The 72089-nt window shown below is 40.0% G+C and overlaps 1 protein-coding gene, 1 long non-coding RNA gene and 1 other non-coding gene across 4 annotated transcripts; all 3 read right to left on the reverse strand.

Annotated features, from left to right (window-relative positions):
* Positions 1 to 14560: 14560 nt before the first annotated feature.
* Sp3 (Sp3 transcription factor) lies at positions 14561 to 55011 on the reverse strand. Of its 2 annotated transcripts, XM_040745585.1 has the most exons (7): positions 54872 to 55006; positions 54138 to 54283; positions 53541 to 53675; positions 44354 to 45713; positions 23078 to 23270; positions 17754 to 17950; positions 14561 to 16306 (listed from the first exon to the last, which is right to left on the reverse strand). In XM_040745585.1, the coding sequence occupies exons 1-7, from the start codon at positions 54876 to 54878 to the stop codon at positions 15990 to 15992; spliced, it is 2355 nt and encodes a 784-aa protein (XP_040601519.1). In that variant the 5' UTR covers positions 54879 to 55006; the 3' UTR covers positions 14561 to 15989. The 2 variants fall into 2 exon arrangements, with proteins under 2 accessions (XP_040601519.1, XP_040601521.1); XM_040745587.1 differs by lacking the exon at positions 53541 to 53675 and having other exon boundaries at positions 54872 to 55011.
* Positions 55012 to 60849: 5838 nt separating this feature from the next.
* On the reverse strand, positions 60850 to 60956 carry LOC121140632. The gene has a single exon (XR_005877550.1). It is a non-coding gene; the product is annotated as a U6 spliceosomal RNA (small nuclear RNA).
* A 2780-nt stretch (positions 60957 to 63736) lies between these two features.
* LOC121140387 lies at positions 63737 to 69536 on the reverse strand. Its single transcript, XR_005877197.1, has 3 exons — positions 69093 to 69536; positions 66670 to 66862; positions 63737 to 64307 (listed from the first exon to the last, which is right to left on the reverse strand). It is a non-coding gene; the product is annotated as an uncharacterized LOC121140387 (long non-coding RNA).
* Positions 69537 to 72089: the final 2553 nt, after the last annotated feature.

Below are 72089 nucleotides of genomic sequence, written 5' to 3' on the forward strand. Positions count from 1 at the left end.
AAATAAACACTGGGTTATAATCCATAGAAAAAAACACACATCTATCTGTGACAATGTCATTAAATCATTTTGTTCTGTAAGTAATGAATGAAGCACTCAATGGGCAGACCGACTCCTCTAGGAATTCCCTCCCCTGAGTTAGTGGGTAAGACTGCTCCTTCCTACCCCATAGGACTCCCCAGCTTCTCTGGGGCCTCCCACCCCCACCCATCAGGTAGGCTCTGTTCTTTCCCACCCTGTGAGCAGTCCATATCTTCTGGGATCTTACTTCTCCAAGCTAGGGCTCAGGGCTCTTCCAGGATCTTATCTCTAGGTGCTGCCAGACTTCCCGGCTCCTGCAGCATCCTCCATCCCCATGCCTCAAACGAGGCCCACGCCTTTCCAGCCCATAAGTCACCCGCCCCTCTAGGATCCTAGATACGCATAGCCCTCTCTGTTCCATAGGCCTCCTGAGGACACACCCAGCCTCCCAATCACCAAGGTTTAGGAGCTTACTCATGGCAGAGCAGACAGACATGAAGAACCGCATCAGAAGACAGCAGACAAGGAACAACAAGGGGTGTTCGACATTTGATGTCTGTAACCCTTTAGCCTTAAACTAGTGAGAGAGCCTGCAGCCTTCAAACCTGTCTTTCCACAAAAGAAAAGGTCTTGAGTCTCTGACAACTTAATCTCTTGAATGCTGTACATACCTGTACTCAAACAAGAAAGACACAACCAACAAACTACTTCAGATGAAGCCAGGTGTGGTGGTCCTTACCGATTAACACAGCACTCAGGAGGCAGAGGCAGGTAGATCTCTGTGATTCTCAGGCTGGTCAAAGTGATGTGGCAAGATCCTGTCTCCGAGAAATAAAAAATCAAAACAAAAATGTAGAGTGTTGTCTTCCGGCCAGCCTGGTTCCAGAGCTGCATCAGTCCCAAATGAACACACAGGAGGCTATGTTAATTATTAAGCTGCTGGCCGTTTGCTTGGTTTCTTACTGGCTATCTCTGACTTAAGTATTTAACCCATAATTTCTCCTACCAGAGAAAGGGTCCAGACCTCTTACTCCTCTGGCGGTTACATGGTGTCTCTCTCTGCCTCTCTTTCCCAGAGTTCTCCTTGACTCCTAGTCCCACCTATCTTGCTTCCCTATTGGCCAACAGTGCTTTATTCAAACCAATCAGACAACCCTACTTGTATCACACAACTCCCAGCACAAAAACAAAATTAACACAGGAAAATCAAGCTTCTCCCTCAAAACAAAAACAAAACAATAAATCACACAATGACAAACATACACAATAGCCTCAAAATTTTATAAATAAAATATCTTGGAATAAATCTGTGTTAGTAGTATAAAGAAACAGAACTGATAGGATGAATATACATATTCAAAAGGGATTTACTAGATGGACTTACAGGATGCGGTCCTGCTAATCCAACAGTGGCTACCTCACACTGGAGAGGCCAAGCATCCAGTAATTCAAACCAGGTTGGCTGTCTCAGCAATGCCAATCTGACAAGGTAGGCCTAGAGACCTCCCTGAGAGCTTCTGGTCTTAAGCTGACATGGGAATTCTGAAGAATACTGGTGAAGGAATGCCACTGCAACAGGATAGACTGAGGGTAAGCAACTGAAAAATGAGACCCCATGAAACGGAAAAGCTTCTGATCAGCAAATGACCCCGTCAATCCAAGTGAAGAGGCAGCCTACAGAAGGGGCAGAAATGTTTTCCAGCTATACACAAGCAAAGGGCTAGTGTCCAGAATACATAAAGAACCCAAAAAAAACCATAGACACAAAGAAAACAAACAACCCAACTTAAAAAAAAAATGGGGCATGTAACTAAACAGAATTCTCAAAAAGAAACAATACAAATAGGTAAATATTTCTTTTAGTTTCCAACATCTTTAGCCACTAGGGAAATGCAAATTAAAACTACTTTTGAGAGTTCATTTTACCCTGTTAGAACAGCTAATACAAAAAAAAAAATCCAAATCAAAAAAAAAAAAAAAAAAAACCAGCAAATGTTGGGAAGGGGGTTACATTATTGGTGGAAGTGAAAACAACTATAGAAATCAGTGTAGAGGTTCCTCAAAAAGCTAAAAATAGATACACCATATGACACAGCTATACCACTCCTTAGCATATTCCTAAAGGACTCTATCTCTTACTGCAGGAATATTTGCTCATCTATGTTCATTGCTGCTCTATTTATAATACCCAGGACATGGAAACAACCTAGATGTCTACCACTGGATGAATGGGTAATGAAAATATGGTACATATGCATAACAGAATATTATTAATGTTAAGAAAAAATACTAAATTTTCAAAGAACTGGATGGGGCTGGCAACAGGCCTTCTGAGTGAGATAACCCAGACACAGGAAATACAAACATCTCACGTTTCCTCTCATGCATGGGTGCCATCTTTAAGTCTTTAGATATGGGTGCTTAAATTTAAGTATTCACCCATGTCAGTAAACTAGTAAGGGGCAGGACTTCAAGAGAAGTGGGATATAATGTGGGTAGTAAGAAGGAGGAAAGATAAATAATAAAACAAGAAGGATTAAATGGAGTGTGGGGGGCAGGAGGGCAGACTAGAGGTGGATGTATGTGGAGAGATAACTAACACTAAAAAAAAAAAAAAACTCTGAAAATGTCGTTTATAACGAGACCACTGTAGAAGCTACATAAAACACATGCATACACATATATACAAGGAGTTTAAACGGAGTTGCCCTACAACAAGGGTCCAATGCCTTGACCAGATACTACAGGCTACCAAATAAAATTCTCAGTGCCAAATGTTTGCTGCCTCTTCCAGTTGTTAGTCAGTGGGTTCCATTAGGCTCCCTTCCCTCCAAAATCACAGGTTATAGAGTATTGCTTTTGATGGCAAAACCGCATTGCTGAAGGCATCCCATATTTGGATCTGGGGACATGGAGAAACAAGCTTGTAGAGAAGGGAAAGCTTCATCCCTTCTAGCCACCTGGCCTAGAGCCTGCAGGTCCTGTGTGTGCTACCAGGAGACAAAAGCAATCAACAATGTTGCCCAGCAACTGAACGTACAGACACAATGATGGCTGGGCTGGCAAGGCGGGCTGATACAATAATGGCACTCCTGTTGTAAGAGTAACCAACTGCTCTCTAATTGAAGTGAGGCCTGCTCCAAAAAGCAAAGCACATGCCTGGGTTTGTTAACTGGGAAAAAAAAACTGTGGCTGGCTAGGTCATAGGCCCTGCGGAGACCCTAATAATTTCATTCTGTTAAATTGACACAGTAAATGTTTACTTCTTTTTTTTTTTTTTTTTTTTTTTGGTTTTACGAGACAGGGTTTCTCTGTTTTGGAGGCTGTCAGTCTAGCCTGGCCTCGAACTCACAGAGATCCGCCTGCCTCTGCCTCCCGAGTGCTGGGATTAAAGGTGTGCGCCACCACCGCCCGGCAAATGTTTACTTTTTGTAGCCATCAAAGAAACTTCTTTTTGCAGTAAGTGGTGATTAATACTGTGATACACAACTGGTCAGCATGCAGACAATAAGAGACTGTGCAGTGCTCCTCTAAACAAAACATCTGTATCACACTCCCTCCTCACAGCTCGAGTCATCCATCATAGGAGAGAGGGGCAGAGCTTGTAAAAGCCAGAGTGAGTGGATGCCTCCAGTGAAATCGTCGCTGAACACGGCAAGGCCATTGCACACACAACCTCATAGCAGCTGTGGCTACATGTGCAAGACCTTTGCAAGATCAAGCCAAACAAAATTCCAGCTTGGGTGGGAGAGGGTCCCATGAAGTTCCACCTCTAGCTGAGGCACTATTTATGGACAACTAATAGCTATTGGGAAAGGGAGAGGCATTTTTCTTTGAGAGTGTGACTCACTCTCGATAAAAAAAAATCAACCTCCTTCTTTGTGTGTGTGTGTGTTTTAAAAAGTTCAAGGTCATTCTCAACTACATAGCAAGTTGAGATCCATCCTGGGATACTTGAGATCCTGTCTCAAAAAAACATTTTGCCTCCATGGCATTCCTGCACTGGAATAATTTTCAATCCCTTTTCACCACAGATGAACAAGAACCGATTGATGTTTACTAGTTACATAATCCCCTTCCATTTGAAGAAATGCGACAAGAGACCTCATTGCCTCCACTTCAAACTATGTTATACAGACTACCATTACCCTCCTAACACTTGGAGGTGGCAAAGCAACATGGGCTTTCCTCAGTGACAGAGACTCTACAGACTGATATATCATATGGGGGTGGTTAAAACGAAGGGGTAACAGAGGAAGGAATCCTCAGAGAATCCTATTCACTGAAAACACCCAAAAGTCACCCCTATCTCCTCCCTTTCCTGCCAAGTGATCACTGCAAAAAAACAAAAACAAAAACAAAAACAAAAAAAACCTGATTAAAGTCAAAACTGGGCGAATCACTGTGACCTCTCAGAACTTTGTCTCCACTGCTTTGAGGACATTACCAATTTGCAGGGCCACTTCGAACATCTTGACCAAGAAACAGGGGTAAATTAGTACACTTTCTTCAGAGCAGTGCAGACACATCCACGCCTCCCATTAGCTCATTGAGAAAAGCTTACCAACCCCCAGAAACTCTGTCTCCTGATGAAGGCAAGCGAGGCACATTTTAGCTTTGTCTTGGCTGCAGCTTACTTTTGAGCTCAGAATGTGATCTGAGGCTCACTTTGGGCCAGTGCTCACCAGCAGCCCTCAGGATGGCTGCTGCCTCCACAGAGCATCACACATTCTGTGAGACAGCCCAAAGCCATGCAAAACGAGAGCTTGGACTAGAGGAAACACTTCCCACGTTGCAGCTTTTCTTCCTAAGTTCCTATGCAGTGGCAGGGGCTGAAGGTAGACGGAGTTTTCATTTCAAGTCTCCCAAAATGTCTGCATTAGGTTAGCCCCCAAATGGCCCAGCGCTAACATGCTTCCTTGGAAGGACAACCCATTAGTAACCTGTCTTAGTCAGTGTTCTGTTCCTATGAAGATATCCCATGACCAAGGCAACTCTCATAAAGAAAATATTTAATTGGGAGCTTGCTTACAATTTCAGAGGGTTAGCAGACAGGCATGGCATTGGAGCAACAGTTCAGAACTTTATATCCTGATCCAAAGGCAAAAAAGCAGAGAAAGACACTGGGCCTGACAGGGCTTTTGAAACCTCAAAGACCACCCTCAGTGACACACCTCCTCCAACAAGGCCACGCCTCCTATTCCTTCTAATCCTTCTCAAACAGTTCCACTCCATGGTGACTAAACATTTAAATATACTAGTCTATGAGGGCCATTCCCATCCAAACCACCATACAGCTCTTTCATCAATCATGCAACATGTTTTTATTGACAGTTTTTTTTTTTTAATCAAAACAGGTTGAGGAAACAGAGCTAAGCAAAATAGAGACGCAAACTTTCCTGACTGAATTGGTATTACCTCTACCCAAAAAACTTTTTTTCCTGACAGGGTCCCTTTAATATCCAAGGATGGCCTTGAACTCTGTGATGCCATGTTGGCCTTGAACTTGAACTACTCTTGCCTCAGCTCCAAGAGTGGGCCACCCAGCTCTTTATCATCAGTAACTCCTGCCACTCCTCCAGGAAGCCTCCTGTGGACCCCCATCTGGTTCCAGTGGCCCCTTCCCTATCTCCTGTAACATTATGCATACCCCTAGCACTCTTCACTGAAAGGGAATTCCTCATTCCCAAGATTTCAGAGGTGCACTGTTGATTTTATGTCTCAAAATCTGTGTCATTCCCATGTCAGATGTAAAGGACTATATAAAATAATCCTCACAGCATTTTAATTCTTAAGCTCTACAGAAAGCAAGGGAAATGGGTATTCAATGGACAAAATCAGGGGTTTGGGAGAGAATGAGTCTGGTGTGATGACACACTCCTGTGATCTCAGTACTTAGGAAGGATGGAAACAGGTTGAAGCCCAGCTTGGGCTTCGTAAGGACTTACAGACCAGTTTGGGGGCTACAGAGGAAGGGGAGAGAGAGGGAAATGGAGAGAGACAGAGAAATAAAGAGAGAAAGAACACAGGAGACACTTTAAAGTACATCTCTATCACTCTTGATGGTAAATGTAGTTTGGGGCCATGAATTTGGTCTACATCCTCTGTAATCCATTAAAATACTGACAATTTGTTAATAAAACATTTCCCAGGAAACTTTCCATAAGAAGCTTTAGAAGGGAACGAGACAACAGATAATGGGGAAACCAGATTGGCTCGGCCTTAGCTTCACTATGGAGATCTCTAAGATGCTTGTCATCTCTACCAGCTCACCGGTTTAGATGATGAAAGACCCAGTCTCTCTCTGCCACCAGACCAACCAACAGCCCATGAGTTAAGATCACTGAGGGAGTAAGCCCCATGTTTAAAACTTGAAATGAAAACCAGGCCTGTAAATCATAGTGAAAGATACACAGTGAAACTAGAGGAAGAAAACCCTCACATGCCTAGCTCCTCTCAGAAATATGCAGGCTTGTGTGAAATCACAGTACTTTTTAATTCAGAGACTCTTTTCTGCACCCAGTGCCCCATAGTCCTGTCCTTGGGTTTCCCATACCCACTAGCCATCTGTGCTGTCCAGGTGTTTATTATCTTGAGTTCTTGACAAAAAGGAAACAATGTTTCCAGGGCAGTGAATCATCTGCTAAGCAGTGACCAACAACAAAGGCCATTTGCGTGTCTCCAAATAGAGCCGATTAGCACAAGATACAATAAAATTCGAGTTACTGAGTGTTGACTTTTCATAACTACCTATTCCACAAAATAATTCAAAAGTAGGTGGAGAATCACCTACTGCTGATGATCAGAAACACAAAGACCCATCACCGGGGTTGAAGTTAGAGGGCTCCAGAGAAGCCGTTTTCTCTGCTTTTCTTCCTCAATGTTCAGGGCTTACCTTGTTGATAGTATCTTTTAATGCCTGAGAACTACTTTAGTTATTTTGAAGCAGAAAAAAAGTAATCAACATGTATTTGTAACAAAAAGTGTAGACACTGATGTTGTAATTATGTCATCATAAAGAGTATTGTAAAAGACAGCTTGCCTAAAAACATGGAGGAAATAATTTGGGGAAATTGTCAGGGACAGCAATTTGGTAGTTGGAAAATAATTTAGGCAGCAAGCAATGTGGTCTGCTTACCCAAACCATAGAGAAAATGTAATTAAAAGGGGGAATGGAAACTATCTGGGCTTCACAAAGCAAAAGCGGGTAAGGACTTTTCCTGACTGTGGCCTTCTCTTGTTACAAGTATCAGCACAGAGAAGCATGGACACAGCAGCATGAAAGGAAGACAGAGATGTCCAGACTCCTGGCCACCTGGGATTCAGCCCTGAAAATGGGGCTAAGTCTAGAACAGGGCTGGTAATGTTGATACTTTTACCCCTTTGATAGAAGTTGAATTAATATGCAAGTATTGAAGGAAAGAAACGCACCATTAACATAAAGAGGCGGATTGCAGTTCAAACAAAATATGACTCTGCTATTGGAGATATGTAAGTATTATTGCTTACTGTACTCAGAATTTATTTCTTCATAAAGCTCAAATTTTACTTGAGATTTCCAGCTAACAGAAGGATATAGTTTTGGTCTTGGAAAAAAATTAAAATTAAGTGTAACTTGGCCGCATTTAGCTGACAGCATCAGCGTTATTCTCAAGACAAGTTTTTGTCATCATCCCCTCCAAGGTCAGGCTCACCAAGGGAAGGTTGTTTAGACGTGAACACATGTGAGAACCACAGGGTCCTAGCTGCCCTCATGCACGCTAAGAGCTAGAGACATGGATGACACCTCATTCAGCTGAGCAAAACCAGGCAGACACAGGCAAAAGTTCTCTGCTTTGAGCTCAGCCTGACACTTGCAATGAACTCTTGGTGCTCCCTGGGTGGGACATGCATGAACTGAGAACAGATCCACTCTCTAGTCAATCAGTAGATCTCTGCTCTGTGAGGCACAGCAGATAGTTCCAGAAGATATTTTACTGGCTGGGGCTACCTTTCTGATGGTAAAAGAAGCGGTTCAAATGCAAAGAATACAATGCAGGCATAGTAGGTGCATGGTCAAAGCTCACATCTAGGGATCCAGAAAACTGTTTTTCTCGTTCTTTCTCTTTCTTTCTTCCTTATTTATTTATTTATTTTGGTTTTTCAAGACAGAGTTTCTCTGTGTAACATTTCTGACTGTCTTGGAACTCACTCTGTAGACCAGGCTGGCCTCAAACTCATAGAGATCCACCTGCCTCTGCCTCCCAAGCATGGGTGGGTGGGGGGAGCTAGGAGAAAGAGTTGGGGAGGAGGGGAGAGGAGGACATGAGGGAAGAGGAAGGTTGAGTGAGGGGAAGGAGAGCAAGAAAAGAGATACCATAATAGAGGGAGCCATTATAGGTTTAAAGAGTATCTGGCATTAGGGAAATGTCCAGAGATCTACAAAGATGACACCAACTAACAATCTAAGCAATAGTGGAGAGGCTATGTTAAATGCGCTTCCCTGATAATGAGATTGATGACTACCTTACATGTCATCCTAGAGCCTTCATTCAGTAGCTGATGGAATCAGAAGCAGACATCCACAGCTAAACATTGAGCTGAACTCTAGAATCCAGTTATGGAGAGGGAGGAGTGATGAGCAAAGGGGTCAAGACTGGGCTGGTGAAACCCACAGAAACAGCTGACCTGAACAAGGGGGAGCTCATGGACCCCAGACTGATAGCTGGGAAACCAGCGTAGGACTGATACAGATCCCCTGAATGTGGCTGTCAGTTAGGAGGCCTGGTTAATCTATGGGGCCTCTGGTAGTAGATCAGTATTTATCCCTAAAATACAAATGGACTTTGGGAGCACATTCCACATAGAGGGATACTCTCTCAGCCTAGACACAGGTGGGGAGGGCCTACACCCTGCTCCAAATGATATGACAGACTTTGAAGATGCCCCATGGAAGGCCTCACCCTCCCTGGGGAGCAGAAAGGGGCTGGGATAGGGGATTGGTAGAGGGCAGGGGAGGAGGGGAGGGAGAGGGAACTGAGATTGACATGCAAAACAAGCTTGTTTCTAATTTAAATAAAAAAATAGAACAAAGCTAATAAGATAAGCCTATAGACCGAGCTTTTATAACTAATAAGAAATCTCTGAGTCATTATTTGGGAGCTGGCTGGCAGCCCAAAGAAAAATCCAGCTACAGGTTTCACAGAAGTTCAGAGCTTGGTGGGGTAGCACAGCTCAGAGTCAAAGCAGATTAGATTTTCCTGCCATTCCTTAACCCTGGCATCCTGACTCACGCACTAGTGCACATGTTGCTGGGAATAACTTCAATTTATATTTAGAATAAAAATGAATTATTTAATAATTCTTAATAAGCAAGAAATTAAATTCCCTTCATATATATATCACAAGCAAGGGGGGATATCCTTCTGTATACTATGAACATATGTTTCTCTTATTGGTTGATGAATCTAATGCTGATTGGCCAGTAGCCAGGCAGGAAGTGTAGGCAGGGCTACCAGACTAGGAGAATGCTGAGAAGGAAGGCAGAGAGGAGCTGCCAGAAAGAGACACCATGTAGCAGCTGAAGGAGTAACATACTGGAGCATTAGGGTAACCCACAGCCTCATGACAATACAGTTTAATAGAAATGGATTAATAATTAAGAGAGAGCTAGCTAACCATGCTGATATGGTTAACTCTTCTCTACCCTCTCAGCCTGTGCTCACCCCCACCCAAAACCTCAAGTCTAGAACACACAAAATGCCTCAGAGAACCCACCCTTTTCCTTCTATCAGAAAAGGAGGCATCCCACAGAGCCCAAGTGTCTTTAGTTTTGGTGGCGTTTATACCTACCCACCTTTCTACTTCGCATCTGCAGTATCTTGAAAGGTAGTTCCCTTTTCCTCTTTACCAGCTGATAAAAAATAGGTTTGTGCCTATGTTGCAGCTTCATAGTTTCTAGTTTCTATTTCAGGGCTGACTCACTGACTTCCAATGAAGAGTAGTTTAGATTTTGGCCAGCAACATAAACCCCATGAGCAATTTTTTGGCATTGTTTCTTCCTGAATTTGGCCTATCAAGTAACCCTCAAGTTCAACACCAGAGTGTAAACAAGGAAGGCCCAGTTTTTTCTGTGTGAATGTCATAAAAGGTTTACTAGGTGTCCTCATGAACTGTGCCAAGCAGGCAGCCTCGGGGCTACACTTAGGCTGTCTCGTGCTTGGGGGTAGACATTCCAGATGCCACATCTGTGGACAATTAGCAGAGTTATGCTATAACTCTTAAAGGATTATGTTCAAGAAGAAAGGAAAACAAAAACTAGCCTCTCCTAACTTTTCTAAATAAAGCGACTGTGCTCTTATAATGAAACCCGACTGTGCTCTTATAATGAAACACGAGAAACCACACAGAATTCTGCTGAAGACAGAAAGGTAATTGTAGTCATGTCATCAGCCTCTACCCAGAATGCTTAGAAATCACGAAATGATTACCATTCTATCCCAAGTGCTGAGTATATAATAGGCTCTCAAGTGTCAGTTGAAGGAGGGATGTCATCAGCCCTACAAATTCTATGATCCTTAGGACTAAGTCAGAAAACATTTGGTCCATAATTCCCTACCTATTCACCTAAGCCAGTCCACCTATCCTAGTGTACCAGATAAGGATACACATGGAGGAACTAAGTAGATGGTATCCTAAGAATCCCTGCTATTAGTCTCTATGTTACAAGCTTACTTTTTAATGGTGGCAATCCTGTTACCCTTTCCATGGATGAAAATGTTTTAAGAAGGCAAAACATCTGTAGATTAGAATGGACTCAGGAGACAAGTGGGAAGTTGGGAAGAGAGACATACTTTTTCTTCAGCACCCATTTTTAAAGCTGCGTGCGTGCATGCGTGTGTGGTGGTTTGCCTGCATTTATGTAGGTGCACCACATGTGGCAGTACAGTGTGGTCTTAACAGGTGCTGAAATCCCTGAAACTGCAATTAGATTGTTGTGAGCAGCTATGTGGATGCCGGGAATCAAACAAGGGTCCTCTCCAAGAATAGCCAATGTTCTTAGCATCTTTCCTTTAGCACATCAAAAATAAAATTGCTACATCAAATATACAGTTAACAAAACATGTTATTTGAAAGCAGAACAACCAGCTTTAATATTTTTAAGGGCTGGAAATGTAGTTCAGTGGTAAAATACTTGTGTAGTATTCTCAAGGTTTTAAGCTTAATCATTTAAGTGCCACAAAATATGAAAATTTTGTTTTGAAGCCCTGTCTAGCCCTGACTGGCCTCCTGGGTGCTGGGATTAAAGGCATGTCACAATCAGACTGAAGTCCAGTTTTAAAAAACATACTGTGAAGAATGTCTTTAAAACTCTCATGAATGTTAAAAGAAAATTGCTTAATAGGTAGCATAATTATCACTTTAACTTTTATTATTTGCTCAGTACTCAAGGGTTTCCCCAGTATAAAAATTCTCCCATCAGCTCCTGTTAGGGTATTCTGCCCTTGTTTCCACTCTTCCCACACCCTGAAATGACCAGTCTTTTTGGCAGCTCAACTACTCAGTGAGTAGGCTGCTCTGCAGCCTAAAGCCAGCACCCTTTCTTTTCACTGTGGTGTGATGTTCACAACCGTCTGACAGCTTCTACAGAGTCTGTCTTCTTGACTGTTCTTCCAACCTCACCACTGCCTAGAATGTGCTGTTTCCCAAGGTTTAGTCCTCAGCTTAAAATTAGTGTTTGAAAGGACTTGGATGAATTCACCCTTTCTGGGGAGCAGGAATCATTTTTTCCCACAGCACTTTACAAATGCAACAAATACGTAAGTCAATGATTTTATATGCAAATATGATCAAGGTAAGAGGTCAATCTCTTTAACCTTAACAGTAAAAGTGAGCCACTAACATAAAATTCTGTGCCCAGGGTATCAACTAACTTAACTAGTTTCAGGCTGTTATACAAGACTCGCTGCTCATTCATAGCAGTAAGTTTTAAGCACGCTAGTCTATTTACACTGAAAGTATTTACCAACATCATAAAATTTTAACTGTAGTATATAGAATGTCAACTCTTAAAGCCAAAATTTCAAAATGCTAATTCAAATATTAAATACAATATAATGAAACAAAACTTAATAAATTTCAGGCAGTTCTCAGATCTAAACTACAATTAGAATCTGGAAGGAATACCTACTGATCTTATTTTTCCCACAAAATACCAATTATTATGATTTTATACTTTTGCTTTTATTTTTACTGGGTATTTTGGGGGGTGGCTTATAAAAGCATACAATCTTTCCAGGCAAATAATAAATATATATAAAATACAAGGAACAGTAGCCTATTTTTGTCTTATATAAAACCTCTACTTGTTTTTCCTGCTGAATTTTAAGTGATTATAACAAAGGTTATATAACAACCTAATGAGCTGCCAAAAAAAGGGAAAAACAAGCAAAAACAAAAAGGATGAAGCTAGTCAAATGTACTTTAAAAAACATTTTCCAGGTGACTAGATGATTCAGCAGTTAAGAGCACTGGCTGCTGCTTTTCTAGAGGACCTAGATTTGATTCCTAGCATCTATATGTTGGCCCCCAACTGTAACTCCAGTCCCAGAGGATCCAACACCCTTTTCTGGCCTCCTTGAGCACCAAGCATACATGTGATACAGACATACATGCAGACAAAACACCCATACACATAAAGCGTTAAAAAACTTTTACTCATCGGTTAAATGGTCACTACCTGAGCTTGACCCCTAGAGCCCATATAGAGATGGACAAGAAAAGAGCAGCTCATCTTCAGCTACAACTTCAAGGGCAGCCTGTGCTAAAAGAGGCTCTCAAAACATAAAAATGCTTTCTAGGATTTCCTAATTTTTCTTTTGACATATTGCATGCACACAATTGTGACAGCATGTATGTGGAAGTCAGGGGACAACTTTGTAGCAAGCACCTTTATGTACTGAGTCACTGGCCCCAAGAATTTTTTTCTATAAAATGCATCCAGATTACATAACATGTAGGGGTTTTGCTTTGGTTTTGATCTTTTAAGACAGGGTTTCTCTGTGTAGCTTTGTAGACCAGGATGGCCTCAAACTCTGAGAGATCCGCCTGCCTCTGCTACCTAGTGCTGGGATTAAAGTCCTGTGCTGCCATTGCCCAACTCTAACATGTAGTTTTAAATATATTAAAGCATTTTCACTATTTCGAAGGACAAAATTATAAGGCAACTGACTTTGCAATATGTACACCTCCTTTTCTAGCTCCATAGATGTATAATGGCTAATTACTTGCACATAAATACAATGTGCACTAACTCTAGTGAATAAAAAAAAACTGGGCAAAAATATTAAAGGGTGTACAGTGAAAAATACTCCTAACACAGATTTTATAACCACAGAACTTGGCTCAGAGCAACTTCTCAAATACTGTTTCCAAAACATCCAACATTCAAAAACAGAAATTTACAATCCTGTAAGTGTAGGACAAATATTTTCTCCTGTTAGGTAAAATACTAAAGTTCACAAACACCTTTTAAAGCCATTAATAACCTTTCTTTGGTGCATTTAATCTCTACAAAATGCTTGGGAATTCCTGGATCTAAGTGTTGGAAATTCACTGTCAATCTCCAATTACTTAAAACCATCTTGGTGCTGGGGATAATTCAATCAGCAAAGTGTTTACCATATAAGCATGAAGACTCAAGTCTGAGTCCCCAGGTATAGTGGTTCCCTACACCCGGAGGTAGAAACCCTGCCCCCTTAAGGTTAGGTGCCTGCTCAGCCTAACCTAATTGGGGAGCTATGAGGTTAACCTCCATATCCCCGCCCTCCACACATACACATCCTACCTTCTGACTCAGTAGATGTTTGGTTCAAGCAACCTCTACTGACAATATTAATAGAAAATTATTCTAAATTTTTTTTCAAATTCTGATTTTCAAAATTTCACATCCTAAATTTAAGTGTCACTTAGAAAAACTGCCCTTGATTACTGTGTGTGCCTAGAGTTGACTTACGCACTAGAAATTACAAGCAACAGTGTCAAGTTGGGCTGGGATAATGGGATGGAAACTTCACTGACACTGTACACACAAAGAAACATTCCACTGTCTCCTTCCATTCCTACCACCCTTCCTCGGCAACTGTCTGAGGTTCACACACATTCAAAACCTTTTGAATGGCTCCTGCCTGCCATGACTACCACAGCTTGTCTGTTACCATTTCCAGGAATAGTTACGTAAAATTCAGAACTCTAATAAATCAAAATACTTTGCAGTGCTTTGAAAAGGGTAATAGTTTGCAAACTGGTGTTGATAAAATTGATAGAAATCAATGTGAGCTAAGAAGGTAGGCTTTTTTCAAGTTATATTTAATAAATTCATTTTAAGTGAAAAATTAAATTGCCAGCACCTCTATACACCTCTTTTTAAGTAAATATATTTGTTTACAATCCCAGTATCTGAAATCAAGAATCTTAAAACACTAAGGAAAAAAAAAAAAAAAGGCCAGACTTTCTTATCCATACCACTGCAGTATTTTAAATCCATTGGACTACAACAAACTCAAAAGAAAAAAAAATAGTGTTTTATTAACTACCACACTGTTATAATACACTTTAAACGTACAATAAGGTAGCCTTTAAATCTGAGGTGGTCTTAAAGATAACAAATGAACAGAATCCAACTTCTTGAAATAGGTGAACTGCTGCAGTTATAGGTACATTTAGGAAAATTGTAGAGCTCTTACAAGACCAGCAATGTAATTTTATTTTGTACATTTTTAATTGAAAATATAAACAATAATTAAAAAATAAAAGAAAATACAGCATAATAAAAAACATACATTTCTCAATTAAATGTATTGGATACATATAAATTTTAAGGGAAGAAGCAAAAAAGGAAAATGGTTGTTGATATTTAAGTGCAGACTGACTATCTAGACAAAAAAATTAAAAAATATCATAAAGCCTCTAGTTTCTATGACTAATATCCATATGGTTGGAGTATCGTCACTGTGGAAGTGATTTTGTTATGTTTGCATATGTTATACTTTATTGGTAATTTACACAATGGCTTTTAAGGCCCTGGCAGACATGGTTTTTTGGAAACAAGATTGGATTTAAAAAAAAAAAGAAAAAGAAAAAAAAAATCACTGCTAAGATGCAATACACCATATTATTATTTTTTTGGTCCTCCAAACTTCAGGAAAAGGGGTAATTCACTAGAACATTTTCTTACCATCCAAATGCCTCAACCTACACATTTTTAACTTTTTAAAAACATCGGTTATATTGCCCAGCTTCATTATTGAAAGAATATTAACAAGACATTATTTTGGCAAATTAAATCTTAAACATGGCTTTTCAACAGGATTTAAAAGGTGACTATCCCTAAAGTTCCATGTTAAAATGTAGTTTTCAAAATCTTACAAGAGTAATGCTTAAAATATTGTACAGTTAACCTAATTAAAATAATTAGCTTCAAAATGACAAATTGATAAGCTAAGTAAAGCCTACACTATGTAACATTTGCTTCGAAACTTGATTTGTCAGTTATGCATAATAAAAATTCCAGTCATCAAGAAAATTACAAAAATTTATCATAACATGATTTCTTTCACCCACCAACTTTTTTTTATCTTACAATAGATAAATACCAACAGTTTCTCATTTTTACACTAAACCACACAGGATTGATGCATTTGGTTAGACTACCATTCGCATTGTTAAATTCAATTTTCTCTTTATATAACTTGGTAAAATTTCATTTCTTCTAGATTCCAAAAGTACCTACAAAACCCATGCAATTTTACCATTTTTAATATACTATGGAATATCATACAAAGTAAGGCATTTCAGTGTCATGTATAACCAAGTTACTGTCAATCCAAAAATTTTTGCACATCAATAAAAAGATATCTAAGAACTTAGGAACAATATTCTTCTCACTACTGTATAAAAATAACCACAATGAATAAGTATTTGTGTAATATTTACTCCATTGTCTCATTTCCAGAAACTGTGACAAGCTGTAAAGGTATTTCAGTGTTGGTAAGGATGTCTTGATTGCTGGTGGCAGAAGTATTGACAGTTCCTATCCCTGAAACAGACCCCTGTTGAATATTTGCAAGGATAAGCGTTGTTCCTCCTGCAGTAATCAAGGTATCATCTCTCCCAGCTTCTACAGATGCCAGCACTGTACTGCTAGAGTGAATAACTTTTTTATTCTGATGTGTTTTAATATGTTTGGCAAGGTGGTCACTTCTCATAAAACGTTTTGAACATTCTGGACAAACAAACTTCTTCTCACCTGTAAAGAAAAATTAAATTGCTTAGTTTTAAAATTTCACATTTACAGATTAATGTCAGTCTCTCCTGAAACAGAAGGGTTAGCAGAACTATACTAGTCTCATAAGCTGCCTCTCCAAGATTTCCCTTATGGAAATAATTCTACCCAAATATTTGGCATTCTTCCATTCCCCCCTCCCCAACATGGTTTTTCTGTGTAGCCCTGACTGTTCTGGAAGTCACTATGAATTTCAAGCTGGTCTTGAACTCAAGAGATCTGCCTGCCTCTGCCTCCCGAATGCTGAGATTAAAGGTGTGTCCCAAGACTGCCCAACTCGATGTCAAAGCTAAACTGTCTTACAAGTTCAAGGTCCCTCTTTAATCTATGCCCATTTGGGTGATCAAATAATCCACACATATATGATCAGATTTTTTTCCCCCTCCAGATACATTATTCTTTTTCACAACCTACTGAGGAAATTCCACTGGGGAAAAATTCTGTTGGGGGCCATTTTAGGATCTACACTCTAATTGCTCAATGATACTATTGTCTAGAACTTTCTCTCCTGAGCATATTCAACAAATTATAATAGAAGTCCTGTCACTCTGCTAAGCTCAAAGAGGTTAATCTCATCTTCTAACAAGCAAAACTAAAACAAACAGAGCTTTTAATGTGCATATACTGCCTCATATGCCAATGTCATCTTCTATGACATTCAAAGCCAAACTAAGCAGAGACAACTTATCTGCTTAACCAAATAGAAAACTACAAGTAGGTAATGTATCAGACTTCAAAATTCATATTCATTTGACCATGCTTCTTTCTAGATACTTCCTTATAGTGTCAACTTTCAATTCTTCACCATTGCACATAGAACACTTTGATCATTTAATTTTAACACAAGAAAATTACATTATACTATGTTAGACTTCAGTGTGAATCTGTCCTATACCCATCTCACAATCACCATACATTACGTAAAAAAGAATAACTGATAACGAATACCTCAATGAAATACCCTTCCCTCACCTCAGTACCCAAACAGAAAAGATGAAGTATCAGAATTTACCAGAAAAGATTTTATTATTTGCTAGTATAATGAGACAGCACTAATTTAAAACATGTGAACAGAATCAAGAGTCAATGTGTTTTAAGACATTCAAATGTCAGTGAAAGCTAACATAAAATAAAAACTATCAAGAAAACTTACACTAGCTTGTTTTTTGAACTTAAGCTGGTATTACTGAAGGTGGATTTTTGATCTAATTAATCCACTTTAAAGATCTGATCAAGGTATGCTGAAAAAATGTCTAGTATGTTTGATAGTCTACAATTCATCTTGTCTTTTAAAAGCAACTATTGAATAGGGATGCAGCTCAATGTGTTTCGAGTATACACATGTGTTCAATTCCTAACAAAGAGAGGGAGGGAGGAAGAGAGGAGGAGAAAACATAAAAATATTAGTAACCTGTATGTGTTCTTCTGTGCCTCTGTAATTCATCACTTCGTGTAAATCTTTTGCCACAGAACATCCAGTTACAAATAAAAGGGCGTTCTCCAGAATGCCAACGTAGATGCGCTCTCAAATGTGAGGTTTTCCCATAGACTTTACCACATCCTGGTATATGACAAATGTGTTGCTTCTTCTTTCCAAGATTGGTACCTCTAAAAAACACACAGAGAATAATATATATTTATATCAAAGCATTCAAAACCATTTATATCAGTTTCTTGAGTTTCAAAAAGAAGGTATTACCACCAAGAGAACGATCACAAATCAAAACCATTTAAGTCTATTTAAGTGAAAATATGTTTTAAATATACAGATTTAATGTACTAATTTCATTCAAGAATTGTTGTCTGAATATAGCTATGTTCAATAATGATATAACTAAAAGAACACTTCATACACAAAGAATACACAATAAAGCTATTAACTATCCCATCAGAATCGTTTGCAAATACTATGCACAGAATCAATTCAATTAACAATACAGGAAACTAGTTTTATTCAAAGTCATGATGTCAGATAATTTTTATAATTTATTACCCAAAGAATAATACAGAAACTCATCATAGGTACAGTTAAAAGGCAGATAGACAGCTTAGGCAGGATTTAACATGATTTAAGAACATTTAAGTACTCGAATGGTTACACCCTGCATACACTTGACTTCCGATCCATGTTTTTTAAAAAATCTAGCTAAAGCTATTTTCTTAACTCTCCTGGTATCTCACACAACAAATACAAATCAAAATCTTTACTGTTAAAACCCTCCCCCCATAAACCATGCAGACACCCAAAATTATTCATAAGAGATACAACAAAATACCATTTTCTCCACAGTGCAAAATTTTACATTGTACTTGAGTATTTGATACAAAGGACAGTTTGGGAGATGTTCTCAGATGGGTGAATGGAGGCATTTTAGTCTAAGCAAGAAGAAACCTTTTTGAATCCAGAAACAGTATTTCAATAACATTAAGCACAACAAAAACATTTCTTGAGAACAAAATAGGATTGTTACTGAATTTTTTTAAAGCATGATTTCTTGGACATAATTATCAAAACCACACTGTATAAACTTCACAATGTTTCTCTAAGATTTAAAAAAAAAAGGCACCTTAACCCCTCCCCAACTCCCCTCCTCCCTCAATCTCAATCTAAGTGTAGCCTGTAAACCTTTCACAACTACTAAATCCTCCTGTATACAATATACCTATCGTCTTTCAAATTTCCCCCACATTTATATTTTAATGTACTCACACTCAGTAGCATGTGAAATTGCCATAGGACAAACAGTGCTAAACGGTGCAGTGCTGGCTGTTAGATGCCATAGGTGTTCTGAACAGGGAGACATCAATGTGGGCTCCAGTAGTTAGAGAAGGCTTCGTGGAGGAGGTGGGTAGGATTTAGATAGAAAGGAGGGAAGGCATTCCAGGCAGAGGAATAGCATAAGTAAAGACAAGGAGGAATCATGCTGTTGTCTCAAGGGCAAGGATGTCATAATCTAACACATTCTAGTTTCTGCTCCAGTCCACCCCCAATTTCTAAGCCTCTTTAAAGAGCTGAGTTGAGAAAAACAGGTTTTTCCTGACTTATTTTCAATGCCCATGTCTTGTTTCCATTTAATTTAGCTTTTTAAAATTTGCTTTATTCTTAAATAGATCTAAGAGAAAGAACAATGTCTTTATTGGTATTAATATTGCGTTCACCATAGCAATTTCACAGGAAACCCAACTCAGTTCACTCATGACTTCATACTCCTTTGTTAAGGGTACCACTTTGGTGAACTAATGTGATTTTATAAACTCAAAAGTATAATCTGACAACCTTAGCAAAATTTTAGCCTGTGAGCACCAACAAAATACAAGACTAACAAATGAACAGTAACAAACAGGCTCTCAGAAGACTGAGAAAAATGGTAGGGAAAGACTTTTTTTTCTGTTGAATTATAAGGCAAATGAAAAGTAGTCATTAAAAATGGAATATGCATCTAGGAAAAAAATCAAGTTGCATCACCTGTATTATATTTTAAGGTAAATGCTTAGCTTGCTGATATCCAAGTTAGTGCTTAAGGAAATCTAACCCAGGGTAAGATCTAGATAGACCAGATGTATTCACGGCCTATCCTATGAAGGAAAAGACTCTTGGTGTTTCCATCTTGAATATACTAATGTCCATTATATTACCCCATGTAACTAGCAATTTTCAATTTCTGCTCATGAGTGCCTAAACTTGTACCTAATAATTCAAGGACAAGATAGCAACACAGAATAAATTCAAATTCTGGACAAGTTAAGGAAAGTTAAATAACTACAGCCTCTTTTGCTTATGGTGGCAGAAACACAAGCTGAAATGCTGACAAAACAAACTTTGTAAAATAAATGGATTGATGCTTAATTCATGCAAAACCCATGTAACAATAATGCCTTTAGATGACTTTGCATTATCATAACTATTTCTTCAACTAGTGTCTAAAGACTGGTTCTGCTATATAAAGACTGGCTAACTGTTTTAATTTTTTTTTAATTCAAGTCTATTGTTTTGTATGTGCGAATGCTTTTCTAGTATGTACGTCTGTACACTACAAGCATGGGTAAGCTGCCATATCGGTGTTGGGAACCGAACCTGGACCCTCTGGAAGAACAGCCAATGCTCTTAACTACTGAGATATCTATCACTCCAGCCCCTGAAATATTTTCTTTTATAGCTTGCTCAAAAAAAAGCAAACAAAAGTTTTCTAAAGGTAAATGAAATTAGTTTTTTAAATTGCTATCTTGCCCAGTTTATGTATTTAGAAAATGGTTAAGAAAAAAGTCAATATTCAACGCTTAAAAATAAATTAAGTTGCAGAATATTCTTAGACTTACTATTTATATTAATGCTTCTAATAATTAGCTATTTATACAAGTAAGCCTACTGCATCAAACCATGTTGAATTCTGTTCAAATCAAGTTTAATAAACTACTATTCCAAGAATCTTGATTTGTATTGCTTAGAATAAGTAAGCTACTAAAACAATTAAGTAAAAAAATTCTATGAGAAAACTACTTGCTATAATTTCTGGTACAGGTAAAACTTTTAGTATCTAAAAGACTTAACTTTATGTTTGTTAGTTGTAAGTGAATTCCTTTACTAATAAAATGCATTGTGCAGATGGACCACTGACAGTAAGAGCAATGTAGAAAGAACTGAGAAAATATACTTGTACATGTGAAAGTTCACATAAATTAACAGTTCCACAAGACAGACAATTCACAAAATGACTTTTATAAAATTAACTACTGAATATGTTCAACCTTACCAAGCAGCAAAACAAACTAAAATAAATGAACTATTTCATGCCCATCAAACTTGAAAGGGTTTTTAAAAAGAAGTAAAAAGTAAGAGTTGATCAGGACATGGGAACACAAACATCCTGAGACAGTGCTGGTGTAGGTAGAAAAGCAATACAGCTTTTTAGCAGACAATTCCATTGACCCAGCAATTCTATTTCTGTCAACAAACACTAATGAGACAATCAGACAGATGTACAAGGACGTTAAGTGTGAGGATTATGACAAATCCCAAACAAAGGAGAAAGTTAAGTTATATATCCACATACAATAATATACATCGATCAAAAGAGGACACAGTGAGAACTTGGAAATACGGTCACAAAAACTTACAAAACAAGAGACGTAAACAGCAAGAATAAGATGTTTCTACTCTAAAACATGTGGTATTGCACAAAAATATTATAGTGGTTAGATCTTGAGGTAGGATATGATTTGTGGGGCTTGTGTTGTTCTGAAATATTCTACTTCCTCTCAATTTTTGGGACATGTTTAGCAAATTAATTTAAAATGGTTTTTAACTTTCAAGAGTAAGTGAAGGCTAAGTAAGCACTGACCCCCATATAGACTTGATGAGTAACTTATCTTGAAAGTGCCTCTAAAAGAAGAGTATATTTCAGAAAAATTACTGCCTATCCAGAATTCCACATTTATTATAAATATCTAAAGGTCAGGTTCAAAAGCAGACCCATTCAGTTGGCAATACAATGAAGGGTTAGCACTCTCGAGTATATAAACTGGTTCGAAAGCCAGTTGGTACAGGCTAGTCTCAAACTCTCTCGTTGAGTGCCGGCAATTCTATCTCACTGAGTGCATGTGTGCATTTAAGCAATTCAACTATGTTTGACACGTATGTGCCACTTATAAGAACATAGTAAATTTTCGAAAGTTAGCAGCTATCAGGCCCCTCCCCCTTGTGCAGTTTTCAAGTCTCACTGAAAGACATCTCTGTCCTAGCCATTATTGTTGCAAATGAACTGATCAAAGTAGAAATCAATTTATAGGAACAACCAGAGAGCTGAAAGATAATCAAGCTTATAACCATGTGCATTTATATACACAGTTATACTCATTCAGCATATTTTGCATACTTAAAGTAATAGGAGAAAGGTATTGTAGCCTTTCACAATAATGACTGTAGATTTTTTATCATTCTGTCTTTGTTTTACATATTTCAAAGCTGGGCAAATAAGATTCTGTGACTACTGAATGTCATTATGAAATATAATCCTGCCCATCTAGTATTTTCCAACTTAATTACATCTTGCTTGATACCAACATTGTTATCCAAGTTTTCTTTTTGCTAACATTTGGTCTTCCATCCCAGTTTCAATAATACTGTACCAATCATTTGAGATGTTTCTTACAGTAACATCAGGATAGATTTTGTTGGGGCCTTTTTTTTTTTTATATAAGTCTCTCTTAATAAGTTTACTCTATCTACACTTAAAGTAATTACCAACCATTTGAATTCATTCCTATAAGATTATTTTTGTCTTAGTTTATCTTTAAAAATAAGAATAAGGTGAAATACTACCATGCTACTTTCAAAAAAATAAGCTCCCATCACTCTCATTCCTGTTGAAAATATATTTATACTTATCAACTATTCTTAACTTCTTACTTTTATGCAGCAATCTCAACTACATTTTTTTTCTCTGTATTTAGGCCAAACTTATTACTAGTTTGCAAACAGGCTAATAAACTGGGACCCATAAAATTGTATGTTATATTCTTTTGAAGACTAAGCAATTTTAGTTTAAAAGGCATTTAGATACGAAAACTTGTATATATCTTGTCTAACTTCTGCCACTCATACAGTCAGTCATACACCCAAAATGATCATGTGATGAATAATTTACCATAATAAAGTGATATGGCATGCAATGTTTTAAAAACTAGGATGATATTGGCACTCCCTAAAGCAACAACACATGGTTGATGTATGCATACCTCCCACCACCTTCTTTGCAGTTGGGACAGGTGCAAGCTACCCTCCGAAGTCTTTTTCCTTCTTGATGTTGTTGGTCCCCTTCTTCATCTACCACTTGTACTCTTAAGTGTGTTAGGTCATTGGTATTCAGTGTAGAATCACCACTGAGCTGCCACTCTTCAGGGTCAGGTTCTTCTTCCTTGATTCTAATATCTAGAGATAAAAGGGGGCAGCACACATAACATATGAGATGCAGCCTACTGATTTAAAAACAAACATTAGTTTCAAACTTTTTTAAGTTAAAGTATTAAGGGGAAAAAAATCAACTGTTTATAAAGCATATTCACTTTCCTTTGTGGCTTTTTCCCTTCAAAACAATCTACTTCATTTTTAACAGACTTAGCAAAAAGGGAATAAGGCAAGCAACAGAGCTTACTTTTTTTAAGGCTCCAATAAGAAATGTGAAACTTCAAATTTGTTGGTTAGTCAACTGAGGTACTGCAGCACCAAACCTATGGCCTCATAGCCCTCTCCCCTTTCTTCCTTATAATTTCTTTGAAATAATCATAGTTAATTTTCCCAGGTTTGTCCTGAACTTGCAACTTCCTGCCTCAGCATACAGCTAAAATTTGAGGTCTGCAACAGCAGGTCCAATCATTCAATAAATTTAATAACCAATTTAGCCTGGAACATAGGTCTTTAACATCTTACAACGTATAGCCATTTTATTTATAGGTGCCATATGAATGTAAAGAAATGTATTCACAGGGCCAGGGATATACCTCAGTCAGTATAGTGTCCTGTCTCAAGCGCATGAGAATATACCCACATAAAAATTGAGTACTACGGTACATATATGTCACAGGGGCGGGGAGTGGAACAGCATGGCACACCAGGGAGGACATACGAGTGCAAGTGGATTCCTATAGCCTACTGGCTGGCTAGCCTAGCCAAATCAGCTAGCTCCCAGTTCAGAAAGAGATCTCCAAATGTAAGGCTGACAATTGAGACATACACCCAAGGACAATTGCTGGTCTCCATCCTCCCTCCCTCCCTCCCTCCCTCCCTCCCTCCCTCTCTCTCTCTCTCTCTCTCTCTCTCTCTCTCTCTCTCTCTCTCTCTCTCTCTCACACACACACACACACACACACACGGAGTGAAAATTACATAGACAGACAGCATTACCTGCATTCATTTGTACAGTAATACGCAAAATCAAGTTTTAAAGTCCACAATTACTTAAGTACTTATAATGACTACTTTATACAAGGACGTATACAAGTATGAACCAGCTTCCAGTTTATTATAAACGAGACTGGGAAGCAAAATGAGTAAAGTGATAAAAAGTGAATACAGCATAAAGTCATGTTATTTTCTTGGCCAAGACAAAGATCTCTACATATCAATAATGCATCATTTTCTAAGTGATCCTATGGCTACTAAGGTTTTCTCAACCCAGAAAATGATGATAAAAGTATCATCTACATAGACTCCTTTATGGAAACAAAACAAACAAACAAGCAAAACCTGAATTCCTGAAAAACATATATACAAACTAAAAATCCTATTTTAAATCTTTACTAATTGTTAATTAATACTTTGGACAAAAATGATCTTGAAAATAAAGTATGTAGTTCTTGAATGCAACTTGGTGGTAGAGTACCCAAAATTTGGTCCCCAACATGAGGAAACATAAAACAAAATGTATATAATTTTACAGTAATGCAAACTTAAACACATTTTTTTAAAATCTAAGGGAAAAAGAAGAGGAGGAATTCAGGGCTGAACAGTAGAGTGGATGTAAGAATGACTGAAGAGGCTGGAGAACCAGCTCACTGGCTAATGGACTGTGGTGCTTTTCCAGAGGGACCAGGTTTGGTGCTCCCCAGCACCTACATGGTGGATTCAACTGCCAAGAATCCCAATTGCAGAGGAACTAACAACCTCTTCTGGCCTCCAAGGGTACCTGAACTCACATGCACATATTCCCACACAAATGCACACGTGATTTTTTTAAGATTTATTTTTAATTATGTAGTGCCTGTGTATGCACATGTGAATGCAGGTGTCCGTGGATGTCAAAGACACAAGAACCCTGTGGAGCTACAGGCAGCTATAAGTTACCTGACATGGGTACAGAGAATCTAACTTGGATCCTCTGCAAAAGATGGTAACCACTGGGCCAACTCCAACCACCAACACATGCACATAACTAAAAATAAAATAGTGAGCAAAAAAGCACTACTAATAACACATGTAACTGGGCACATATTGTTGTACACATATGTAGTTCAGATCTAAATCTGAAACTAACCTGGTCTACAGAACAAGACTGTTGAAACAAAACAAAGGGCTGGAGAGATGGCTCAGTGGTTGAGGACACACACAACTCTTACAGAAGACCTGGGTGCAGTTTGGGAGGAGGGGGAGGGGAGGAGAAAGGAGGGAGGGAGGGAGGGAGGGAGGGAGGGAGGGAGGGAGGGAGGGAGGGAGGGAGGGAGGGAGGGAGGGAGGGAGGCAGGCAGGCAGGCAGGCAGGCAGGCAGGCAGGCAGGCAGGCAGGCAGGCAGGCAGGCAGGCAGGCAGGCAGGCAGGCAACCAATAAGTATGGTAAAGAATGGAAAACAACCTGGCTGAGGGAATGGAGATATTATAGAACAGTGGTTCTAAACCTAATACTGTGATCCTTTAAAACTGTTCATGTTGTGGTGACTGACTCCTAACCATAAAATTACTATTATCTCACTGCTACTTCATAATTGTAAATTTGCTACTGTTATGAATCATAATTATCTAATATACAGGATATCTATCTGATATGTAACCCCTATGAAAGAGTAATTCAGCCCCCAGTTGACAACCAATTTTAGGACATTCCTACTCTCTATTGCTAATTCTCTTCCTGAACCTTCAAAATACGCTGAAAGGAATATGTCAGAAAAAAGAACTACCAATTTCGTTTTCTTACTATACAGACATACACAATGTAGTCAATTCCAAACTGAACATATCTTGGTCCATCAAAAACAAACCTTCTCCTTATATCCCCTGGCATTAATAACCTAATTACTCAAACTATCAACTTCAGCAAAGTCTTGCCAGCATATACTATGCTCTCTCTCTCATCTTTCTCCAAATCAGATTATACTTAACCTGCCAACATCTTGTTTCCCTAATAGAAATATAATTACATCTCTTTACTGAGTCAATGTAATACACTAATTTTCTATTTTCTCCTGGATTACTTTCCAAAAATCAGGATAGAATTTTCAGAATAAAAATACTCTATCTATTAAAGGCAGTGGTGGTGCACACCATTAATCCCAGCACTCGGGAGGCAGAGGCAGGCGGATCTCTGTGAGTTTGAGGCCGGGCTGGTCCGACAGCCTCCAAAACAATACAGAGAAACCCTGTCTCGTAAAACCAAACAAAAAACAAAAAACTCTATCATTATAAAGGGCTAATATGATTATGTATTAATCTAAAATCTCAGAATGTACATCACCAAAAAGGAAACCTTATGCAAGATGTGTGCACTGTTATAATGATTTCTCAGTGTGGAGTCACCAAACATAAAAGTGCCACTAAAATGGGACACTTCTGATGTGGATAATAACTAGATATAGAAAATTTCTGTGTTACTGAAGAGTCAATGTCTTGATCTGTGTTTCATGTGTTTATCTTCTAAAATATATAAAATTAATGCATATGATTTATATATTCCCCAAAAAATATACTTCAATTTCGCTTATTATGGTTGCATCTTCAGTTTCCAGTTCTTTCCCCCACTTAAAACAAGTTGAAACTCCAGAAACTTAGGTATCTTCTAAAAATTAAATTCAGAATTTAAAGTTTGGAATATAATTTTATTTGTGCAACAAATACATAAACACCTGCAATGTGCTGAGTTACTCTTCTAGGTTCTAAGGAGAAAATTGTTACCAAGAGTTAAATGAATGTCTTTATCAGATTTACCTTTTAATTAGGAGAGGATAAGTAAGCAAGCAGGCAGCAATTAACTATATGGAAGAAGAAACAGGCTAAGGAGAAATAGGAAGTGAAGAGAAGGGAATAATTACTTTTTTTTCTAACATAGTGGACAGAGACAGTTTCTGCCAATGTTGTGACATCTGACCTGGAGGAGGTTAAGTAATATAACAGGTGTGATCAAAGCAGAAAGAAAAACAAGCTGGAGTTATGTCTGATGCGTTCAAAGAAAAGGCAGCCTGTATGGCAAGAGTATAATAATCAATGTGGAGAAGAATGTGGGATCAAAAAGGTAAAAATTGAGATAGGCAAGGAAAGAGAACTATATATGATGACATAACATTACTACACAGGCTATTAGAACAACTTTACGTTATTTTGAGGGAAGTACTGAAAGGAGTAGTAGTATCTGAATTGGATTTTATTAAAATAAACCCAGGATTACCCTGGATGCTGTATAATGTCCTCTAGAAGACAGGGGTAAACATAGGGACACTAACTATATTAGGAAACTATTATAAATTACTACAGCCAATTATCAAATGTGGTGACACAGACCTTTAATTCCAGCACTATGAAGCAAAAACAGTCAGATCTCTGTGAGTTCAAGACCAGCCTGGCCTACAGAGTGAGTTCTTGAGCAGACAGAACTATACAGTGAGTCTTTAAAAAGTGCACACCTGTAATTCTAGCACTAAGGAGGCTGTTGCAGAATGATCCAAGATCAAAGCTTGCCTGGGCGATATAGTGAGTTTCAAGCCAATCTGATCACCACAATGAGAGGACAGTGGTGGTTTGCCTAGGATAGTCAAGGCTCTGGGCTCAATGTCCACCACTGCCAAACAAGCAAAGCAAGTGAAGGAAGACACAAGTCAAAAGAAGTAAGATATTTCAGAAATATAATCAACCATGCAGAATATTTAATAAGTAAGTGGGGTGGTGGTGGCACACACTTTTAATCCCAGCACTTGGGAGGCAGAGGCAGGCAGATTTCTGTGAGTTGGAGGCCAGCCTGGTCTACAAAGAGAGCTCCAGACCAGTCAGGACTGTTACACAGAGGAAGGGGGAGTGAGGGGATAGGAAAGGGGAGAGTGAGAGGGAGAGAAGGCATCTGAAATTGGTGTTGATTAGGAGTTGATAAGGAGGTTACAGAATGACTCAGTCAACAAGTATTTTGAATACGAAGCCAAAGATAGCTGGGAATAGGTTTGACAACAGGCTAATAGGTCTGAGAACAGAAACAGGTTAATAATCCTGAAGGTTGCCCTTAGTAACTAGATTGCCATTAATTATAGGTATCAAGTTATAAGACAGGGGTGAAAACAGTTTTGAGATGCCTACTTAACATCCAAATGAAGACAATGATCAAACACCTGATGGTTCTAGAGTTAAGGTACAATACTGGCTTATCAACCTAAGTTTGAATATCATTAGCATATACAGTTGATATTAAGAGACACATAGAATGGCTGGGTGGTGGTGGTGGTGCATGCCTTTAATCCCAGCACTTGGCAGAGGTAGGCAGATACCTGAGTTCAAGGTCATCCTGGTCTACAGAGTTCCAAAAGAGCCAGGACTACACAGAAAAACCTGTCTTAGAAAATCACGGATGAATGAATGAATGAATTTAAATAAAATGTCCCTTAAATGTAAAGATGTAATAAGCACTAGCTATCTTGGCAAAACTGTTTCACAGAGATACCCTGTCTTGAGGAAAAAAGAGAGAGAGAGAGAAAATATGTCAAGATGAAGAAATGGCTCAGTGATTAAGAGCACATTATTTTTTTCTTGAAGAGGACAGTTCAATTCCCAGCACCCACATCAGGTAGCTCACAACTGCCCAGAGAGCCAGCTTCAAGAAGCTAACCTCTCTCTCTCTTTCACCTCTTTGGGCACATAAACAGACACACATAAGTAATTTTAAAAAAACTTTTTAAAGAAACGGTCAGGACATTCCCTTGGCTAATCCACAAGTAGATTTAACATGTAAGACTATCTGAAATACCAAACTAGTTTTTACATAAAGTAGTTAGTACACCTGTAAAATACATAGTAGCAATATAAAAGGCAAATGAGCTTACTTAAATGACTTAGTATTTTAAGAAAGTTAGATTTAAAAAATACATGACAGAATCGAAATTTGAGGGTTTTTGCACAACATATTTAAGAACTTTACAAAGTAATAGCACTGTTTTAACTATATCTACTATCTTTTTTTTTTTTTTTTGATTTTTCAAGACAGGGTTTCTCTGTGGCTTTGGAGGCTGTCCTGGCACTAGCTCTTGTAGACCAGGCTGGCCTCGAACTCACAGAGATCCGCCTGCCTCTGCCTCCCAAGTGCTAGGGTTAAAGGCGTGCACCACCAACGCCCGGCTATATCTATTATCTTTATCAAAATGTTTAAGTTTCCCCTCTGGCCTAGTACTGTGTCTGTCCTATGATTTCAGTTGTTTTTTATTTTGTTTTTGGCTGCAGTTATTTTTATTAAATCAAGCTTATAAATGGCAGGAGAAATATATGTTTGAAAAACTTCCTACACACATAAGAGCTGACATTTCAAAAGGGGAAATAGGAACTTAAATAGTGAGCCATACAGAAGGCACATACACAGAGAGGCATACAATATCTTTAGTATGATTACAAAGATAAAACTAATCTTCAACACTTAGTTAACATTGTATAAATATAAATTGTGATAGTGTTGGTAGTGTATGGTTTTTATCCAACTCTTTCTTTTTTAAAGCAGTAATGAAAATACTTCATTTAATTTTAAAGTTTTATTTACATCTTCTCTTTAATCATTCCAACCTGTTTTAAAAACCACAAACAGAATTACAGGGTATGTCCCACAAAACCTCATACTGTTTACTTAGGTTTTCCTAAACAGATTCTTACGGACATATTTCAGAGCTATCAAAAAACTTTTCCCTAATTTTCCTTTTAAGGGGATAGTTTTATAGACATGGGCTTCTAGAAACTTAACTTCCCTGAGTCTCATCAAAACAATACAGGATATAGGATAGACTTGTTTATTTTGTGTTTTATTTCTAATACAGGATCTCACTCAGTAACCCAGGCTAACCTAAAACTCACCATGTAGTTCAGGCTGGCCTTGAACTTGTGGAACCCTCCTGTCTAAGCTTCCCAAGTGCTGGTTTAAAGGTATGAGCCACCATTCCTGGCTCTAAAGAAGAGACTTACTTCAAAACTAAAATTTATTTTTATACTTCCAAATATTACAAAAGATATATATGTTGCATTATCTCAATCTTTAAGCCATCTTCATCCAAATCCTCATTCCTTAGATTTGGATCACTACTCTTCTCTACCTGCTTCCTTTGTCCTAACTTAAAAAACTTTTTTATTTTTTATTTTTTGATTTTTCGAGACAGGGCTTCTCTGTGTAGCTTTGTAGACCAGGCTGGCCTCGAACTCAGAGAGATCCACCTGCCTGTCTCCTGAGTTCTGGGATTAAAGGCATGCGCCACCACCTCCCAGCTTTGTTGTATTGTTGGTTTTTTTTTTAACCGAAATTTTTCAGATTACCAAAGTTTTTCTACCCATTTAAAAGATTATTCTGGAGCAGTTATTCTTCCTATTAAATTTAAACAATACAACCTACTTAAATACACAGAAACAAGGAATAAACCCTTAAAAAAACAGGCTTTCTAAAATTACAAAAGATCCCACTTTGTTGCCTTACCACAAAAATGAGGAAAAGACTTGCTATTACTACAGTATGAACAAAATACTAGCTTCATTATTTTTTAACCTGCTAAGGAACAGTATTTTAATCTTTTAGACAATGATAGTTATTTTTAATGCTTACTATGCACCATGGTAAACAACATTACCTCACCACATGCCTCCAACTACCCTCAATATTTTTTCTAGATGACATCATAAAGGTGTTGCCTAACTGACATTAAGTTACAGTTAAAATGAACAAACGTGGTACACAGAACAAAACAATAGGTACTGAATACATATAGAACTGTGGCTTTGTAGTATCAGAAAGTTTAGGATCTATGTTGATCATATGAACATACTTAAACATACACTTAAAAACAAATTAGTAAGGGCTGAAGTGATGGCTCAATAGGTAAAGGCGCTTGCTTCCAAACCTTACAACCTGAGTTCAATCTCTAGGACCCTCATGGTTAAGAGGACACTCAGCTCTCAAAAGCTGTTCTGACTCCATCCACACACTACGGTGCAAGGGCACTTGCACGTACCTGAACACAAAATAAAGGATTAAAATTAAAAAGTTCAGGTGATAATTTTAATGTTTTTAAACTACAACTGAAGCAAAAGTCTTGGAATTTCTCCCAATTACAGAGGGCTTGTTTTAGGAATCTCATAGATTAAAAAAATCAATGTCAAAAGTCTAGAATAATAGTGAAAGATATACATCAATATTAAAAATTATTGAAGACACATGATTTCCTGACGGTCTACCCTCTCTTCCCATGAGCTATACTAACTAGTTGCCCCCTTTTCTCCAGATTTTAAAAAGTAAGTTTTTGAAGCTACTCTAAAGTTAAGATGTTCTCTCTGGACTTAAAAAAAAAAGAAGAAAAACAGTCGCAATAATTTGTAACTGGTATCCAAGAAACAAACGATTTATTTGAAACACCTATCATTAACTCACACTATTCGATTTTTAGAACCTAATGATCTGAATGAATATGGTTAGGTATTCAATCTGAAGAATTTTGTCTCCTAAGTCCTCTGATGGCCAAACTCAATTCAATTTATTTCTTCCCATATAAAAACACACCTTACCCCCAATACAGAAGGAAAACAAAATATACTATAATTATGAGTTATCACACTCAATGATGAGGTTCAGTAGGTGGCATGGAAATAACCTAGTAAGCCCATATACAGCAGCCTCTTTACAGACACCTACTCACTAAACAAGTTATCTACCTACTTAGACACATGGGATGGGGCGTTAAAAATACATTCATGAAAACACTTTTACTCAAAAAAAAAACAAAAAACAAAAGGGGGGGAGGGAGCCAAAATAAACCCTAGATCTTAATTAATTTGTAAACCCCCAATTAACAGTGCAAGAGCTTGGGGAGGGGGGGCTCCTCTAACTCTTAGGAGAAATTCCCCACTCCACTGCTTCTCCAGCCTCTTCTGTAAGATTTCTTTATCTGTAATCCTCATTTGATATAAATAAAATCAACATCAGTATGTCCCCTGAGAGGAACCAGGCTGGTTCAAACCTTGAAGGGTTTTAAACCTTTTCAAACTTTTGTTCATGTCTGTTTCTTTGGCCATACAACTGAAAAAGTTAATCAGGTCTCATCTACTTGAGAGTTGCGAATGCCAGTGTCTAAACCACACCTTTCCCCAAAACTTTGCTTTGACTTAGGTCTACCAGGTTTCATTGTTCTCTCTTAACTGTGGGTACTTGAGCTTCCCCAAACTTGGCCATCAGTCACCACCTTTAGTTTCTCCTTCCTCCTAACAGAACTGAAAGGCACTAATCCCTCTAGCAAACCAGAGTCACTTTAATCTTTTCCTAAGTTTTAACAAGGGGAGTGAGTGAGAGCCCCCAAAGGACTGAGAATCTTTTCCAGTTTATCTCTTTCTCCTAAGAGTTTGCTGGAGTTGATAATGGCAGCTAAAATACTGTTTGCTTTCCAAAGTCATCCTCCAAAACAAATACAAGTCCTTGCTGTCCATGTTTTTGTAGCTAAGATTTTTATCAAATATTTCCCCTTTGCACATTACCATTCTCTTAACAGTAGTTTGCACTGCCTTATTGAGCCAATGCTACAGTTCTGTTAAGAACATACATTCCTTCTGTCAATTTTTAATTAAAACAGATTATTAACTAAGTATGATCCAAGAGACACATAATGAAAGTCACCTATATAATTTCCAGGTAAAAAGCAGTAAATTTTAATTAATACTGTTTCACTAACACATGAGCAATACAAAAATTACTAATTTGAGCCAGGTAAAATGGCCCATGCCTGTAAGCCCAGGGCTTGCAGGGTAGAAACAAGAGGACCAGGACTCCAAGGTACCATTACCTATCGAGGTCAAAGCTATCATAGGCTACATGAGACTATCTAAAAGCAAAAATAAAACTGAGATTTGTATATTCTACTTTAATACTAAATCTTCTAATTTCAATTTGCATTTTACATTTCCATACCTCAATCCGTCTAGACATTATGTCAAGCACTTAAAGCAACAGAGATTGTATAATCCTTAAAATTACAGTAGCTTAAAATAAAGGTGTATTTTTTATTCATGCCCATTATGACAGCTGATGCTATACTTCAAACTTTTCTTACAGACACTGGCATACTTCAATAACAAAAGCATGTTGCACAATTATACCCAATTTGAGTATGCTGTGGGAAAGGTATTCAAAGCAGACAACAGTATTGACAACTAGACTTTGGTTTGGTTTTGAGACAGTTTCTCTGTGTAGTCCTGACTATCCTGGAACTCTTATAGACCAGGTTAGCCTGGAACTCAAGAGATCCACCTGCCTCCCAAGTGTTGGGATTAAAGGTGTGCCACCTTTAGCTAGACTGTTTTTTAAAACTATGTTTTCAATGAATTTATCCCAACCTTTCCTTCTTTTCCCTCAGCACATACACTTGCATTTCAGTGGCAAAGTTTACTTATAAGATTTAACCCCAAGATGAAAGAGAAAGGAGGGAGGGAGAGATAGGTACAGAAAGGGTTAAGAAGAAAAAGAGAAGAGAGAATGACAAGAGGAAAGGGAAACAGTAAAAGGTGAGATTACAATCTACACTATATTAAATAGGTTCTACAATCAACTAAATAACAATAATTTTGAGACAAGCAAAATTCTTTACCAAGTAACATATTTCTCCTTTAACAAAGTTCTTGAAGATTTGGAAAAGCAATAAGGAAAAAAGTATCGACACTGCTCAAACACTATTTAATTTTTCTTTAGAACTTCTCTTACCAAGACTCTAGAAATGAGATGGAAAGTTACACTCATCCCTCAAAAGTGGGATAAAGGAAACAGAAGAATAGCAAAGCATCATGGCACACAGCAGAACACAGCACTTGAGAAGGAAGAAAGCCAGAAATTAAAGGCCAGCCTGAGCTACACAGCAAAACCCTGTCTTAAAGGGCAATAAAGTTAAGAGGATGGGGTAACATTAACACACTAAAGACAACTTTCACCAATTTTTACAAAGGCTCTTCTTAATTTCCTGACATTTAACACTAAAAATCAATTGTCTACTCACTCACCCAAATATAAAGATCAGTATCAGATTTTCAAGGTTAAAAAGCTGACGCTGTGGTCTCACAGGTGAAGCTGAACTAACTCCCCCTTTCCTCGGAGTAAATGCTTACTCTGTTCCATTTACAGTCCAGCATTCGCAAAAGCATTTTGGGATATTCGAAGATCCATGGTAATGGCTGAATTACAAGAAATATTCGCAATTAAAAACTTGCAAGTGATAAGCAATAAAAAGCATCATAAGGAGAGACAAACATATATAGGGAAAATGTACTGGTTCAGATGTGTGTTCGCTTCAAACAGCCATTAATTTTTCCTTCTAAACCTAAAAGCTTTATGTATATGAGTGTTTTGCTTGCATGCGTGCATGTGTGTGTGTGCCTGGTACCTGCATAAGCCAGAAGACGGTATTCCTAGAGTCACTGGGACTAGAACTACAGACAGTTGTAAGCTGCCATGTGGGTGCTAGGAACTGCACCCAGGTCCTCTGGGAAAGCAGTAAACACTCTTCACTGCTATGTCATCCATCTTTCCAGACTTTTGAGTACTCTAACTTACTAGTCTAAGATAAAGTAAAGCAATCACGCAGTTGCTTTTCTGAGGAAAAAAAAAGATAAAAGTCAAAACTCAACAGTGGATCTTGGGCATTTGAGTGCTTGGTCCGCAGTTTGGTGATCCTGTTTGGAGACTTAAGAGGTGCAGTCTTGCTGGAAGTCACTGAGGGCGGATTTTGAGGTTTCAAAGACTGTCACAATTCCCAGTCTTCTCCTTTCTAGTTAAACTCTTGGCTGTTGCAATGGTCATGCCTTCCTACCCTATCTATCATCCTTCCCTCACTGTGATGGGCCCATATTACTCTGGAAGTAAGCCTAAATAAAGCCTTGGACATGGTGTTTTACCAAAGCAACCCAAACCAAAATTATCCACCTATTCCAAATTAAACTTCCCAAAGCCAGGTATCAAGGAAAGAGAATTTCACTACTCAACAAAATGTTACCCAGTGAAACATCCTGACAGAGCATCAGAAGTTACAGAAAATGTACATATTTACCTGTATGTTTTACTACTGGTCATAAAATTTAAGATCCCCAATCTAACCCCAAAACTTTCCTAAACAAGTCAGGCATGGTAGCATGTGCCTTTAACCCCTGAATTTGAGAAACAGAGGTAGGTGGAACTCTATGCATTTCAGACCCGCCTGGTCTACATATTGAGTTCAAGGACAGACAGGACTACACAGAGAGACAATGTCTCAAAACAGAAACTTTCTTAAACGTCTGTGTACATGTGTGTTGTTGAGTTTATGTGCACTATATGTATGCAGGTATACACAGAGCCCAGAGGGTGTTGGATCCACAGCAACTGGAGTTCCAGGCAATTGTACGTCACATGACGTGGGAACTGAGAACTGACTCTACAAAAGCAGTAAGCAACCTTAACCAATCTAACCAACACTGACATCCCCCACCCTTCCTTTGTCAATTATCTTCTCTTCTAACTTCAAGTACCTGTAACTTCTTAGTTTGGTTTACATTCTGAGTTCAGTCTCTACACTTCTTTATCATAGTCATTTCAAGCCATCAGATTACTTGTCACATCCAAATTAAGATTGTCCTTAAATAATGAATGGATCTATCCATCCTCTAAACACACTGCTTCAATACCTAATATTCTTACTTCATTTCACCACTTTATCCTGTGTAACTAAAATAGCCTTCTACCTTCTTTAGTACTAGTTTCTTGTTTCAATTTATTCAACTGTTTTCTGGCACTCATTTACTTATGTCACTCTTCAAAATGTTGCAATCCTAAATTAAAAACTGAAGGTGGGCTTAAATGAGTCCACCAGATCCAAGATAAATGATAATTAGGTATTTATTAGGGAAGCACTTACATAGATAAGAGTAAATAACTGCTTCAGTCTTCCTGCTCCAGAAGATGCAGTCTGCCCTTCCGATGCTCTCCACAACCCAAGAGAGCATGAACCAGACCCTCCTCTACTTTATAATGGGTCACGCCTGCACCTGAAATCAGTCCCAAAGGGTGTGGCCTGCACCACAAGTTCACTGGCAAGGCAATATGCCACTCCAAAAAAACTAATACATTTCTAGCCGGGCATGGTCCTACGATCCCTCATACCTTTAATCCCAGCAATTGAGGCAGAAGCAAGCAATCTTTGAGTTCAAGGTCACCCTGGTCTATAGAGTGAATTCCAGGACAGCCAGGGCTGTTACACAGAGAATTCCAGAACAGTCAGGGAAACCTTGTCTTGAAAAACCAAAAAAATAGAAACAAACCTATGTATCCCCCTCTAATGTTTTTTAGTCTTTTCTCTGTTTATTCAAATAAGATAACCAAAATGTAAGAATCAAAAGTACTTATAAGAATGAGTTTTCTTAGCCGGGCGTTGGTGGTGCACGCCTTTAATCCCAGCACTCGGGAGGCAGGGGCAGGTGGATCTCTGTGAGTTCGAGGCCAGCCTGGTCTACAAGAGCTAGTTCCAGGACAGCCTCCAAAGCTACAGAGAAACCCTGTCTTGAAAAACCAAAAAAAAAAAAAAAAAGTTTTCTTGCTCAGATGCAAGAAATACTATTGATTATGAATGTCTAACTCTACCCAAAACTTACCAACTATTTTCTTCATTATACAGGAAACAAACCAGTAAGAGAGTCTAGAGAGGGCATAATTCAGAGATCATGAATCCTTTTCCCACTTTTAAGCCAAGTTAATAGCCATACACTGCCCAAGATATTACTAGGAAAAGGATTCACTAACCCAGGCATTACAAATCTCTACCAACAATTAGTGTCATCTTTTAACAACTTTTTAGTAGCCCAAAATTTCTACTCATGAATGTGAAAAGATGAGGCTGAAGAAACGGCTCAGTAGCTGAGCTCATTCTGCTTTTCTTAGAGGACCAAGGTTCAGCTTCCAGCACCCAGATGGTGGCTCACAACCACCCGTCACTCCACTTCCAGGGGATACAGGGCCCTCTTTTCACCTCTGTAGGCACAAGCATGCACATGGTGCCCACACACAATACATGAAAGTAAAATACTCCTACAGATAAAAATATCTTTAAAAAAGAAAAAGACTGGCCAGGTGATTGTGGCCTTTAATCCCTGTACTTACTCATAGGCCAGTGAATCTAAGTTCAAGGCCAGTCTGATGTACAGAGTGAATTCCAGGACAGCCAGGACTGTTACACAGAGAAACCCTATCTCATGAAACAAGCAAGCAAACAGAAAGGGAATGGAACAGCTATAGCTAGGTATAGCAAGAGACACAGCATAAAAATGTTTAATTTAGAAAAAAGGTATAGATGTCCAAAAATGTCAGGAGAACATACAGGCCTGGTAATGTCTGAATAGGTACCCTTCCGCTTAGGGAATCTATGGATTGGCTACAGTAAGGTCAAACAGTAGGAAGGAAATGATTTTGCTTTATAAAGAAGACACTTTTTAAATTTTTCAATCTTTTTATTGTTGAAATTTACTATTTTTTAGCTTTATTATTTAGAAAATACAAATAAAAACATTACACACCAAAACTTAACTGTACCCAAAGTGTACATGACCCAATAACTTTATATACAATAGAATTGGTATTAGAAAAGGAAGCTGTGAAACGCCACATTAAATTTTACACTTTGAGTATTGAATAGATTTTATCTATTTATCCATCACCACCCAAGATCAAAAAAAATTCACAACAGAATTCATATCCTCCTGCATTTTGCTTCTCTTTTTTTTTTTTATGTGTACCTATACCCACAGGTACACTTGTTTACATATATGTACAACACTGGCTAGATTCTACATGAGAGAACACAAGGTTTATTGCTGAGATTATGACCTCATCTAAATATCCAGCAACAAAAGGATAATGAAAACCTTTTCAAAAAAACTACAGAAAGGTATCTTTAAATTACTGTTTTATGGCTTGTAAACTTGTGCTTTATGAGTATTGCCTATTTAAAATTTGAAATGCACTCAGAAGGCAAAAGCAGGAGGATCTCTGTTGAGTTCAAGACCAGCCTAGTCTATAGTTGAGTTCCAGGACAGTAAGAGCTACATAGTGAGAGAAAAAAAAAAAGGGGGTGGTGGCGGGGGAGAATAGGGGGAAAAAAAGAGTATGTAAATTAGGGTGTACTGGAAAGAGGAAAGGTTAGAGGTATAGAATAAAGATTTGCTTACCTTACCAACTGCACAGCAAACTCTAAGAGCCAGACTAACAAAGTAAGAGCAGAGGAAGCATAGTTTAGAACCAAAAGTACAGGAGAACGTTTCTACTAGGGAACAGAGACTAATTCATGCTGAATCTGCACCTCAGCAGCTACAGACAAATGGATAAACACTATTATTTAAGAGAGCAGCCAGGACTAAAACTATTCATTTCACATTCTAATTTCTACGTTTTTCAAGTGACCATTTCACACTTCCCTCTTCAACTTGTGACATCTGCCCTCCTACCCAACTATTATAAAACACATTTTTTGTCATATTGCTTCTAGTCAACTTATCTGTAAGAGGAGACCTCTAGCCATATCCCTCTCCAGACACAATATGACTATCTTACTATATACCCAACCGTAACCCTATCCTACATTTCATCCTACATGTCTACTCTAACATCTTTGTTCCATTAGGCCTTCTTTCTGTCATCTTTGTGTTTCAACCACCATCTTCTGCTTCAGTGACCTATCTTCCTAAGAAAAGCTCCTAGGTCTGTAAGTGTCATCACTACTTCCTTAGTATGCATTTGGTTAGTATTTAGGCTGTGCTGTGTTAGGATCCTTGATTTCTAAAACTGCTTGTTTGAGCTACTGGTTTGAATTTCATTAAAAAAAGAAAAAGCTTCAGGGCTGGAGAGATGGTTCAGCAGTTAGTACTGGGTACTCTTGCTGAAGACCCAGGGTCAATTCCTGAAACCCACATGATGCCTTGCAACTAACTGTAAGCCCAGTTCCAGGGGACCGGAAACCCTCTCTTGGTCTCTACAGGCACCAGACACATACCTGGTGCACAGGAAAAATGCACACAAAACACCTATATACACCTTCAAACATCTTTGTACTGAAATTAAGACAGATTTTCCATCTAAACCTGAATTGTTTCATCTCATCACATCTATGTTTATTAAAGACATTCAACATTTTATTTCTAGTCCAGCCTGAATAGCAGATTCTGATATCCAACTAACAGTTTACTAAAGCCATTCACTTGATCATCAAAATAAAATTCCAATTTAACCAAGTTCCAACAGTTACAGATTTCCTCTTACCCCACTGTTCATCAGTTCCCTTCCTACCAGCTTAGCCAAAGTCCCTCTCATATCTGCCTTGTGCTTACTCTACACCAAACTCTACACCAAAAGTCAGTTCCTAAAAGACAAAAGGCAATGAAAGAATCTTAGATCAGAAGTTTGGTCAAATTCAATACTTAAAAAATGCTGGAATAGCCGGGCGTTGGTGGCACACACATTTTATCCCAGCACTCGGGAGGCAGAGGCAGGTGAATCTCTTTGAGTTCCAGGCCAGCCTGATCTACAGAGTTCCAGGACAGCCTCCAAAACAATACAGAGAAACCCCTGGTCTTGGGGAGAAAAACAAAACAAAAAAACGCTGGAATACGGACTGGAGAGATGGCTTATCAGTTAAGAGCACTGGCTGCTCTTCTAAAGGGCCTGTGTTCAATTCCCAGCATCCACATAGTAGCTCACAGCTGTCTATAACTCCAATTCCAGAGGATCTAGCACCTTCACACAAATATACATGCAGGCAAAACATCAATGCACATAAAATAAAAATATATCATTAAAAAAAAGGCTGGAATGAAGGTCTTTTTTTGTTGTTAAAGGATTTTGTTCTTTAAGGACAAATTATAGAACACTGGTTTGGGAGCTTTCTCCAGTAGTTTGGAAAAAACTGACGTTAAATTCCTATCTATCAGCCGGGTGGTGGTGGCGCACGCCTTTAATCCCAGCACTCGGAGGCAGAGGCAGGCGGATCTCTGTGAGTTCGAGGCCGGGCTGGACCGACAGCCTCCAAAACAATACAGAGAAACCCTGTCTCGTAAAAACAAAAAAAGAAAAAAAAAGAAAAAAAAATTCCTATCTATCAAAACGGTGTCAAGCAAGGACATATTTTAAGTATTTTCATCTATGTCTAAGTACAGATAAACTTTTTCCTCCAAAAATAAGATACCTTTTTATCTTTACCTCTTTTTAATGCTGTGGATAAGGGCTACGTATACCACAAAACCAAGTCTTTATAACCCCATCTTGTCAATTAAAAAGAAAGTCTTCCTAATAACCTAATATTCATTGGAACTTGGTAAATGTCTCAGCCAGTAAATTGTCTGCAGCACAAGCATTTAGACTCAAGTTCAGATCTCCCATATAAAAAAAGGGGGAGGGGGGGGGGGGACCAAACATGATCCTATGTGGCTATGGCTCTGGGAAAAAGGGGTAATGATAGGAAGATTATCCCTGCAGCTTGCTGACCACCCATTCTAACCAAACAATGGGTACCAGATCCACAGAAAGACTGTCTCAAAACAAAGAAAAACAGGCAAGGTGGGCCTTATCATAAAATCAGTCTCTACAGTCACACCTACTCAACTATACACACAAAGACTTCTATTCCCAGATGAAAAGTGTCTTAGCTTTCATTACTAGTGCTGGAGTACCCATCAAAAGAAAAAAAGACAAAAACCCTATCACCTTGTATTTAAGCCAGTGTATTTGATAACATTTGAAGGTTAATTTCATGGAATCATTTAATGTATTCCAACCTTGTTTCATAATCAACACAAATCCAAGTATGTGTCCTGCATGATGGCTAATGTCTCAGCCCCACACCTGAGAGGCTGAGAAGACTGAGGCAAGTTTGGACCTATTTACCTTAGAATGAGATTTGTCTCAAAACAAAAATCATAACATTTCCAGGAAGTTTTCCTAACAAATTTAGCACTGTGCAACACTAACTTATAAAATCTTCAAAAACAAATTTCTAAAACAAAAAAGCTTTTAGAACATTTCAGAAATTTCAAATGTTTCAGCTTGTTATCTTCAGATGTCTTTCACAAGTAATTTTCACCATAAAGGGATTAAATTCCAATCCTGTTGTGTGCCAAGCACTGAGCCACAACCCCAGCCCAGCACTCTCTTTTTAACCTCTTTAAATATGGCTACAGTTCACAGAAACATTTTGTTCAAATTAGGATATCCATAATATATCCCCCCTCCCTCTCCCTCTCACACACACTTGCATGCTTGTGAGTGGGGGTGGGGGGATGGGGGGTGGTGAATACATAAAATTTAAAAATAAGAAAGAGTACCTGTTCTACACAGCAAAACCCATTAACAGCCAGGACTACACAACAAAAAGCTTTACATTTTTGCAAATTTTTGAATGCTTGAAGAAAAGACAGAATCTCAGATCAGATTCTACATTCAATTGCTTGTGATATGTGGCATATGAAGAATAATCTCACAAAGATATGAAGCTATGACAGGAAGGAACAACTAAAAAGAACCTTCCAGCTAACTGAAGGTATCCTTTGATACTACTCCAAACTTAACAAGTGGCAGTCTCTTTCTTTCCTATTTTTGGGGGCTTTTTGTTTTTGTTTTTTAAGGGTTTTTTTCTGTGTATGCTTGGCTGTCCTGGAACTCACTCTGTAGACTAGGCTGGCCTTGAACTCAGATCCTAGAACTCTGCCACCCAGAGTGCTGGTATTAAAGGCATTAACAAACACAGCGGCCTCTTAAAGGTCAGTTTTAAAGTAGAATCTTTAACCCTACTGGTAAGCTTTCCAAGCCCTACTCATCTATCTTGCAGTTTAAATGGTGTCTAACACTATATACTGCTCACGTAAAAACCACTGGTTCACCCAGTTTTCCTAGAGACTCCCAAATGTCAGACATTTGATTATATTTTTAAACCTTTATCATTATCACCATAGCATCAGAAAAAAATATAAACTTACACAGTAAATCTGAGTTATAGAAAAAATTCCAATTTCTCCTAGAAATCCTCAATTTTACTACTGACAAGAAATATTTGCCAGTCAGATGTGGCAGCTCACTTCTATTTTTCCAAAAGGTATCACTTCATATATGAAGTCTCAAAAACTAATTTTGAGGATGAAGAAATGGCTCTGCTCTTCCAGAGGACCCAAATTCGATTCCAGCATCCATCTGGTAGCTCACAACCATCTGTAACTCCAGTTCCAAGAAACCAATGTCCTTTTCTGACCTGTGTGGGCACCAGACATGCACACAGTACCCAAATGTACATGTGGGAAAAAACACCTAAACACTGAGTTATCTTTTCACCCAACTAAGATGTCAAAATGAAAAAAGTAGTCAATAGTAAGTACTGATAGAGATGCAGAGAAACTGAGCCCTCATGCATAAAACATAAAACAGTATGCTTGTACATGTTCTCTCTCTTAGACATTCACAGGCAGGCAAACACACAGACACACACACAAACACATAAATGCTCATAACAGCATGTTCATAGTAACCAAAAGAGCAGAAACCAACAGACAAGTTTTAATATATATCCCTCCATTGCTGGGTGGTGATGCTGCATACCTTTAATCCCAGGACTCGGGAGGCAGAGGCAGGCGGATCTCTGTGAGTTTGAGGCCAGCCTGGTCTACAAAGCTACAGAGGGAAACCCTGTCTCGAAAAACTAAAAGTCTATTCTAAATCAGTTTCAGAAACCCCAGACACAATAATTTCCAAATGCAAATGTGAGACTCAATGACAACCCCACCTTTCTAGACATATATCTCAAATTCCTAAGAACAGGAATAAGAGAAAACGGGGAAAAAAGAATCATTAAAAGTGGTGACGGGAGCCGGGCAGATTTTAATCCCAGGACTTGGGGCGCAGAGGCAGGCAGATCTCTTTCAGTTTCAGGCTGCCTGGCCTACAGAGCTAGTTCTAGGACAGTCAGGGCCACAGAGAAACCCTGTCTTGAAAAACAAATGAACAGTAAAAATTGGTACATTTTAAAAAAGTGATGCTGGAAGTTACTTCAATCACTTCAATTCTGTAACCCAATTTAAAACTTTAGAAGCAGACAGACTGGTAAGTTTTAACTGTATAATCTCAGAAATCTAAATGTGAAGTAGAAGAATTAAACTTACAGAAGTCAGGAATTAGTGCAAAATGAAAATATTCAATGCTATCTAGACACATAGCATTGATTCAGTAAACATTTTAAGCTTTTTTATTTAATCATGCCTGCAAAACACTCAATGAGTAGACTTAAACCATCAACAGTATATAATTATTTGGTAGCTATTTCTAACTCAGTCAATTTTAATAGTACTATAACAAAAATCAAATGTTAGGTATGGCCAGTATCCACTTAGTCTCCTAACATCCATTTTATACAACGAAGAAAATTAATTTGCCGGAGAAAAATAGGCAGAATCACATTATCTAGTGTCTGAGACAATTAACTACTTTTAACTTCCAGCACCTTGTTTTATTATGCCAACCTAATACTCCACCCAAATACCATATATACAATGTTTAACTCAGCCAGGCATGGTAGCACACATCTTGAATCACAGCACTGGGGAAACAGAAGGTGACAGATCTCTGTGAGTTCAAAGCCAACTTGGTGTACATAGCAAGTCCCAGGTCAGCCTTGGGATACACTATATCCACCTCACCCCCTCCAAACTCCCCCCTTAAAAAAAAGACATCAAAATCATCCCATACCAAGAACGATGAAGACACTCTCCTGTCAAAAAGAAAAGCAAAGAACAAAAAACAAAAACCTATGATGTCTGATAATACCAATCAGATGCCAAAACAAGTATGTACCTGTTATAGGGGGGGAAAATGTTACTCTTTCACTTCAAATATTACAACGTTTCTAAAAGAACAATTTGGAAGACACTATGATGCCTCCTTACATATAAATACAAGGATGTAGCACTTTTAATGAATGCCAGAAATTGATAAACAACTAAAGCAAAGTTTTCCTGTTTATTATCATTGTACTTTTATGGCATAGCATTAAGACTCACCTGCAGGACTGTCAGCATTCTCTCCTGGATGTAGCTGTATACCAGTAGAATCTATAGAATTTACTGTAACTGTCTGTAGATTTGGCAACTGACCAGTGCTTAGACTAACTGGAGTTGAAGTCAAGGCTCCACCTGCTGCGACTTGACCAAGCGTGAGTGTCTGAACAGGCGTCAAAGTTATTTGTTGGGCAGCCGTATTCTGTATTTGCAAATTCTGCAAGTTCTGGACCCCTTGTACTTGAAATGTTTGCCAGGTTATCTGTCCAGAAGGGGTCACTGTCTGTGCCTGAATTAAAAAGGTTCCAGGATTCAGCTGCAACTGAAGATTTTGCAAAGCCTGTTGTGATATATTTTGACCACTGGCTTGCACGCCATGGATTGTCTGTGGTGTAATACCTTGCACAATTTGGGCTTGACTGGTTGGCTGCTGAGAATCTTGAAGTTGTAGATGTTGTACAACAGGCTGTGCTGTAGAAACCTGAATATTCTGAGCCTGTGTCTCTTCAGAAACAGGCGACTGGATATAATTTCCCTGAAGATCTGAAGAATGGACTTGCCCACTAGAAGTAGTCAAGCTATTTGTGTTTTGTTGTAATATACCTGTACTATCTATCGTAACAGGCAACTGTGATGAAGAGGATGTTGGCACAAATAAATCTGTATCAGCATTAGTTTCATTAACATCAGGAGAAACCCGCTCACCAGTCCTTTCTGAATTGTCTGAACTATCCATAGCTTGTCCTGTGTTTATCAAATGTCCATCGGCATTAATGCCTGCAGTCATTGTCTGAGAACTTCCCGAGAGTCCCAAAGAATCTAGATCGACACTATTGATTGGTACAAAGGTAATATTTCCTGGCAGACCAAGAGGCACATTAGCAACTACTTGAGTTTGGCCAGGAAAAGATGAACCACCAATTGCAACTCCCTGAACCTGGACTTGACCAGTCTGTGGTATGAGATTCTGGATATTAGCAGGAGGTGTTCCAGAGGCAAGTAAGGTTTGATTAGAGCCAGGAATGATCTGAATTTGACTGTTTTCTTGATTTATACCCCCATTATCTGAGGAGCCTGTGAAGCCAATCTGAACCTGCTGGGCATCTGTTGACTGAATCTGTGGTATTACTTGATACTGAACATTGGACACTGTACCATTTGATGAATCTGATCCTGGTGCAACTGAAAATATTTGTTGATTCTGCAAATTCTGAAGGGGAAGGACATACTGCCCACTTGAAGTAGCAGCACCTGGAATCTGTACTAGATTACCAGCTTCATCTTTTATAGTTGTAGGTGTGGCTGACAAAACCTCCCATCGGTTTGGTGCTCCTCCTAACTGTGCAGAAGCCAAATCACCTGTCTGGATGAAGAAAACAAAAATGTTGTGATCTATTTGTGATAACTTAAAACAATTCCCAAAAAAACCTCACCTAGTATAAACTCTATGTAAAACTGAAAGCATCTTAATAAAACAAGAGTTCAAATACAGAAACAATGCTACACATACCATAGCAATTTTCACTTCTAGCTGTATGTTACTATAACCATAATACATCTTATTTAAATGAGGAAGTGTCATAATCAGAATATTCTAGATTTGACAACCACACTTATTTTGTTGAAGATGGGCAAGGTCTCACTATGTTGGCCAGATTTGTCTTGGAACTCACATATCCATGTGATTTTTTCAGTCTCAGACAAAGCAGCTAAGAAACTGGGGGGCCGGGGGACGACACGGACACACTAGCAACACAAATTGATCTTTTAATCACTCATCTATAATCTTTAAACGATACAAAACAAAGGGGTATAAGCAAGATTATGAACAGGACAGAGCTCAAAGAGTATTCAACCCACTAAAAATACTTAAATAAGCCAGGTAATGGTGGCACACACCTTTAAGTATCAGCATTTGGGAGGCAGAGAGCAAGTACATCTCTGGGTTCAAGGCCAGCCTGATCTACAAAGGACAAACAGAGCTACGGAGAAACGGGGTGGGGGGGGCTTAAATCCAGACAGGATGGAATATAACTGTAATGCCAACACTCAGGAGGCTGAAGCAGGAGACTGCCTCAAGTTTAAGACCTGTGTGGGCACTGGTGGTATGCACCTTAAATCTCAGTACTCAGGAAGTAGAGGCAGGCAGATCTCTGTGAGTTTTGGGCCAGCCTGGTCTACAAAGCAAGTTCTAGGACAACCTGACTTGGTGGGGGAGGGGCACCTTGGGCTATTGAATAAGCCTAGGCTATATAGCAAGACTTTAAAAAGAAAAGCAAACCAAAAATAGGGAGAAAAAAAACCTGACATCAGGTACCATTGGGGGAAGGAGTAGATATACACAAACTGCATGGTGTTTGTTACCAAGCTATCAGAATTAAAAGAGTAAATCTGTATTATTATGTCATAAATCTAAAAAAGCTACAATCTTAACATGTATAAACCACCTCTCTCTATATATATATATATACATACATATATATATAATGCATGTATTTATATACTATACATTTATATGGTTTTTTTTAAAGGAACTACTGGAAGGTGCAGGGGAGATGAAACTTAAAAACAAAAAACAAAAAACCACCATAGTCCCTGGGTAATGTTAAGGCTCCTACCTATAATCCCAGCACAGGGGAAGTGGAGATGGAGGGTCATCTGGGATCCAAGGCCAACCTATGCTATGAGTGATAGAAGGCCTTGTCTCAAACAAAAACAACACTTAAGGAGGAAAAGTGATTGTCCTGAGACTACACAGCAGAGGTCCTCAAAGTTTTACTACTCGCTAAATGCTGGAAAAAAAGAATGTGGTTGTGCCTATTACACTAAAAATGCAGTAGAATATGAAGCATATGTTTTATACTCTATAACACAGAAGAATCATCCCCATGCTTTATATATTCTGCAACATTAATAAAATGCCAATGTCTGCAAATAATTTAAAAAATCCTACATGACAAGGTCAAAGTGCAGATTTTTTTAAGGGAAAAAAAATAGCAATATCTGAAATTGGGTTTTTCTTTTATATGTCAGATACTATAGTTATGCACTCTTAAAGCAATCCTGTGGTAGTTATTAACATCTGTACTTCATGGATAACAAATACAAGGTCATCTAATTATCAAACAGCAGAGTAGTTAATAACCCCAACCCCCTCTCAAACTGTTATACTCAGCCCTCACTAAATGAGTAGGAATAAAGTATACTAAGTATACTAAGACCAGTCATAAAGACACTGGGAGGGGGAAAAAAAACTCTATTTGACTTTCTTAACATCAAAATAAAGCCACTACCTCATTTATTCCAGATCTATTTGTGATTTACAGTAATTGTCACTGAACAATGGAAATACACAAATATAGCTTGCCCAGCAATGTCAATGTAGATATATGATTGAGTATCAAGGAATCTTTGTATTATCCAAAACAGTATATTCACTTCTTATGAAAATACTGTTTGAGAAGTCAGACTAGATTATAACTTACACTAATTTTTACAGAAACTTTTTTTAGAACAGTAATTGAGAATAATACTCCTTGAGACTAGTGAGACACTAAGAAATCCAATACTCAATTTTCAGTTAAAAAGTATATTTCAAAGAATGAACTGTAGTTCATCTTTGATTTAATGCAAACATAAGCATATTTGTAAAGATGAAATAAGCATGTACAAGCAAGACAAAATCTGTCCACAAATAGTTACAACTCTAGTCAAGCAAACATAGACACACATGAAAAGAGGAATATAATAGCCACATAATCAAACTACAACATGGGAAAACAGAAGATGGGGGGTGAGGACTGTCCACGCTGAAGATAATTAAGTCATTAAAATAAAAAATTTCACTTTGGTCAGTTAGAGGCATTAACAAAGATATAGAGACAATAAAATCCACAAAATAAAAAGAAGCCTTAGAGTTCAAGAGGGTTCAGAAAAGACTTATATTCATAGGCAAAAGCAATGGGGAACACAACCAGACACTTCTATCAAGACTTGTAAATGGCTTTAGAGATTCTGCTGAATTGTTTGGACTTTATCCTGCAGACAGTAAATGAGAACTATAAAAGGTTTATAAGCAAATGATTGGTACAATCACATCTGTATTTTATAGAGATGAACTAAAGGCCCAGTGAAGGAGATTGAAATAAATGCAGAAGAAAATGAAGGTGAAGAAACTGAACCCACTACAAATCTCCAGGCCTGAACTAAATTAAAATACACTTAAAACTGGTCTTCAATGTTTATATCAAGGATCAGGCACTGAAGTCATTTTTGGTTCAATTTTGACTTGGAACTGAAACTATAATCATAAATAATAATCTTTCCTAACATTACAAAACAATGTTTTATTTCAGTTTTTCAGCATTAAGAAAACTGAAATTTACTTAATTTTATATTAAAATCTGCATAAAAATAAAACCCATTCATCATCTTTAATTACTGTTCCACTGAGAATCAACTGTCAAGTTTGTAGCTTGTATGAAATTAACAAATATTCTTGGGTTTTATAGAGGAATACAATACTTTATACTATCCTGAGATAGTTTTACAAAACTGGTATTTTGTCCATTTGCTTTTAAAAATAAAATGACAAATGTATAATATACAATGGATACTTTTTACAAGAGTAATAAAGTAGATACTTAACTAACAGTGAACAGCTTTCTAGTCAACAAATTTCTTGGGGAAAAAAAAAAGCTACTCAAGTATCAAGTCTGCATAAACACTATCTATGTCACCTCTCCAGAGCTAAGTAAACCACTTTACCAACTTCCTGAAGTGTTAAATGAAGTAGTTAAATGAAGGGAGGACTCTGAATTTCTAATATAAAATGATATATTAAAACTTTTGAGCCTGGTGGTGGTGGCGCACACCTTTAGTCCCAGCACTCGGGAGGCAGAGGCAGACGGATCTCTGTGAGTTCCAGACCAGCCTGGTCTACAAGAGCTAGTTCTAGGACAGCCTCCAAAGCCACAGAGTCTGTCTCGAAAAACAAAACAAAACAAAACAAAACAAGAAAAAAAACTTTTGTGAATAATCCTAAAGTGAAAAACATTTTAAGGAAAAAAGGTTTTTAAGGCTATGTACAGTGGCTTTTCCCTACAAACCAAACACTTGGCAGGAGACCCTCAAGTCTGAGGCCCACCTAAACTATATATAAAGATTGTCTGAAAAAGAAAAAGAAACTGCATATATATGCATACACACACACATATATATGCAAAGCATTATGTAATTGCTAGCTATCATTAATTATTAAAACTATGATATCAGACTTAAAAAACATCCATTAGGTACCTTGAACAAAGTAAGATCAATACACACTTTCTGAATAAATTAGTTTCAAATCACTCAAAAGAAAATTATAGAAAGTATATGTAGAATGAAAGAAATCATCAATAAAACTCACTTTGAGACATTAGTGTCTAAGAAACTATAAACCAATTTATGTAATTCCACAATGAGCAAGTTCTAGATAGCTCAAAAAACTCAAAGCCTGAAACCTGAAACCCTTCCCTTCATACAAGTTCCATCAACATACCAATGAAAAAGATCAAGTACACTAAAACCAAATGGAAAAGTGATGAGTTAGAAAGTCATCTAATACCAAAAGACAGTAACTAGAAATACTACAGAAACAAAAGGAAACAAGGAAAGAGCTTGGATTGGTCTAGTTGTCAAATAACCCTCTATGTAAGTTTCCAAAACATACTAAGCCACTGTTTTTTTTTTTCAGTCACTCTAATATTCCTATTAGAAAATGAACAAAGGAAACATCATCTAATATCAAAGTTGGCACTGTAAATGTGTGTGTTTTCACATATAACAAGGAGAAAAGAACCATAACCTACAGGAGCCCTGGGTGGTAGCGGCAATCCCAATGATATTGCCATAGCAATTCATGACAAGTTTCTCCAATGCAATTAAGCATAGAAATGACAGGGTGAAGATTAAAGGAAAAGAAAAAAGAAAGAAAAAAAGATCAGTTTTCTCAGATTGGAGAAAGGGAAAAGAAATTATGAATGCATTCTGACAGAACAATTAACTTCTCAGACCCCATAAATGGCTTTATAACAGCCAGAAGGAAGGATGTAACTGAAAAACAGAACAAGTGTGAAACTAAGGGCAGACAATCAAGTAAAATTTCAATTAGAACTCACAACTTCAATGACACTGTAGGGACTTCCCCATCTCTACCCAACGTGTGGGGGTGGGAGAAACTGAAGGCAAGGCTTTGCAAATGCTAGGCAATCACTGTACCTAAGCTACATCCTAGCTAGCCCTGTAGGTGTTAATGGCAAAATATCCTACTCTTAAAATGAGTTAGAACTAACCCTTTAAATTGTGCAAGAATTTACCTGCAAAACTAATGAACACTACATTTATAACTTAAACCACTGACTTTCGGAAAATTTGCTTGTATAGTCTATTTCACTAAAGTACAAATGAAATAATCAAGTTTGCTCCTGTAACCTGGACAAGCTAATATTTGGAGATCTTGTATGTCCTAATCATAAGTAATAAATAAACGTAAAGGAACTTTGCTTCGCCGTCTTTGGATGTCCATGTTACAAGACACTATAGGTGGAACTGCTGTGACTGTCTCATCTTCAGCGTTGCACACACGCTTGGCCAGGAACCTCCTTCAGAACAAGTTTCAAATCAAAATGGGATTTAAAACAAGTCTGTAGTCAACACTGGCTTTTCAAGGTACTTTTCATCTTGAAATACCAAGCTAAACAACTGGCATTAAGTTGAACATCTGCCTTTGACTTCAGACACACTTAGGTATCTTAGGCTAGAACCTAGACTAGAAAATGGACGTTAATGGAAAAACTGGCAAAACTCAAATAAAACCTGCAGCTACCTCAGCAATACATCAATGTTTATTTCACAGATCTGAAAAAAGTGCCACAATAATGGAAGCATTAGGAGCGAAGGGCTTAACTCTTGATTCAGTATTTCCACTTTTGTTATAAATCTAAAAACATTTCACAACTTTTTAACACAACTTTCAAGACACTCCAGTCATCTCCAATTATGTGAGAGTACTTAATATATATTTACCTCAGTATAGTGTTAAATATGGAAAATATCCCAATGAGTTCATTTGAACTACTTTTATGAAATGTCACAAAAAATTTATATCACTTTTAAACTGGAAATTAACTTTCATTTTCCATTAATGTTTAGACAAGAGAGCTCATGTTTTTCACCTTATTCAACTTTCAGCTCAGTTTATTTCAACTTTGCTCAAAGTGAGAAACTGAAAGAACTCTGAGACTTATCAAGTACAAAACATGCACCAAAAAAATGCCAAGTTTGGGAGTTCTCTAGCCAAACTGTATTTTCATGTTATTGATTGTTCATGCTCATCTGGCAAGAAATGTGCTCTTGGTAAGGATCTGATAGTTCAGAGAATCTTAATGCATGGAAACATTACATACACATTCTCTCTCTCTCTCTCTCTCTCTCTCTCTCTCTCTCTCTCTCTCTCTCTCTCTCTCTCTCTCTGCTGGAGTCACTACACTAATCCTATGAGACTAAAATATATGCTTTTATCCCTAACTTCCTTGTCATCATTCCCCTCCCCCTTTTGTCTAAACTTTTGTAGAGTTACAAGAAAATTCTTGCTGTATTTAAAATATTAAAGTTTATTTTTCAATTTTATCTCTGCAGTAGCTTACTAAAGTAACCAATAACTTATTCTGGCATTTTGGGACTGGGGGGATATAACATATTTTAAAAGTTTACTAATCTGCTGGGCGTTGGTGGCGCACGCCTTTAATCCCAGCACTCGGGAGGCAGAGGCAGGCTGGTATCTGTTGAGTTCCAGGACAGCCTGGTCTATACATCGAGGTCCAGGACAGCCTCCAAAACAATACAGAGAAACCCTGTCTCGAAAAAACCAAAAAATAAATAAATAAAAGTACTAATCCATCTATGTTTAAAAATAATTCTCTGAAAAAGCTTTTTTACACTTCAATCTGCTTTTTAAAAAAAGCCACTAAAAACACTTCCACTGCCCACAGTATAATGTAAGACTAAAATTATTTACTAATATAGTGTAACAATTAATTGTATGCCTAAACATTTGCTACACAATAGCAAACTTTTCTAACAGTGACAAGTCAAACACTACAAAAACCGATTCCTATAAAGTCACTTCCAAAAAAATTAGTCTTGAGAAATGTTTTAACAACTTAATATGTGAACACACCTTTTCACAGTAGGCTAAAGGAGCAGCAATGACCCACACAAACCTAAAATGCACTGTCTACAGCACCTTAATTTTATACTGAGTCTTCACATTAGACTTCCAGCTCCTCTCTATACCGTAGACATTCTAAAGTTTCCAAAACAATCCCAACACATCCATATCAGACTAGTCATAAAATTCAATTTTGCCAACCAAATTCAACTCTTTAAGTATGGGGTGCACTAACATGCATGTAAACAAAATAACTTTCATCTACTTTTTGTTTCTAAGACCTATATTCTAGCCAGTTTCAAAGATTAAAGTATTACTATCTATCTTCTAAACTTCCATAGCCTTCAACTGTTTCATTCAACCCTATTCAGGAAAAAAGTAGTGCTAAGTTGTAGCAGTCTGGAAAAGCCAGCAATAGTGAGTGGTCAGACTTTTTTAAAAAGGCAATAGAAGTGTTAGTTCCTGCTTATAAAAGAACAAGCTCTTTAAATGATCTACGGCCCAAATTAACCATGACCTGGGGACTTCAGCAGAATAGCCCGAGATTCAGAAACTCCAGAAATTGGAGCCAGCGCTTCTGTAGGTGATACTATCTACGGCCGATAGGCTGTGCCTGCAAATGGAGTGCTGAGAGCGAGTGAGTTCCCGAGCCCTGATACCAATTACTCAAACATCCATTTTGGAGGCCCATGCCCACCCCCCACCTCCTCCATCTCAGACTTCATTTTGTGAAGAATTTTTGCGCGCGATGCCTCAGTGACAATCTCCGGAAAGCGCGGGCCGGCCTGGGCTCCGAGCGGCCGGCAAAGCGCGGCGGGGCCGGGCAGCCCGCGCGTGGCGACCGCGCGGCGGCGGGAGGCCTTGGGGCTGGCGGGCTGGCGGGCGGGCGGGCGGGCGAGCAGGCAGGCTGGCGCGCCGGAGGCCCGGGATGGCGGGCGCGGGGCCTCGGCGGGGGCGGGCCGCGCGCGCGGGACTTACCGCTCCGGCGGCGGCGGCGGCGGCGGGGGCCCCGGCGGCGGCGGCGGCCGCCTCCTCGTCGTCGTCGCCCGGCGATGGCGGCCCTATCTTGCTGCAGGTAGCGGCCAGCAGAGCGAGCGGTGACGGCTGAGTGTCCTACCCGCGATGGGCGGGTTCAGAGAGGGAGACAGGGAGGGGGTGGCGGTTAGGGCCGGGCCCGCTCACACAGGAAGTGCGGCTCGCTCCGCGCCTCGCCGCGCCGGCCAGCCGGGCCCGCGCTCTCCTCCTCCGGGTCGACGGCGCCTCTCCCTGCGCTCGGCCCGCTCGGCGGCCCCGCGGCGGACGGCTGCGCGCCGGGCCTCCCCTCCGCCCGGATCCCACCCGGGAGGGCGCGCACACTTGCACACTTACACACGCACAAGGAGGAGGGAAAAAAAAAAGGCGGCGGGCGGGGGCGCGCGGGCGGGGTCGGAGCGTTGGCGCCTCGGGCGGGCAGCTCCCGGGGCGGGGGAAGGGCGGGCGCGCGCGGGAGGGAGGGAGGGAGGGAGGAAGGGAGGGCGAGCGAGGGGAGGAGAAAGCGGCGCGCGGGAAGCCGGGCCGCGCTCAGCCGCTCCTCACCTGGGCCGCCGCCGCCGCCGCGCCGTTTCCGTGCTGCTGCTGCTGTTGTTGCTGCTGCTGCTGCTGCAGATACTCTGCATGGCCGCCGCCGCCGCTGTCCACGTCCAAGGCAGCCATTTCCTCTTGTTTCACGGGCTTTTCGGGAGCTGCAGGCACAGCGCGGGGGGGGTGGGGCGGGGAGGAAGGCGGGTGCGGGGAGGGAAGGGGCCCGCGGGCCGCGGCCACATTAGCGCCAGCCGGCCCCGGCCCCTTCCCCTTCCCCCGGCCGCGGCCGCGGCGACGGCGGCGCGCTCCCTCCTCCCCTCCTGCTGCCCCCGCCCGCCGCGGCTGTAACCCTCCTCCTCCTCGTTCCCTCCTCCTCCTCCCCGCGCTGCCCCTGCCCCCTCTCCTCTCCTCTCTCCTCTCCTCCCCTTTCCCTCCGCGGCGCTCGCTGCTCTCGCACCGTCAGTCACTCGCACACGCCCGCCCGCCGCCCGCGCCCGCACACAGGGGGATGCGCTCCCGGCGGACTGGGCCGCCCGCCCCGAGCCCGGCGGGCACTCGGCGCTGCTGGGGCTGGAGGGCTGGACGCTGGCTGGCGGGGAGGGGAGGGAGGCGAAGGGGAATGCGGCTTTCTGCCTCCACAGACACTCGCTCGCACACTCGGGGCCGGGAGCCGGCGGTGGCGGCCCCGGGCTGGCTGTGGGCGGCAGCGGCGGAGGCAGCGAGGGTTGCTCTCTCTCGGCTCTACGTACCGGTCATAGTGTGTTTAGGACACCTCAGGCGGGGCTCCCCGCCGCCTTACACATGGTGAGAAGCGAAGGCGGCGGCGGCGGGAGAGGATGCGGGAAGCGGCGGCGGACACGGCCGGAGCGGTCCGGGGATTTTTTTTTTCCTATTTTGATTGACTGTGCGGGAAACACAAAAGGTGGAGCCTCCAGCCCAAAAGGGGGGAAGAGGGTGACAGCCCGCCCGGAAGTTCCGCCCCTCTTCCCGGCGCTCATTTGCCGCCACGCTCTCCGTCAGCGGTGCTCATTGGTCCGGGCGCCTGTCCGTCGCTCGGCCAGGCGGCAGGCTTCCTGTTTGCCCCCGGGTGGAAGGGGAGAGACAATGAGCGGCCGTGGCGCCGTGTGTTCCTGAGAACGGCCCCAGCTCGCGCGTTTACCCCGCTGTGCCTGCCTCGTTCCTCGGCTGCCGCTGCCGGGCCCGAGGCACAAGCCTCTTCTACTCGTTGGCCCTTGGAGCAGGCCTCTGCGAGCTGTCGGGGAGCTGAGCTGGGGAGGAAGTCCGTCCCCGGTGGCTCCGGCTCCACTCGACGTCTCCTCCATCCTGGCAGCCGCCTGAGCTGGATCTCCCCAGGGCCTGGGCTCTCGGAGCTGCCTCTCGCCAGAGCTGCCAGACGGCCACCGCCGCTCAGCCCCAAGGCTGCCGCTGCGGTCGCTGCTGCTGAGCAAACCGGACCCGCCCCATGAGCCCTGGGGGAGGGAGCTGGTATTGGGGGAGACACCCCCTCCGAGGCTGGAGGAGGACTTTTTCACACACATTCAACTTTAGGATCCCCAGTCCGGATCCATCGCCTTCCCATCCCCCTCTTAGCCCCTGGTTTCCAACCACGTTTTATGGACCCTAGAGGCAGGCACTTAACTGCAAAAAGAGATCTCAAGTAGCTTCATAAGGGAAAAGCGTTTTAATTCTGACCAGTGATAACCAGCACAGACTTAGCTTATATTTTACTTGTTGAAGCACAGTCACCTACTTTGCTGGACACACATAGTCCCTGCTTCTTAATCCTCCTGAGGAAGCAAGTCAACAATTGTCAACCTTTGTTAAAATAGTAAATCTCACTGAAGTGCCCTCCCCTTGGGAGCATTTAGGTACACTTTTTCACTTAGCGATTTAGGTTAACACTGCTTCCTTTGACATCCTTAATGCCTTGCAATCATTCAGGAGAAAAATGCTCAGGTTCTCTATGTGTTCTGCCTACAAGAGACATAGCTGCCTATTACCTTTAGATATATTTGCTAAAAGGTTAAAATTCAAGATGAGGAAACACTGTCCACAATACTCCTTTTATTGTAAGTCTGTCTCAAGCAAGAATCAACGTTCCAATTATTGTAGTTACTATATTTGTACGTTGTGAAGTCAAAACATTTAAACTAATTTATGTGCACTAACTTAGTCTTATTCCATTTGCAAAACAAAAAACGTAACACAACACACATCTCAGTTCCAGAAGACTTATATTTGTTATCTATGCTCATAGAATAGGAAACCTGTGTCTATTGTACAAAAGATTATCGAAGACTTGTCCTTAAATTGTAAGTCCAAGAGTAGAATTCATTTCTTGTAACAGTTTTTCCTGTGCTCCTATATTTCGCTAGAAGTATTGCTTTTAAAATTGAATAGTATAAGTGGTGCACTTTTACACTTTTTTTTTTTTGATGCAAAAGCAAAGAGTCTTTTATTGTAATTGTTTAACGAGCTAACCCCATTGCTCGGGGTTTTCAGCCATCCAATGCAGCGGATGGCTGGAGAAAAGACTTTTTTAATGAAAATTTGTAGAAGCCAGGCGTTGGTGGCACACACCTTTATCTCAGCACTCGGGAGGCAGATGTAGGCAGATTCTGTGAGTTCAAGGCCAGCCTGGTCTACAGAGTGAGTTGCAGGACAGCCTCCAAAACAAAACGGAGAAACCCTGTCTTGGAGAAAAAGAAAAGAAGATTTGGAGGAATGGAAAAAGAGGGGTAGAAGACTTGATGGAAGGGCAAGATGGAGGTGAAACCCACGTGAGTGGGAGAGGGCGTCACAGTTGTTACTTTGTCCCTACCTGGATAGCTCTGAAAAGAGTATTTCACACATTTTCAGGTAGTTGTCATGCTGACAGTGATAGTGTTCTCTATTGTGGCATACATGTACAATCTTTTTAGATCACAAAAAAAGATAACCCGAACTAGGTATTTTGAAGCATAGCTCTTTGCAAAAGCATCACTAACTACTAAGGTGAGATTCAGAAACTTCTCCAACCACACTTGAAAGAGATGCTGTTATAGACTATCTTTTTTGTTTGCTTGTTTTTCTGGACAGGGTTTCTCTGTGTAGCCCTGATTGTCTGGAACTCACTCTAGCCTCAGAGATCCAACCTGCCTCTGCTTCCTGAGTGTGGGAGTTAAAGGTGCACGCCACCACTGCCCCACTGTTACAGATTACCTCAAGATGATAGAAATTGTCTCCTGAAAGAATACTTTTTTCTTAGCTAGTGCAGATACATTCAAACCATATGCAAAGCATAATGCCTATACTTATATAATACACACATGGAGTGACTAATATAGTATAATTCACAATGGATTAATATGCTTTGGTATAGTCATTAAATAAAATTTTCAAAGTATCAAATAATCATGAATAAATCTCAAAAAAAATCTGTTTTTCTCCATCCTCATGCCTTGGCCCAGTTTCTTGTCATGTTTTCTCTTAAGATTTTTTACAAGCTATTCCTGGACAAGAAACAAAACCAGATCACCCTATTCCCCAGTAGACTAGGGCAAAAATTGGTAATAACATCAGCTACAACTCCCAAGAAAAGACAAAGAAACCAAGCTGGAGCTGTCAGGTACTCGCTGAACATCTTGAACATTTATATGGCATCATAGTCAGCAATTAGTCTTAGCTAGCTGAAAATGTCAGTGCTGTCTGGATAGTTGTGCATCTTTAACTGGGCTCTGATTTTTCTTTTTTCATCTACACCAAAGAGGCGGTTCAGAATATGTAGAACTTTGAACTAATTAAAAAAACAAACAGCTAGTTACAGAAGGGTAAGTTTTAAAGCATACCAAGTATGTGTGTGTAGATAATACTGTAATCACTGGTTTTGTCACGGTGACACAATCTAGAGTCACCTGAGAAGACAGACTCAATGAGGGATTATTTTGATCAGGTTGGCCTGTGTCTAGAGGGTCTGTCTTCATTAGGTCAGTTGATGTGGGAAGACTTAGCCCCCCTTGGATGGCACCATTCCCCAGATCTGAGCCCTGGGCTGTCTAAGAGTGGGGACAGTACACTGAGCTGTAAACATTCATTTGTCTGCGGAGGTGATGTGACAGGCTGGAGTTCCTACTAGCTTGACCTCCCCCATAGAAAGGACTATAACAGAATTCTAAATTAAAGAAACTTTTCTCCCATTAATTGCTTTTGGTTGGGGTATTTTATCACAACAACAGAGAGACACTGATAGAGAAATGCACTATAATATTCCTCAAGGGGATGACAGTTTTAAAGGGGTAAAGAAGAAAATGAGGACCATGACTTAGCAAATCAGAAGGGGTTTGTGGTCAAGCCTGACAAACCCTCTCCCACAAATTGTCCCCTTATTGTGACACATGCTGTAGCACACAAGCTCTCTCACAAACACCATGTATACATAAATGTAAAAATGGAAGAAAAATGAGATTTGAATGGATTTCCTAGGTGCTATGCTTATGTCAAGTTTTCCTTAAGTTAGGCTGAGTGTATCACCATCATTCTTCATATGTTGTCTGAAATAGTGCATAATCACTTTTACCTAAAAGAAAAAGAAAGAAAAACAACAACTTTTAAATGAGTACCTGTAAACCGAGTCAAACAAGCCTTGACTGACAGGTATAAGTCAGTGACTCAATATGACTAAGGGCTCAAGCCTTAGTCACTGGGGAATTGAACTGAAATAAGGACCATAAAAACAGGGAGTAGCTGGGAGACAGTTAATGTGGGGTTTCACATTTGTGGGCTATGGGTACCAGAGGACACCCATGGCTCATGGGTGGAAAGATTTGGATGCAGAGCTAAAAGGAAAAGGAGGCCAAGAATTTGCCATGCTAACAGACCTCTGTCCTTTTGTTCCAGACACGAACAAGTTTCTTGCCTTAAAAAAAATTCATTCTTGGTTCATTCTTGTAATCCCAACACTTGGCATGAGGCAGGAGAATCTCAAATTGAAAGCTTGCTGGACTACACAGTGAAACTGTCTCAAAATAGGAAGTGGCAAGAACTGGCTGGTTATCTCAGTGGCCAAGTGCTTGTCTAATATGTCAGAGACCCTATGTTCAGTCCCCAACCCCAATATGTAAACCCTCCATGGGATGGTGCAGTTGCCCCTGGCTGTTGTGTTTTTTCCTTATGCAAGGTCTCAAGAGTGTGCCTTTCTGACACCAATTTCAACATTCAACACTGTAAACACTTCCTCCTGAGAACGCTCTCCTCCTTAAACCTCATTTGCTTTCTGGTTTTCTCTCAGATGAATATTTCTCCATTTTAGCCACAGTATCCAATTTAACACACACACACACACACACACAATCTAGGTCAGTGAAAATGCTTTCTGTTTGTTCCTTACAACAGCCACTAACCACACACAACCATTAGTACTTGAAATATGACCAGTATGGCCAGGAGATTGACTTATTTTATTTTAATGAATATAAATTTAAATGGCTGCCTGTGGCCAAGGGCTAACATATTGAACAGTACTGCTTTGAGTCTCCGTCTTTCTCCAGCCCCTACATCTGCATACCATTCCAGACTCCGTTCCTGGGTCCTTGGACTTTCCTCTGGAAGCTCGGCATTCCTGCAACCCCAGCCATCATCTCTAAACTCAGGCCTACTTCTCTAATTATCTGCTGTCACCTGGGTTCCTGTTCCATATCCTTAGGCTCCATAAATTCCTCTTGAATGTGTCACTTAGCCTCAAACTGCAAACGTTCGAAATTGAACTCCTAACACATCAACAACAATGATACTATCATTTTTTCAGAATTCCAGGAAGGAGTCAGGTTTGACACAAGTCTCCCCAGCTTTCTCAGTAGCAGAAGCAGTGTGGTACCAGCAAGTTTTCCTGCATAATCTCTCTTAATGATTTGTTAAAAACACAAAATGTGCCGGGCATTGGTGGCGCACGCCTTTACTCCCAGCACTCAGGAGGCAGAGGCAGGCGGATCTCTGTGAGTTCGAGACCAGCCTGGACTACCAAGCGAGTTCCAGGACAGCCTCCAAAGCCACAGAGAAACCCTGTCTCGAAAAAAACCAAAAAAAAAAAAAAAACACACACACACACAAAATGTATTAACCCTATGCTGTAAGACACCACAAGACTCTTACCCTCAGGAAATGTAATCCACATAAGATGCAAAATGTAAAAGACACAGAGGTGGATGGCTTGCCTCACATTCACAGGGCCCTGTGTTCAGTTTTCTGCAACACAAAAAAATAAAACAGATCAAATGCATTGTCAAAGAACACTCTCATTCCTCCCAAACCACTGAGCGTCAGTCAGTCAGTCAACGACTTCTGGATGACATCAAAGCATGCTTTGCCCTGGCCAGCACTGTCCACTCTTGCTACGTCTGTCACGCTACTCATTTTCCTTTTCCTACTTCCAGGTCATTTGTGGATCCTATGCAAGGATATCCCCCATAATCCCCCACTGTTCCACACTGACCACTCTTACCCCTTGCCATCAGGATCCACCTCCCTAGTACCCTGTGTCCCTGGCAACTCAAGACTTTAAGCTCAGTACAAGCCTTCTTTTTTTTTTTTTTTTTTTTTCCGACAGGGTTTCTCTGTGGCTTTGGAGGCTGTCCTGGAACTCGCTTGGTAGTCCAGGCTGGTCTCGAACTCACAGAGATCCGCCTGCCTCTGCCTCCTGAGTGCTGGGAGTAAAGGCATGCGCCACCAACGCCCAGCCAGTACAAGCCTTCTTTTTTTTTTTTAACGCTTCACGAATTTGCGTGTCATCCTTGCTCAGGGGCCATGCTAATCTTCTCTGTATCGTTCCAATTTTAGTATATGTGCTGCCGAAGCGAGCACCAGTACAAGCCTTCTTATAAAGCCATCCCTGGCAGCCCTAAGTAGTTCCCACCCCTTTAACCTTCCATAGCTCTTGTAGCTCACGATTTAGCATTGTCAAATACAGCCTAATGATATGCATCGTGCTCAGGAGCAGCTTTTACCGTCCGTGTTTTTGTTTTGTTTTTCAAGACAGGGTTTCTCTATGTAGCCATGGCTGTCCTCAAACTCAAAATCTGCCTGCCTCTGCTCCCAAATGCTGGGATTAAAGGCCTGTGCTAACATTTTTTTGAACAAGGCATTAATTCCAATGAGCTATAAATTTGATATTTTAGTATTAATGGCTCAAATGTCTTATTTTAATGAGAAGAACTATTTAGTGATATTGTTTGGAAAGGAGCTAAAAAAACAAGTATTCACCACTTGAACAAACAATCCTACACTGTAAACAAAGATGAGTGATGGCCACATCTGTGATGGACTCCAAGCCCTCAGAGGCTGGGGAAGGTAGCCTGCAAGTACCATATGTCTCACTGACTCATGATAGATTCTCGGGAATGTGGAGTCATTACGTTCAGATGTGTACCTTTTAGTGAGCCGGCAGCCTCCACTGCACAGGCTCATACCCTTGGTCACAAAGATGGTCCTTGGTTTTTTTTGTTTGTTTGTTTGTTTGTTTGTTTGGGTTTTTGTTTTGTTTTGTTTTGTTTTTTCGAGACAGGGTTTCTCTGTGGCTTTGGAGGCTGTCCTGGAACTCCCTTGGTAGTCCAGGCTGGTCTCGAACTCACAGAGATCCGCCTGCCTCTGCCTCCCGAGTGCTGGGAGTAAAGGCGTGCGCCACCAACGCCCAGCTTAGATGGTCCTTGTTAAACCAAGTGGGTCACAAAACTAGAGGATATGAGCAAGGGAGGGGGAGGGACCAGCTACAGTGAGAAGACAAGGGAGTGTATGGAATGAAAGTAATTAGAATAAACTAGATACATTTATAAAATTGTCAAAGAACAAATTTAATTGATAAAAAGTTTAGGATACAGAAAAGGTTATTTTTCCATCTTGGGGTATGGAACTATAACATTATAAAAATATAATAACACTAATAAAATAAAAACAAAACTGAATAAAATAACTGACAAAGCAACATTTGTTATTATATACCATCTAATATGTAATATATACAAATGTAACACATAATAATTACATAGCTGTGTCATCTAATTTTAAGAAATTTCTATGATGTTAGACGACCCCTAACGCAAGAGTTTTGTCATCATGATGACAAGTGTCCTTAATTATGTATTTCATGAGCTGTTTTCTCAATCCAATCTAATAAAAGTATTTCTGTTTAATTTCCCTAGTCGCTATTTTTGCCTTAAGACATTTGAATCGTCTTATTTCTGCCATTCCCGTTTGGGGGTATGCTTTTCCTTCTCCACTCGACTTTGACTGTTCTGACTTCACACTCTGTGAGATAATCTTTCCACTTCATATTTCCTCTACCCTGAACTGAATAAGCCACTGATCTGCTTATGTCCCTAGTCTTCTCGTCATTTCATCCCCTCTTTGTATTGACTGACCCTCCCTCTTGTTTTGTGTAACAAGCTTACTGCATGTGCCTCCTCTTCCAAACCATTGACATAATGAATAAAATCGGTCCTACTATTGATCACTGGAACTTCGTGGCCCATCTATTCCGACCCGTTCCACACTTTGATATCAAAATCAATGTATAATCGACTTAAGTAGTTCATCCCTATGCTGTACTTAGCTAACGTTTAGATTCGTTGTTTGTCTAGTATCAGTTCATGGTACTTCATCTCAAAGTCTAAGGAACTGGTTCTTGGCTTCCTCAGCTGTTATTTATATTAGACTCTGCAATTATGTCATGACAATGAGGCAGATAAGATGAACTCATTCTGACTCTCTTTAAATTAAATCATAACTTTCTGGTGTTTTCAATTGTTGATTTCCTACAAAATCCACCAATTCTTTCTCTATAGATATTAATATTAGTAATTGTAAATCCTATACTTGGGGCAGGGGAGGGGGTATTTAGATAATGAACAATTTTTTATTATGCATACAGTATTTTTCCTGCATGTATGTCTGCAGGCCAGAAGAGGACACCAGATCTCATTATAGATGGTTGTGAGCCACCATGTGGTTGCTGGGAATTGAACTCAGGACCTTTGGAAGAGCAGTCAATGCTCTCAACCTCTGAGCCATCTCTCCAGCCCAAATGAACAATTTTTTAATGAGAGTTTTGTTTATTAAAACTGTCAAAGACATAAGATAAAACATTTCAAGACCCTTTTGTCTTTATGGAAGAATTTGAACATCTATAAAGAATCAGGAAGAAAATACTTGAATTACAATAGTGAAAACTCAGGAGTTATAATCCATAGAACTATACCTTTTTTAAAAAATGTTTTATTGTATGTAAATTATACTTTGATTTTTAAATTTTATGTGTATGAGTGTTTTGTCTGCATGTGTGCCTGGTGCTCCTGGAAGCAAAAATAGGGCAATGAGTCCTTTTGAACTAGAGCTACAGAGGGTTGTGAATTGCCACATGGATCCTTGGGATCAAACCAGGGTCCTCGGAAGAGTAACCAGTGCTCTCAACCACTGCCATCCCTCCAGCCCCTACTTTTTGTTGTTGTTGTTTGGTTTGTCAGGATAGGGTTTCTCTGTGAAACAGCCCTGGTTGCTCTGAAACTCACTTTGTAGACTAGGCTGGCCTTGAACTCAGAGATCTCCTACCCTTGCTTCCTGAGTGCTGAGATTAAAGGCATGTATCATCATGACTTGGCCAGCCCCTGTTTTTTTTTTTTTATAATGAGAGAAATAAATCAATAGATTTCTCACTCTCGAGGGCCCAGTTGAAGGGCTGGAGATGCTGCTCAGTATAGAACATCTATCTGCCCTGGGCACAATCCCTACCACTAAAAAATAAATGTAAACTGGGATAAACTACTTAAGTCAACTAAGCATTGATGTTGATATCAAAGTGTGAAGCAGTTTGGGATGGGTTAACCCTTAAAGTCCAGCCATCACGTAAGTTAAAAAGTTGACAAGTGGAAGGAAGAGTTGCTATGAGACCATCACAGGGGGCCTGGAGATGTAACTAACACACACATAGTGGCAGAGAGCATGGAACAGGTCTCTGGAGAGTATAACATTGGCTATTCATGTGGAAACCTTTAAAATTACATTTGCTTTTTTATTTACTATAGCGCATGCCCAGGTGGAACCAGGGGACAGCTTGCAATGGTTGGTGCTTTCCTTCCACAGTATGAGTCCCAGAGATCAAACGCAGGTGGTCAGGCTTGACAACAAGCACTTTTAGGCACTCAGCCACTGGCCCTGTGGAAACTACAAGAAGATAAACACATATAAGCACAAGCTCAGAAATTAGTAGCTTGAAAGTTTTTAAAAAATACATAAGGCAATGGACTGGAAAGAAGCAAAATCTCCTTAACCCTTGTTTAATATACACTAAAACCGAATGCATTAGAAGGCTGATTGAGTAAACAGAGTTCCCTGTAAACACACATACCTACATCTCCTGGAATACAACAGCGAGATAGTAGAAGAGACATGTGTGTGCATCTGCTTTGTCCCCCTGAAAGCAGAGAACCCTGTACATAGTAGGACCTCAGTAAATGTATTGGATAGATTGACATTTAACTTCTGCAGCTCAGTTACTCCTGATTTGTTTTGGTTTGGTTTTATTTGGCCTTTCTTTCCTCCTTCCTTCCTTCTTTTATTAAGATTTGTTGATTCTGTATTAAAAGTGCTGGTGTCAATGGAAGTCAGGGCACTGGCAAGCACATGGAACTGGAGCTAGTGATGGTTTCAAACTACCATGTGGGTGCTGGGAACCAAGCTTGGGTCCTCTGCAATAAATGCTCTGAACTACTGTGCCATCTCTCCAGACCTAGAATTTATTTATTTATTTATTTGTTTGTTTGTTTGTATTTATTTATGTTGTGTATTTTTTTGTTTGTTTTTCCACACTAGGTTTTTCTGTGTAGTCCTGGCTGTCCATCCTGGAACTTGCTCTTTAGGACAGGCTGGCCTCAAACTCAGAGATCCAAATGCTTCTGCCTCCCAAGTGCTAGGATTAAAGGCATGAACCAGGCCAGGTTTGAATTTGATTTAATTATTTATATAGGCGCATGTAAGCACAGGTGCCTTTGGAGGCTAGAAGAGGGCATTAGATTCCCTGGAGCTGGAGTTACAGGTGGTTGTGAGCTGCCTGATGTGGGTGCTGAGAACCGAACTCACCTCCTCTGCAAGAGCAGTTGATACTCAACCACTGAGCCATCTCTCCTGCCCTAGTAAGGCATTTTTAAAGATGTCCCTAAATTTGAGTCATCTGATATTTTCATCATGTCCAGACTGTGTCATCGGTTTTGGGTCCTGACTTATTTTTATACTCAGCAAATGTCAGTGCTTATTTTCATGGTTACATTAACCATTATGGACTTTAAGTCCACAGAACATCATTTAAGCAAAAGGGACTAAATTAAATCAGTTGAGCAAGATCATATAATTAGAGTGAGTTTTTCTGATTTGAGATACAGTTCTCACATTACTGTCTCAAAAAAGGGCAACATCAAAATCACTTCATGTTTAAAAAAAATTTATTTAAACTTAGAAAATGACAGTGCTCATTGCCCAAGTTCCTCTTGAAGCCATGAGACATTAGTCTTCTTTCTATGCATATATATTTTCTTTTGTAAAAACTGGATTATAGACATATGCTAATTTTAATTAGCTGTTAAATTCGAATATTTCATTTATACCCTCCTATAAAACAAACATCTCTGGCATCACTTTTAATGCTTGTATAAATTTCATGGCATAGATATGTTATTTAATATACTTATAGCTAACCATTTGTCCAGATCTGTGCAAACTTCCAAAAGTCTAAGGTTAAATGCCTTTAGGTATACTTCTAGGTTTCTTTCATTCTTTTTTCTGCTTATTGCTTGATTCTGTGTTTTGAAATTAGGCCTCCCTGTATATGCCAGACTTACTTTGAACTCGCTGTGTAGCTCTTGACAACCTACACTCACAACCCTTCTGCCTCAGCCTCCCTAACACACCTGGCTACCAACTCTATTTTTACTTTTATTTCTGGCCAATTTGATGTCATCACAAAATCAATGTACCCCTACCTCCTTTTTTGTTGACTTTGACTACAAAGTAAATGAGGGCATTTTTACAAGGTTAGGACCTTTTGTGTGATATTCTTTATTAAATTTTATTTCATTGTATTTTATGTGTATGAGTGTTTTGCTGCATGTATGTTTGGCCACCACCTGTGTGCCTGGTACCCGCAGAAATTAGAAGAGGGCATCAGATCTCCTGGAATTGGAATTATAGACAGTTGCGAGCTACCTCATAGCCTGGGTAATGAGGAGCCATCTCTCCAGTCCCCATCATTTTCTTCTTGAAGTGGCATTAAATTTTCTCTCTCAATGATGTCTTCATATTTGAAGGTGTGGCACTAGAGACATTTGTTTTTTGGTCTGTGGAGGAGTTTTGGGGGGTTGGTTGTTTGGATTTAAGGTTACTCTGGTTATTAGCAGTTTTTTTTTCTTTTTACATTTTTATTTGTTTTGTTGCAGGGGCATGCAGACTCAAAGGACAATGTGTGGGAGTTGGTTCTCTCCTACCATGTGAGTCTAGGTATCAAACCCAGGTCATTGCACTCGGCTACACGCACCTTTAGCTCCTAAGCCATCCCAACAGTGCCTTGCTTTGGTTTTAGTGTGGAGCTCAGTTCTGAATCTCAGTCCCCTCAGGACAACCACTGAGCCCTCAGGTCCTGCAGGGCAGCAGCAAGGCCATGGTCCACTGGTGCTTTCTTCTCTCTCTCCTCTCTAACGAAGCAAAGTCCTGCTCACCACAGCTCCAAGCTTTAGCAAAGAAGAAAAATGACAAATTCAAAAGCTCACTGTCTTGACAGATCCAGGCTGCATCTGACCCCCAAAGAAACACATGCCAAAGGTAGTAATAACTCTTTGTTTTTGTTTTGTGTGTGTGTGTGTTTTGTTTGTTTGGTTGGTTGGTTTTGTGTTTTCGAGACAGGGTTTCTCTGTGACTTTGGAGGCTGTCCTGGAACTAGCTCTTGTAGACCACGCTGGTCTTGAACTCACAGAGATCCGTCTACCTCTGCCTCCCCAGCGCTGGGATTAAAGATGTGCACCACCACCACCTGGCAACTCTTCCTTTTAAAAAGCCCATCTTTTCTACAGTTAGCTCCAAACCTTTATAATAGCCTTGGTCTTGGTGCTGTGGTAAATAAGGATTCCCAGCCCACTGGCTGTGAGCTTCCTGACCATCCAGACCTGCTTTCAGAGCAAGGAATTGGTTCCAGAGCTCTCAAGCCCAGCTTGGGGAAGTCAAGATGTCTCTACCCGTTTCTTCTCCTCTTCACTTCCGTTTTAGGACATTTAAAATAATGACAACTTGAGGATAGATGTCAAGACTGAAAATTAACAGAAAGATTCAAAAGAAAGATTCCTCTTATCTACTTGTTAATTTTTGATTTTTCGATACAGGTTTCTCTGTGTAGCCCTGGCTGTCCTGGAACACCTGCCTCTGCCTCCTGAGTGCTGGAATTAAAGGTGTGCACCACCAACACCCAGCTTGATTCCTCTTTAAAAAAAAATGTTTAACACCAAAAGCTTTGCATTAAATACAAGAAAAAGGAAACTAGAGGCAAAAGAAAAGCCTGGATTAGAAACTGTATAATCTGTTCCCTATTGCTGTGACAAACACTGTAACATGAGTTCTAATGGGTCTTAATAAAAGCCCAGAGTCAAATATTAGGGGTGGAAGCTGAAAGATGAGAGAAGCAGAGAGCCAGCAACTAGAGTTCTTACATCTACAAAATCCTCAGACTGAAAAGTGACTGAGCTCCTGTCTCCTCCTGCCTACATTCCTGTCTCTGCCCAGCCATCTCACTTCCTGTCTATCTTTACAGACCTCTATGGTTAGCTGGTGGCTAGCCCTGCCTCTGATCTTTAGGCAAGCTGCGTTTGTACAAACAAGGTATCACCACAAAACACCATTAGCAAAAGCAGCTTGAGGGGGGGGTAAAGGGTTGTCTCCTCACACAGCTCACATCATGAAGGAAGTCAGGGCAGGGACTTGGAGGCAAACTGAAGCAGGAGCCATGAAGGAACACTGCTTATTAGCCTGCTCAGTTTGCTCTCTTCTACACCCCATTGCCTCCTGACCAGAGATGGCTCTGCCCACAGTGAGCCTGCACTTTCCACATCAGTCTAGAAAATGCCCCCCGAGATGTACCTTCAGACCAATCCTGATGATCCTAACTTGTGTTAAGTTGAGCCAAAAAACCCAGAAAGAGTAAATGTAATTTGCTTCTTTATATAATTTGATAAGAATTTGGAGCTGGGGGGATGGCTCAGTGGGTTCAGTGCTTACTGTGTAAGTATGAGGGCCTGAGTTCAGATGCCCGGCACCCCCATAAAAGCTGGTGTGGTGGTGTGCATGCAACCCCAGCACCACAGAAACAACTGGTTCCAGGACTTGCTGGCCAGTTAGTCTAGTCCAAACAGTAAGCTCCAGATTCAGGGAGAGGGCCTGTCTCAAAAACTGAGGCGGACAGTGACTGAGCAAGACCCTAGCCTCTGACCTCCTCATGCAAGGGCACACAGACATATGCCTCCATCACACACAATTTAAGAAGAAATACAAATTGGCCAAAACTGTATACATTGATGGTTTACAACTTGGTGTTTTGAAATATGTACATATCATGAAATGATAAATTAAGAAAATTAACATATGCATTACTTTATAAACTTATCTTTTCCCTTTTTTAATTAATTGAGGACACTTAAAATATTAGGACTTAGGGCTGGCAATATGGCTCGGTGGGCTTGTCGGTAAGACTAATTAATGAGCTAAGTACCCACATAGTGGAAGGGGTTAACAGACCCCACACACACACACACACAGGACCCACAGGGTGGAAGTAAACTAATATCCCCCACACACAAGCACAATTAGTTTTTTAACATAATAAAATGTTTAAATCTACTGTGTTAGCAGTTTTCAAGCATACAGTCCACTGTTAGTAATTACAATCATCATGCTGTACAGTGAATCTGCACTTACCCCATCTAATCAAAACTCTGCATCCTTTGGCCAGCATCTCCCCACTTCTTCCTGGCTCAGCCCCTAGTAACCACCATTGCACCCTTCCTATACGACCAGCCTCCTTAATTGCATATATGTGAGGTCACATAGTAGTTATCTTTCTATGCCTGGCTTGTTTCACTTAGCATAATGTCCTAGAAGTGGGTCTAATTTCTAAAGCTACAAATTAGAAACAACTCAACATTCTTCCAGAAAACCCAGGCCACACCACTGATTACAGAAGGCTCCAGCCCAGATCTGGCTCAATGATACTGTATTACAGAAGCATTTTCTTGAGCACTTATAAACTGCCTGCATTTTAGAGTTCCTTTGTCGGCGACCTTACTTTGCCATCCAGTTTCAATATTAATGCAGCATGGAAGGAGAGAAGGAGGGATGCTCCTGTTCAAGCTGAAGCTGGGCTCTGGGCCAGGACCCAGAATGCGTCTGGGCATGTCTAAAGGGCTTGCCAGGAGTCTCTCTGCGGGAGGGATTGAGGAGGCTCACAGAAAATAACATCCTAAGGCAGTGGGTGTGGGGCTACATCACAGTTTTCAGAGTCACCAGGGAAACTTAGAAAAACAACAGCTTCCTGCGCAAGTATATCCCTCCTTCCAGAAAACTCTCTCTTGTTCTCAGACTCTCTCATTCCTAACCGTCCCACCCCCTAGGTGCACAGTAGCAATAGTACCCACAGTAGTTAGTATCAGACTCGGCCCTTAGACCGTGTACACATCAGGCCTCACAGGCGGGCTAAAAGCTCCAGAAAAAAATAGGCTTCTCTCCCTAAAAGCTCTCCAGGCTCTAATGGAGCAAGCCTGCTGAGTGAATATCGTTTAGTTCTGCAGAGGCTGCCTCTATCAGGACTTCTTAATGTGACCACAGACCCTGGGCGGTTCAAGACTAGGCACAGGAATCCATGAACCCCTAAATGGCACGCTGTTTCCTTCTCTGTTGCGTTTCATCGGGTTATAAAGAGGGTGTGACTCTCCAGCTGCCCTAGCAACTGCCAAAAAACATTAGTGAATGGATTTTTGTAAGATCATGAAAATGTTACTGTGGCAAGTATTAGCCAAGCAATGCTGCTGTTTCAATTAATTTGATTTTTTTTCACTTTGACCTGGCAAGACATTAGTTACATGAAAACTATGAAACTCTCCCCTGTGCTTCAAACTTAGTTGAAATGCTTCTACCTAACCCAAACCCACTGCTTCCTCTTCGAAGTCTCCCTACTCCTTGCGACACCTAACCTTTACCTGGTGTTTTAGATATGAATGCACATGTCCTGTCTCATAATTATAGCCTCTGAGAGTGGGAAGTGTGTCTTGCACATCTTCCTTCTACTCACAGTTTCCAGAGTAATACACGTACCTCATTATCAGATGAAGGAGCAAATACATTGTAAGTCTATTAGAGTTGCCAGGCCTTTATGAGAAAAAAAAAAAAAAAACTAGCTCTGTTCCTACGCCCATTGTACCTTTAAAATACATTCCTTTTAATTGGTAGTGTCTTACTCTATTAATTTACCTAGTTAGTTATCACCCATTGTTTGCCTGTATTTTCTGTTTACTTGGGTGTGAACCTCTCAGGGGTCCAGACTATATATAAATCTTCACACCTTTTGTGAGGGACACATGGAGCCGACCATGTTGCATCCTGGTGTATGTGTGTCTCACAGCATGGACACACCTCGGGGGCATGTTTCATAAAAGACAGAGCTATATGGGACAGAGACTGGGAGAGATGGGAGAGAGACTAAAACACAGCTGTTAAGATAAGAATTAAGCAAAAGAGTCAAATCATCAGACTCTGGAGTTCTGTTCAGAAAGGGAAACAAGCCAAAGGGAGAGGCCTGAACCTGTCTGTAGGAGAAAGTAAACATGAAGGCGGCCCAGCTTGAGAGGTGGGTGTGACTTGGCAGCAGAATTAGGGTTTTGGAATTGGCACCACTGCAGGCTAGGCAGGAGGTGCCAGGTAGCTTGAGGTTTTGTCATTGTTGTTTTGTTTTAACCCTATCACCCTATTTGGTCTATTCCAGATTTGTGTCAGAAACTTCTGATTGCAATCATTATCTGCAACAGGAAAAAGAAATCACATCAGTGAGATTGATTTTAGTAGACTGTTTTCAAAATCCAACAGGAGTAGATGAAGGTGCCTTACTGGTTCCCAGAGGCACTCAGAGAGACCTAGCAACTTTCTCCTTTTTCTCCTCTTCAGTTTAATTCTATGTTGACTGGTTTATTCAGCCCCCCCCCACACACATGTCAATGCACACTCAGCTCCATACAGTGTCTCCAGTGATTGTGTGATTTGTTGAGCATTTCAGTTTAGTGACTGAAGTGTGTTACACAATGACCTTAATGGAGATGTTAATTAACCTGGACAGAGTCCCCACTGTCAGACCAACTATTCCATGGTCAAGGATCAAACTAGGGAGAGCAAAGTTTCAAAAGTTGAAGTCAAAGCCGGGCGTTGGTGGCACACACCTTTAATCCCAGCACTCCAGAGGCAGAGGCAGTCGGATCTCTGTCAGTTCGAGGCAGCCTGGTCTGCAGAGCGAGTTCCATGACAGCTTCCAAAACAATACATAGAAACCCTGTCTGGAGCCACAAAGAAACGCTGTCTCGAAAAACCAAAAAAAAAAAAAAAGAAACCCTGTCTGGAAAAAAAAAAGTTGAAGTCAAGCTCTTTGTTAGCTACCCATAGAGTAGTGTTGGGGGATGTCCTTCTGTATATATGTTTCTCTTATTGACTGATGAGTAAAACACTTGTTTGGTCAATAGAGAGGGCGTGGGAAGAGATGCCATGTAGCTGAGAAAGGAGTGGTCTGGGAATTCTCTGGTAAGCCAAGACCACATGAAAATACATAGATTAGTAGTTATGGGCTAATAATTAAGAGAGAACTAGCCAATAAGAAGCCCTAGACATCAGCCAACAGTTTTATAATTAATATGTCTCTGTGCTCATTTGGAGCTG

The sequence above is a fragment of the Mesocricetus auratus genome, unplaced genomic scaffold, assembly GCF_017639785.1.
Source record: "Mesocricetus auratus isolate SY011 unplaced genomic scaffold, BCM_Maur_2.0 Super-Scaffold_100004, whole genome shotgun sequence".
Classification (NCBI taxonomy): Eukaryota; Metazoa; Chordata; class Mammalia; order Rodentia; family Cricetidae; genus Mesocricetus; species Mesocricetus auratus.

What these genes read in the sequence shown, in the direction of transcription:
- Sp3 (XM_040745585.1), bottom strand. An exon ending in TGCAAAGAAGGTGGTGGGAG is followed by an intron (nt 17,951 to 23,077) that starts GTATGCATACAT and finishes TGTGTTTTTTAG; the next exon opens with AGGTACCAATCTTGGAAAGA. An exon ending in GCACAGAAGAACACATACAG is followed by an intron (nt 16,307 to 17,753) that starts GTTACTAATATT and finishes TTTTCTTTACAG; the next exon opens with GTGAGAAGAAGTTTGTTTGT.